Raw genomic sequence first — 70424 nt, forward strand, 5'->3', positions numbered from 1 at the left:
TTTATTTTTAGATTTTTTTTTTTTCTACAAATGAAGAGGAAACATTGCTCTGTCAGGTGCAGAGTAAGAGGAAGTGTCTGCTCCCAGATGGGAACCCCCTCCCACCGCAGCACAGTCGTGCAGAAAACACAATGGTGAACACAAGGGCTGGAAACCACCTTTGAGCATGCATTGCTGAACTTTTAAGACCATTTGTGATACAAGTAGAATTTAGTAAAATCTAGTTGTGGCTCTTTGCTGCTTGGAATTTAATTAGTTTTTCCTTCTGTGCCTTTTCCTCTGTAACCAAGAAATTTTCATAGGTGCTTTTCTGCCTCTATCAGTAGAACAGACAAGACAACCTGGAATGGGTTTATCACTGTTAAATCAAATACAGAACAGGAGAACACTAATAAATAAATCTATCCAGCAAATACAAGCAAACCATAGAGACATCAAAGCATCTATTTAACAAATGTTGTGGGTTTCAGAGTCAGGTTATCAAAGAGTATCAGATCACAAGCTTTCAACAAGCAATAGAGGAAGGGGAAAACTCAGAAAAAAGTATTTTTCCCCACTAAAAAATTACATTTTCCTAGTAAGGAACAAACCCCCAGCTTATCTGCAAAAATCTTTATCTACAACTGAATGTCTGCCTGTCAACATGAACAGGTAAGTACAGAAGCAGAGGACCTTGCAGCCACAATTAGAAACTCAAAGGACAGTCTGAACTGACACAGGGAACCTCTCTGAAGATTTTCCCATTTGGGAGGCTAGAAAAGCTCTTTCAAAACTGATTCCCCAAGACAAGCAGGATCTGCAGGCTAAAAAATCCTGTTCCAAATGACTCTCAGCTCCATGCTGAGCACACAGTTCATATGACTACTTTTGGGGAAAAAAGTAGCTGTTCCATCCTCTCTAAATACCAGCTTTTCTAGAAACAGGTGATTTTTAGTCCTGGATACCTTGTGAAAACTTCACTATGACTGGAAAGGAGCATTCTGTCTTTTGGGTTTTTTGGGGGTTTTTTTTGGTTTTTTTTTTTTGTTTTGTTTTTTTTTGTTTTTTTTTTTTTTTTTTTTTTTTTTTTTTGTTTTGTTTTTTTGAGTCCTGTCCTTTTGTCAAAAAAAGATCAGTAAATAATCTGCCACACCTATTAAAATTACTGTCCATGAAGTATCAGGGAATACCAATAACCTCTAGTATTGCAGGAGATCGTTTAAGCATTAGAAAGAACAGACACCAAATAATGCTCAGAAATTTCTCATCCACAAAGCTCAGTCCTCCTGATATTTCCAAAGAAGGAATGAAGCTGTAAATTCCTAGCAGTTTATGTTCCTATTCCTGTTTCAGAAAGACAGTGTGACCCCTTCAAAGCCTGCACGGAGGATCACACGGGAATCGGCGGGTCCGGGTGCCGGGGCAGACCCTGGGCAGGCAGCATCCCCCTTCCCAGGGAATCCAGCGGCAGGGCCATGGAAAGCTGTAAGCCACAGCCCCCCTGGGCTCTGGGGGCTGGCTGGGGACAGAACTGGGCACCTGACACTTACAGAATAATCCACAAATTTCACCTCCACAGATTTCCTCGCTGAGCACTTGGGCGGACACAAAAGAGGAGAGGGGCGTTCATGGATTGACTGCGGGAATAAAACGAGCGGACAACGAAACGCTTGGGAATACGAACTTCTGGGAGGGACAGGTTGAAGCAACGGGAGGTATGAATTATTCTGGCGATACACCGAGGTGTGTTAGCAGCATGGGAGCCACGCCGGGCACCGCTGGGAGCTGGGGGGCTCCGGCAGCTCCTGCCGACGGCCGGGGTCTCACCGTGGGGCCGGGCCGGGATGGGGCCGGGCCGGGATGGGGCGGGCCCCGCCCGGGGAGGTGCCGGGCCGCACTTCCTCAGCGCCGCGGAGCAGCGGCCGAGCATGGCCCAGCGCCGGGAGCCGCTGGAGCGGGAGCTGCTGGCGCTCGGGTAAGGGCACCGCGGGGCCCTGGGCACAGCCGGGGGGCTGGCGGGGCGGGAGCTGCGGCTCCGGCTGCTCGGTGTCTGGTGAGTGAGGGATGGGGAGGGGATGGCGGGTCTGTCTGAGCGAGGCCGCCCAGGCGCTCCGGTGCTGTGCCCAGCGCCTCGTCCCGGCGATGGATGAGGGTGATGGGCTGGCACAGGGGACCCGGAGGAATAAAGAATAGTTAGAAAACCGAGAGCACGGGCACACGGTTCGAATGCAGTGGGGAGCCGGTGGCAGGGGTGCACCTTCCCTCGGAAAACCTCTGTGGCCTCGAAGCCATCGCCATGGGACAGAGCCCAGGGTGTGCCGTGCCACTCCCCTGCGTCTCCAGGGAGCACCACATCCACACCTGCCCTCAGATCCCTGCCCTCCCTGTGCCGTCCCTTCCGCTGCCTCCTTGTAGCTGGGCCTGGGCTCTGCAGAGCTGCTGTCCTGCTGGGCCCCGGGAGGCTGCAGGATTCCCAAAGGTGCCCGGAGCATCAGGAGGGACAGCAGCGGACAAGTCACAGCCACGGTGACGAGGACACCATGCTCACCGAAAAGCAAAAGCCCGGGAGCAAAAAGGAAGGCTGAAGGTTGCAACAGACCTTGTTCCCTGTCTTATGTGGCTCGCCCATTTTTTCTGCCAGTTAGTTTTGGTTGTTGCAGGAGGAAGGCTTGGGTCCCTTTGTCACCGGCAGCAGTGCCGTGGGCGAGGAGAAACACGGGCAGGAGGAGCAGCACGGTGGGCACAGGCAGAGCGGGAGCAGTGGCAGCAATGCAGAGGGGAGGCAAGGCAGAAGAAAGGCCAGTGATCATTCTGACAAAGCAAAAGGGCTCTGGTGTCAGCTCTGCATTCAAAAAGAACTGATGAAAAAAGTATGGGTGTTTTGCTTCCCGAGTATTTGTGGATTTGGACCAATTCATTGCTTATTTTTGCAGTTTATTCACTTAGTAATTCCAACCTACTCTGTTGCACTCAGATTTGTTCACTATCTCCACACTGGTGCTACTTTCCCATATTTGAAAAAAACTTTTAATGAAATGCCTGGAAACTGAAGCACCTAACAGGTACGAAATTCAGTGGAGTCACTTTGCAGTGGTACCCAGAGTAGCCATTTTATACTTTTTCTTTACATCTGTAAGATTATGTTCATGCTAAAACAGAGTCTACAGGGAAGAAGGAAAGAAAAATTAATTGCAGCTGTTGTGGGAAGCATGACTCCCAATTACCAGACTTTTACTGATTTCTACAATGTGGTCTGAGTTAATATATGCCAGGAACATGTGCCTATTAGCAGCAAGGAGTTAATTCTCACAGACAGTCTTGTAGAAATAGAGCTTGATGTGGTACCTAATGTGGTATCCATAAGAAGGAAAGAGTACAAATTAGAAGGCTACAAATATGCATTTTTAAAGCTGTACCTTCTTTATTTTACTTCCACTTCAATGGAAAACCTAAACTTTTCACCCTTCCACAGAATACTCAGCATCTCCTTCAGGGAAGTGTGTTGAGTTAAATGCATTAAAGTTGAATAAGGAATGCCAGGTAAAGAATCCCTTCAAATTATTAAACAAGGCCCTTTCTTTTCACCTAGTAATGAAGCCACTTTTCTTCCCCTTTTTTGTTTGCCTAAAGATGCAAAAAGAAGCCCTCGTGCAGCAGACATTCTTGTAGCATATTCTGAAAGATCTCTTAATGTAAATACTTTTTCAGCTGTGACAAATAGGTGTATCACTCTCCAGACCATACAATGAAATTTTCAGTCATCACAAGGGTTTTCCATCCTAAACTTAGCCCCCTTCTCACAGTGCAGAGCTCCCCTGACAGCTGATGCAGAGTCCAGCACAACTGAGACCCAGTCCTGGTGAGGAGTGTGTGTCCAACAGAGACAATGGTCATTCAAATGAGAAGCAGCTTCAACATTCACATATCTTTGAGGGGGAATTTGAAGCAGTTTATTTTAAAGCTTCTGCTTTCTGGTACAAAAATCAAAGAAGTTGGATAAGGTTTAAAGAAGTGTGAAATGGGAAGGACTTTACTCTTAAGAGAAAAAGCTGAGTACCAGGATATGCTGGTAGTTTACCAGGTTAGCTGCTCAACAGAATGGAAACTTGTCAGGAAAATTCAGATTACAGTCAGCTTCGTTGTATTGACGTGTATATAAGGGGACCTAATGCTTAATGAAGAGGAAGATCAAAAGCAGAACACGTTGTTAAAAACTTGTTGCCTCACCCATTAGCTTTGTCCCTAAATCTACCAAAATGTTTAAAGGGAGCACTGAAGTTTGCCAAAAGAGATATAAGCACTTGGCTTAAAAGGAGAAGGAAGCTGACCGAGGGACTCTCTCTCCTCTGAAGGGCTCTTTGGTTATTGCTGGAGTCAGTCCCTTTTGCAGTGCCTTTGCTGCTGTGAGAGCTGAGGCGCAGCCAGAGGCAGCAGCGTGGAGCTCCGTGGCTGAGCACGGACTGTGGGGAATTCCGCTGTTGTTTGCGCAAGAGGGGAGAATGTGGAGGATCCCGTCATCCCGGTAATTACAGGCGGCTCTGGCAGCACAGCTCCCATCCCAATACAGCTTAGTCTGGGTGACGCTTTGTTTATCAGAAGTGAAAGGCACAGGGTGAGAGAAAACAAATCTTTGTAGCCTTTTTTCCTTCTACAGTCCAAACTCAATCTTTGTCACCCCTTGCAGCAGAACTATTACGCCCTTTCAGGTCTGACAGTTCCATGACAGGTGCTATATTTGTAAGGCTGGACAATACATTCCATGCTTAGCTTCAGCAACAGAAGAAAAATTAAGCCGCAGGCCTAGATCAGGTGATAATAAAATTGTGAAACTGAGGAACATGTTAGACTGGAACAGGGTAAGTGGTCATAAGAATTTTTAAATCTCTATTTTATAATTTAAGGAAGATAAAAATTAAAGTGACTAGAAAGTGGGCCAGATAATGGGTGAAAATCAGAATGAAGGCAGCTAAAAGAAGGGGGAGTGAAAATGGAAGTGAAAAGCAGAAGATGAACTAGTGAAAGTCTACAGTTAGAAGACAAACCTTAAGACTGGATACAATGATGTTATTTCCTCTTATTTCTATTTTAAAATTATTTTCCCCCATATAATGGCCTCCTTGTATTCCAGCAAAGTACTTTACACAGATTTGTGAATTTCAGTGTAACACATTGAAAGGATGTCTAAAAAATACCAATTTGGTTGACTGACATCTGTAACTTCTGTCTTAGCATTGTTGCCCTTTTGGAGATTCTCTAGAGGTGTCAACTCATGCACCATTAAAAACATGGCCAAAACTTCACTTTTAATGATGTGAGGTACAGAGAACCCTTTTGCAGTTTTCGGATGATGGGCAATGCTTCTAGGGTGTGATATTAGGGAAAAAAAATTAAAGATCCCAAAGTACTAAACTTGACAGATAAGAGCTGGAAGTTGCTGAAATACAGAGTGCCAAAAATAGACAACTAGTGAGTCAGTTTTACAGTCATTTTTGGAGCACAGGCGTGTGAAGAGCATTGCATCCAGCCAGAGGAGATAAGTCAGTGCTTTCCCATGTGCTCCATCGAGCAGTGCTGGGGACTACTGCTTTAACAAGAGTGGGAATACATCTTTGAGGCTAGAATATAGTTTCAAAGTGTAAGTAAATTCAACTCCTTGTGGTAGAAGATATATTTAATTAAATAAAAAAAAAAACCAAACCAACAAAACATAAAACTTGCCAACATCTACCACCACAAAAAATCCCGTCAAGCAACTGAGGGCAAATAACTGCTGTGAGCACTATGGGAGTGAAGTCCTACTGGGAGCTCATCTTCCCAGTAGCCTGGGTTGTTGTTACCTTTCAGAGGTGGACAAAGTTTAAATTAGACTTGCTGTGTTCCTGCTTGGCTCCTGCAGCTCAGAGAGCCCAAGTGCTTCCCCCCACCACATGGCACCAGCAGTATTGCCCCTGCTGCAGCAGGTGAGGGAGCTTCTGGGAAGATAGTAGCACCAAAAGAGAGCACAGCTCACCCAGCTGAACACCAAGAATCTCCTTCTTGCTTCACAGAAGGAACTTTGAATTGCCTGACTTTTCCACAAAAGCAAGCCAAACATGCACACAGTTTCTGATTCTATCCAGGCTACACCTGCCTGAGAACATCTGATAAGGACACAAAAACCAAGTGTGCCTCTGCCTACTGCATTCATCTGGTAGCTGGGCATACTGCAGAGTTTCACTCCAAACACTCGCACCAAATAGCAGCCAGAACTTCCAGCTGTGCTCTCTTTTGGTGCTACTATCTTTCATTTTTGTGAGGAAGAAAAGCAAGTGTTTCTACTGGATGTTACACAATTTGCACATTAAAATGGCTCAGAAGAGAATTATGCAAGTCAGCATTCACCCTTTCATGGATGAGTGTTTGTGTTCCTTGTGTATTCTGTTATTGTTAAAACGTTTATCCACCTGATGCCAGCTACAAGTTTGTTCAGCAGCCCCTATTTACACAGGCAGATTTTTTTTTTTTTTTGCAAAAGATCCAGGTGCTTGCTTTGAAAACAGCATTATCATAACTGATAGATGCCATACCTAAGGGCACTCATCAGCAGGGGACACAGAAATGAAGTTTCATTAACATTTTTCATTGGAACAGCTTGGGTTGTTAAAGAATGAATGAACATTTTGAGGATGATGTTCTAACCTGAACAAAGAGTTTCCCACCCCAGACTTTGCTGTAACATATTCCTGATCTTCACCATGGTGTAGGTAGCTCTAGTTGCTGCATTAACTACAGAGAGATCTTCCAAAGAAGAGATTTTAGCATGAGTGCATCCTGTCTGGAGGAACAGATCTTCAGGGCAAGGCTGAGTGCTCTGATGAGTTTGGGCATTCTGGGGCACTGGGTGTTTCACTTCCTTCTCCTTCCTGTAAAAGCCATCAGTGAAGTCCTTCCTCTATGCCATCACCAATGCAGTGTGGCATAAACAATAGGCTGATGTCTGGAAATGGTTTCTTTTTCAAAGGGTAGCAAAAGTGGTCTCACTGGCTGTGCTTGCCCACCCTAAGACATGCCTTCACTGGCCATTCCAAAGAGCAGGAAGGATGGCATGGCCATTCAGCCACACACAGTGACAACACAAGCATGCCTACATGGGTGGGATAAAGAGATTTAATGCCATTTAGGATGAAGTTAAAGTAACAAGAATGGATAAATGATGGCAGCTATAAACTCTGAGCCTGAGATTGCTAGTCAAATTGTGGAAATGGAACCCCAAAAAGTTGACCACACTTTTTTTTATTAATAGAAGAAATGAAATCATTAGAAAAGAGAAACCTCCCAGAAGTATGTATACATACCAGGAGGGTGTACAAGGCTAAGGGCAGCCAGAAGTGGGGTTGAAGCAAGGAAAGAATTTCATCTTTCTTCTTGTGTTTCTCAGAGAAATCTCAATCGAGAACCTCAGGCAATTTTTACACTACTGATGGCTTTCAGTCTGAAAGGTGTCAAAGTACAGAGCAGATTTCTGGACTTGTTTTGTAGTGAATACAAGACTTTGTAAAGGTGACTTTTGGAGGGACCTTCAGAAACATCCCAATTATCCAACTTTATCCAGCATGTTCAAAACCGAAGATTTAAGACAATTCACCTTATGAAGGACTTTCTAGGGGCTTCAAGGAGATGGGTGTTTGTAAAGCATTTTAATTTCCTTTATGTCTTAAGACAGCATGAAGGTTGATACAGTATTGTGTTTTGTATCAACTGTTTCCTGCCCCAGTGTAACTCAGAAGACAACCTGAACTTCACCTGAAGGTGGTCTGCCTTTTACAGTTTTGCCAAATGAGGCATAAATCCCATCTTGAATTGCTTACTAATTTCAAAGAACTGCTTAAAAGTCTTTTTTTCTGAGACATAAATAGAAGGATTCTCCCTGTGAAAAATACTTAAATTTACCTGAAGTATACCTAGTAGTGTCTAATCACAGGACGTTGGGGATTAGTTTTGCTAGAGGAAAAAAAATTGGATTGGATTTGACAACTGCTCTCAATTTTCCAAATTACTTGTACTGTCAGCTCAGGCTTGATTGTGAGAGCAGACTGTATAGGTGAGTATTTGTTTACCTTCCTAGTGGTATGTCATGCAAATTCTAAATTTTCTTCAGCATTTTAATATTTTACCTGTGTTTATGCAATTGGAACAAAGTTTGTGTGACCATTTTCACAGTGGAATATCAAAGTAACCTGATCAAACCATCTGTCACAGTCAGGAAGAGAAAAGTCCCAAAACTACATGTAGCAGTCCCTTTGACACCAAGATCTGCATTACTGTCTCCCATCCACTTCTATTTTTTGAGCTGAAGAAGAGGAACATAGTAACATTTGAGGGATTCTTGTCTGAGACAGCATATTTAGGCAAGAAACTGCTACAGCCTTGTCAGCAAAGTTCTAAAAGTGTGCTTTCAAACAACATTATTTCCCCAATTAAGGGGTTTATTGTTGGTTTCTGGTTTGTTTATGTTTTTTTTTTTTTTTGCATAGTAGTAACATTTCATTAGTCGCTGGTCTTTTATGTGTAAAGAGAGTGTGAATTTAAACACAGCATTTTTTAAACTTAAGTGACTTCTCTCTCAAAAGTTTAGTAAAGTTTTTTGGAAATAAGGTAACAGCACAGTTATGAGCAACATCAAACTAAATCTGCTTCCTTCCTGACAATGACCACTCAGATTTTCTCAACATCTGCTTCTTTTGCACAGAAGTTAGCCAAACAGTGTGAGGAAATCCCACCTAAAGCACAGTGCAGCATTCTCAGCTGCAGGTCTGGCCATGCTGGGACCATCCTGCCACACCAGGAATGATCTGACCTTTGCCTGTTCCTTACTTGGGCAGTTAATCCCAAAGCGGATTTTGGCTAACAGGTGTTCCAGAGGATGACACTTTGACTCTTTAAATATTCATTATTTTATTCTACTGTGTAGATGGACCACATTCTAGAGCCAAAGCAGCAATGCCCTGCCTGTATTGAGTTTCACATGGATCTTCTCTTCCTCTGGGTTAACAGCCTGGAGTCTCTCATGAAGCAATTCATCAGCCAGCTGGCCTTTCAAATAGGCAGCCGTCCAAATCCAGAGCTAAAGCTTTGTGTGAGGTGCCAAGTTTGGTGGAAATTTGGGATGAACAGCTAAGGAGAAGGAGGATACAGTTACACCTGGTTTCATTTCTAAGACTGCCAGGTTACAAGCTGTGGAAAGTGCTGCCATGGCACTTCTGCATTCAGGGGAACTGTGTTTCTTTGGCTGAAGCAGTGACAGGCTTTGCTGCCAATGCTGCAGGCATTTAAAAGGAAGGAAAAGGTGACATGGCATCACTCCACACACAGACCAGGGAAGCTTGCTCCCAGCAGAGCCTTGGGTATATTATCCCTCCCTCTTTCTGCTCCAGAGGCTTGTGTGTGTGCATGGCTATGGTTATTATCACGTGCCTTGCAGGATTTCAGCTCCAACCTTTTACAGCTCCAGCTTTTTGAGCTCAGGCTCATTTCTAGTGAGATCCTTGTCTCTTGTTGAAAATTGGGTGTTTCCATTGTGGAACATTCTGAATGGAAACCTATAAACTACACTTCCTGGACTTCTTTGCAGGGCTTTCTCCCTGTGAAGTCCTTTCAAAACTTTTTATATAAAAATGAAGTTAATTTTCACTGAAGATAAATTGAAACAGTGTTTAGATGTTTTCTTTTGTTGCTGAGCTCACAGGTGGCCAAGAGACAACAATGGCAAGGTATCTTAATTTTCACTGACATTTTGTCAGTTAATTTTCTTCCCTTTAATTCTAAGCTTAGGCAGGCATGTTTAATTGCAGTACTTGTCAGTGAAGACACGTTGAAGGAAATACAGAGTTTATGAGGAGTTTAGGCACTGCCTGTTTGCCCAGAAGGGGATGTGTACCAAAGAACATACATATGTCAGGAAGTGGAGCTTCTGAAAATAGACAAAGGATTCTCTATACCCCCCCCCCAAAGCTGCTTTCACCTTATCAGCACAGACCTGGGTAATCTGTTGCTCATGCAAGCAGAATTGGCAGGGTTTTTAGATCCAGCAAAACACTCAGCTGTTTGTACACAACTTTGTGTTAAGGAAAAATAGTTTTTTAACTCTGTCAAAAGATGGCCACTGCAAGAGGCACAGATCTGTGTAAACTGTGAGTGCCTGTGAAGAGGGTGGTAACTCAAAATTATAGAGGAAGGACTGCAACTAGCACTGCCTTTTCTAACCCTGCTCCAAAAAGCAGCACCAGAGTGAAGGATGCTGTAACCCCTTGTGTCTCCCCAGGTGGTACCATGACAGTCTTGTGTCTCCTTGTGTCTCCCCAGGTGGTACCATGACAATCTCACCCGGCACGCAGCAGAAGCGCTGCTGCTCTCCAACGGGCAGGATGGGAGCTATCTTCTGAGGAAGAGCAATGAAAGGGAAGATCTGTACTCCCTCTCTGTAAGGTAGGCTATGGACAGGGTGAACTAATCTAATGCTGCAGCTACTTCCATGTTTGAATGTCCCCTACATTACAGGTTTTTCTTTTTCCCTAGGGCTGAAACTATTTTGAAATATATTCCTATTGGTGTAATCCCCCTGAATGACATTTTGCTAGAGGAAAAAAAATTGATTGGATTTGACAGCTGCTCTCATTTTTCCAAATTATGAATTAATCTTATTGATAGAAAACAATTCTATAGAATGGCTGTAAATTTTCAGTCTGCATGATAAAAATCTGCATGTCATTTAAAAGAGCTTAAGAAACAGCTGGTGGGAATGGAAATGTTTTATGATGAGGACAGCAGCAAACACTTAACAGGTGCTAATCTTACTAGTCTCTGAATCCCTGTATAGGAACCATCACCTCTGAAGGATGATGCAGCGTTTGGCTGGTTTACTCCTCTGTTCTGTGCTAAGGTTCAGTCTTAGCCAAGTCTGGGTGACTAAACTGAATAGCACCTTGTGAGTGATCAATGCCAGGGCCTTGAAGTCAATTACAGCAGTTTAGGACACAACTGTTCAGGACACAGCCAATACAGGGTAGAGGAAGTCTGGCCTGGTTACTTCACTATGGAATCACATTTAAAGTCTCCCAGAAGGAGAGAAGCCACAACATTTTATTGAGGAAACCTAAGGACACATGCATTAGACACACAAGGTACTCCCTGCACATTGGCTGGTTAGAGGTAACCAGCTGTAAAAATATTTGTAATCTTTGGCAACTGTGTGATAAAAGCAGCCTCTGGACCCAAATTTTAAACTGGTGCATGCAAGCTGATTCCTGCTGCAAAGTGAGCCTCTGAACAATTCATGACCACAACTCAGCTGAATCACAGTAACTTTCTAAAGTCACTTTGATCAGTGTAATGCTGCTGGTTATTTCCACCCCTGACAGGGGCACAGCATATGCCCTTGAGATTGTGGCTTTCTGCATATTCAGTACCAGGAGCTGTTACAATGTGGAAGAGCAGTTGCTTGGGAGCTGAGGAAAGTCTGATTTGCACATTCCCTGTTCCCCAGGAAGGGCAACAATGAGGTCTTTGACCCACTTTTGACAGAAGATCTAGGAGCAAGTGTGCCTATACACACACTGTTGAAATTATTTCCACTATAGGCAGCCATTTATACAAAGGGTGACCTACAGATCTGCAGGTGATGTTACAGAATGAGTATTCAGACTAGCAATGACTGAATTCAGTGCAAGTGTTGCCAAAAAGAACAGTGGCATTTATAAGCAATAGCTTTCCAAAAAAAAAAAAAAAAAAAAAAAAAAAAAAAAAAAAAAAATGTAATTTTAAGTAAATAATTGTTTTTCTGGTTAATATATCTTTTTTACTTTAAAATGTTAAGCATTATTTGAGGAAACTACCTCAGCCAATTAAAAATATGTATATATGTATCTTGAAGGTAGTTTTAAAGGGCATTCAGGAAACAACTTATTGTAATAAACCAAAATTTAAATAGTTCTTTTAATAGGAAACACAAGTGCTAATTAATGAAAATAAACTTGCTGCTTGACTAGACTTTAGCCTTAGGAGACCTACAAAAGTCTGTTTCAGGCCCATTCCAATCTCTTGTTCAGCTCTTCATGTAGTGAGAATTTCTCACTGCATTACCATATGAACTGAATAGCCCTGTCTGAAGTTTGGTCTTTTATTCTGTTCTGCTAGTTTCTGTTGTTACATCTCCTTTGAATACTGATTTTGATTTTAAAATGTTTTTCAATTTTTCTACTGGTTAATGTTATGTTTTCTTTCAGTTTTTGGACTAATATTAAAAGTTAATAGTAGGATATTACCGCGACCTGTGTGGGTCGCAGTTGGTGAGAGAGAGACGGTGAATCTTGTATCTTGATCAGAAGGCTGAATTTATTAATATATGATATAATACATTATAATTATACTAAAAAGAATATAGAGAGAGGTTTGCAGAGCAGCTAGCTAAGCTGAGAAGAGATAGAAAAGAACCCACAACAAAGTTGTGGCCAAGGACTCAGTCCCCTGGCTTGAACTGGTGATTGGCTCTTAATTATAAACATAGAAAATGAGCCAATCAAGGTGAATCCTATTGCATTCCACAGCAGCTGATAATAATTGTTTACCTTCTCTTCGGGGGCCTCTGGCTCCCGAAGACACAGAAATGTGAAATAAAGGATTTCTGTGGAGAAATGTCTGCGACAGTAGAATAAGTAATTCAGTTTTGTTCTGATACATTTCTGTAGAAAAGATAACTTCAGCAATTCTAGCTGTCCTTTTCCTTCTGTCCTGAAATATCTTCTGTAGCTTTTACTTTATTTTCTGCCTCAGCCTCACAAGGAACTTTGGTCATGATTATAGTTTGGGGTTTTTCAAGGAAAAACTGCTTAGCCATCCCTTGAGGTTTTTATTGACAGCTGTAGGAAGAGAGATCAGTTATTCCCTGAAATCCCCTCCCCCAGTTTGAAAGGGAAGTAGGAAGCAGAGTAGAATTTGCTCTCATTGCAACATTGTCTTGAGAAATTAAACAAAAATATGGAAATGCCTGTAATTGCAGCAGAGTCACAGCAGCTCTTCCCTGGCATTGAGCATTTGCACTTGGCTTGTTGTGCCTCAGCTTACTGTAGCACAAAACATGTGGGAGGCCCACAGAGGCCTTCTTCTGTTTTCTACAGTACCATAAATACTGCTCAAAGATAAATCTTTTAATACCAGTTTGAAACCATAATCTTCTTTGGAAGTGGCAATAAACAATGAAAGAGATGCTATAATTAATTTTCTTCACCATGCTTTTCCAGTATATTTGCTGTGTAAGTTTTTGCTCAGACAGTTTGCATTGGGTGCTAGTAACATTAAAAAAAGTCTCTTTTCCACTGGAGAAATACTTGCAATAAGTGCTTCACTGTCCTTTGAAGTCAAAATAATTGCTACCCAGGAAGTGAGACCTTGCACACTTCTCTAAATGCCATCAGGTTTCATAAACAAAAGCTGTCACTTCCCTTAGAGAACAAGGACCCAGGTTCATGTTTGTCAGTGCCCATCCCAGTGGAACCAATCATCCAAATACAGAGACAAAGCAAACAACTGCTAAAATTAGGTTATTAAACCTGTTTGGGTGCAAAACAGAGACAGCCTATTTTTCAAAGGGAAACAGAAGACATTTTCAGTGAGATTGGGATGCTTCTTGAAGAGCAAGACACATACTGAGTACACCCTCAAGGCTGAAGCCCAGTAAGTGAAAGGATTTAATCCTATTTAGGTAGAAGGCTTGAAATCTCTTTTGTGAGTCTTTTTGTTGATGCAAGAGTTAAATTAACCAACTTGGCCTTTCTAGGCTTTCATCATCTCATATCTCTAATTTTCATACTCTGATTTTCAGCTGTGTTGAGTATTAGTGAGGGACAGTAATGGCAGTAGTATTACTACTAGGACAGTGATTGGCAGCCTGTGACCTGGGGCCCTGCTGTGAAAGATGCTATTTAAGGATTTTTATCTGCAAAATGCCTTTGGCATTTATGTCTTGACAAATCTTCCTCTTTTATTTTAGGGGTAAAGACTCTGTGAAACACTTCCATGTTGAGCACACAGGAACTTCATTCAAATTTGGATTTAATGAATTTTCTAGCTTGAAAGAATTGGTCATGCACTTTGCAAATCAGCCTTTAATTGGAAGTGAAACAGGTATGGAGAGCCATATTGTGTGTGTGAGCACATTTGTAGCCATGCTTCACGAAGATCTGACTAAAAGGATCTTTTCTGTTGTGCTAGCAAATAGATCTTCTGCTAAAGTGTTCATTAATTCACATTTGTATTTGTATCTAAATCAATTCCACTTCAAAAAGTCTTTCAAGTTCTTTGAAGATAAACCACACATAAGCTTATTGGGCTTTTGCTAACCAGGGCTGTGAGCTCCTTTCAGTTTCTCTGAGGAAGGAGGATTTCAAAATACCAGGAGGATTAGAACATTCTCAAAACCAGCAAAACCAAAGCACAGTGATAGTGAGGAAATAAATATTCATCTATGAACTTGAAATCCCCCAATAAAATAAATAGAAAAGTGACTTGAAATGGTTTCATCTCACAATTATTTGTCCAAGGAAGGAGCCTACAGTGTTATGCTCCTCCTTCCTGTAGGGAATGTGTTTTTAACCAGCTCTCCTGTCCTGCCTGCAATGCCATCACCATGCTGATGCCATCTGCCATCACAGTGATTTTTCTTGCTTTTAAGAGGAGAGAGAAAATCACAGGTTTCTTTAACAACCAGTGTGCTGCCTGAATTAAAGGATCAAAATATTAAACTTGATTCCTACAAGAATTGAACGCCATCAGGCTAGAATCCCTGGAGAAACAAAGTGGATATTATCATGGCAATGTCAGTTTTATGTTCAGCTTCAAGTGTAAGAGATGAAGACATGTCAGTACAAGTTAATCCCAAAACTTCAGTGTCCTCTGTGGCAAGTGTATGCAAATAACTCAGAGCAGTGCTAATTATGTATGCAAGAGCCCAGTTAAATCATAGCTGGCACATGCAATAACTGTAACTTGTCACACACTAAATTGCACCAGTACTCTGCTAACCCAAACATTAAATTCAAGGGCTCCTTTGCCAATTTCTCCCCCCAAGAAAAATGCTCTTCTACACTCAATATGGCACTTGTATCTTTCAAAACACTCTTTTTAAATTGTTTTCAAGAGTGGTTCAAACACAGAGCTCCCACATGTATTATCTGTGCCAGTGAGCTATTTTTCCTGGGAAATCAAGCATGCACCCACAGGCCTAGCCCTGTAAAGATTTCAGATGACATAAAACTTGTATTTCCCCATTCCTCACTCCTTCACTGTATGTGCTGCAGACACTAATAAGCAATATATTGGTTTTATCTGATCTTGATGGATGAGATCAACACTTGTCACCTTAAGGTTTCCTAATCAGATTCTACTGGCTCTGTGAAACCTCTAAGTCAGATGTGCTACAAAAAAAAGAAAAAAATTTGGATATCATATCAAGAAACCTTCCACCTTACAATACCATGGAAAACAGTACAGGGAAAGAGAGAATTAACACTCAGGCAATATTCCTTCAGATACAGGTGTCAAATTTCTCCTGGGTCATAACCATGTTTTGTCAAAAATGAGGTAGGAGCTCATCAGCAGTTGCAGACATGGCAGAATAATCTTCCTACAGTGCAGCTTTTGCTAAATCTTGTGTATAAGTACCAGATTATTCTGTAAAATTGTCTTTGTGGAGGCAAAAAAAAAAATGCACAGAGAAAACAAATATTGTAAAAAACGTTATATTAGTCCTTCCATTTCTGCAATGAAGCTTTTTATCCATGGTGTACAGATCATGATACCCTGGTTCTGTGCAACAGCTCAGGAGTAGTTTCTCTGGAATGGTGATGGAGCTGTTCTCAATTTTATTTTAAATGGTAAAGCGTAATTTTTCTGCAAGGCCAGATAGAAATAAACTAATGTTGACTTTCCACCTACAGCAAGTCGAAAAGGTCCCATTTGCATATACCCCCCATGCCTGCAAACAGATTTCAGCTGGTTACTTCAAATACAATTTTTCCACTTCTCTTTTTATCCCCTCCCATTGCAGAATACTTTTAAATTACTCATACATCTGTAGGTTTCAAGTTCAAGTTGCTTCCAGTTCTAGCATCCCTCCTCTTTAAGAGCTGCAATATCAGCATAAAATGCAAATGGAGCAGCATTTGGAATGCTGTGACATTATTTTTAAAGAACGGAGTTAGACGGTGGAGCAGTTACTATTTCAAGGATGTTCTTGAATAATACAATAGTACTATTGTACTAAAAGTACAAAAATACTATTTTGAAAAGTACAATGCATTCACTATTGAGAATGCAGGTTTTTTTCAGGGAACAGGCAATAAACATGACCTCACTTGAAGAAAAAGAATGTCTGCAATGAAAAGTTTAACCGGGAAGAGCTGTGGTAAGAACAGTTGACATGGGTTTACTGTTAGGAAGTCTGTAACCAAGCTCTGACAGATTAGGTGATTTAAGCACCAGCTAGTGGCATGTTGGCAAACCCCATGACTCCTGTGCCTCCTGTCTAGTTTAGCATCCTGCCCACCCTCCAAGCCAGCCTCTGGGGCAGGAAAGCAACTTAAAAAGTCAAGGGATTTCATGCAAGCATTTGCAAGGGTAAAGGTTTGAGAAGGTACCATCTATTTACAGTTTTCACAGCTGCCTTTTTAATTTTAGGGGAAGGTGAAATTAACCATTCCTCAGAGATGTAGCTACTGACAAATTATTTTCTAAGCTGGACTTGCCAGATGGATGACTCCTGCTCTTTTCTGTCCAGGAACTTTAATTGTGTTGAAGCATCCCTACCCCCGGCAAGTGGAGGAGCCCTCCATTTATGAGTCTGTCCGAGTTCACACTGCAATGCAGACAGGAAGGACAGAAAGTGACCTTGTCCCAAGTGCTCCCTCAGTAAGTTGTGTTCTGGTGGGAGGGGTGCTCCTGGCCTGAGCCTAGCATGGTTGTTGGAGTGAGCTATGGAGTAGGACTGGTTATTAATCCCTCTGTGGGTTTGTAAATACAGGAAGTCTCTGCCAAACAAGGCAAAGCAAATACAGACTTGCTCAGTACAGGCCCATGGCAAATAAAGGCTTTTATAATTGTTGTCACTTCATGCTGTCCCCGGAAAAACCTGGGTGAGTTTGACTATCCAAACAAAGAATCTGTGAAAGATTTTCATTCTCACGCTGTCTTTTAGAATATTTTATTTAGAATAATCATTATTAAAATTATCGTGAATTTTTTAAAAATGCATACAAAAAAAAAATCGTCATATACATTTGGGCCACCTATTTTGACATTTGAGACTCACTTGAACAGCAGTTGGAGTCTCTAAATCCCTTGTAACTCACGTCTAAGTGAGACAGGTGGCTTCTCCAGAACAGTTTGCTCTGAACAGAGAGGAAAGTATTTTAATTATATACTGTATTTTTGGGGGGGAAGAGGAAGAATTATGTTAATATGGGTTAATGAAGTTGCAAGAAGAACCACTTCTGATGTGTCTCACAACCAACCCTTCATCACCAAGTTACACTGTAACCTCCAAAAAAGCTTGAGTTCCACATACCACCAATAATAAGGTAACATTTTTTCAAGAACAAGCAGTAACTTGGCAAGATTTTGATTTTCAGAGATCTCACAGCCAGGTCCCTACAGAGAATTTCAGTACCTAAGAAGTGATAAGGTCCACATGTCACTCATGATGCCAGAGAAACAGTTGAAACCCCAATTTTTCCAAAAGCACACTGAACATAACAGGTTTTTCCTGTCTAGCATGGGCCTGGTTGAGAGAAGAGAGCAGCTCAGTAAAACAGCACTTTCCCCTGGCTGCATTTGAGGAGCCTTTCCTGGGGATAATTCCACTGTCAGTTACACTCCATGTGCTCCTGGTCACAACACCTACAGGGACAACCATCCAGCTTCACCAAATGAAGAGTAACTGAGCTGTTGTGGTGTGTTTGGCTGAGAAGGGCAGGGCAGGAGCTCCAGCCTGGGGGCTGCTCCAGAGCCAGCGCTGCTCTGTGTTCACCCTAGGACAGCTGGATCAGCCCAGGGGGAGCACTGAAGTGAGGGCAGGTGGCTCTGGGGAGTTTGCCAAAGAACTGATGCATCTTCCCAATGTAGGCAAAGAGGGGGATGTGGGACATGGAAGCAGAGCTCAGCCTCTAACCACAATCCCTTTCTTTCTTTCTTACTTCACAGCTCGGTACCAAAGAAGGATATTTGATAAAACAAGGCAAAATAGTCAAGGTAAGGAAAACTCTTACTTGTTGCTTCCACCCTGTGATCACCCACATAAGCTAAAGACAACATGGAGCTGAAATTGCTCCACCTGTATTTTCCTGCAGAGAGGAACAATTTGTGTTTTGAGCAACAACAAAGCACAGCTGTAAATCAGGGCAAGCCAGCAGCTTTGAAAGTTTTTCTTTCCCCAAGAAGTTTTAGACTAAACTCTCCCAAAGCAATTACCATTCGTTCTTGATCTTTCAGAACTGGAAAACAAGGTGGTTTACACTGCATAGGAATGAACTGAAGTACTTCAAAGACCAGACAGTAAGTAGCAAACAACAATTCCACCTTTTAAACATCTACACAGGCAGCTGCATGCAGCCTCCTTGTCTCTCTGGCTTCTCACATCTGTATCACAGCTTTCCAAGCTAAAGCTTCCCAAACTGTCAGAGGGGTCAAACCTGTCAAGTAAAGTCAGTTTTGCTGATGACTTCAACAAGAGAAAGTAAGTTTTATGTTTACTGTGCTCTGCCAGTCTTAGCTACTGGATAGAGTTTACAGGGATTTTTTGCAAAGAATCATGGAATAGTTTGGGTTGGAAGGGACCTCAAAGATTTTCTTCTTCCAAGCTCTCGGTGGAGACAGGCAGAGACACCTTCCACTAGACCAGGCTGCTCCAAGCCCTGCCCAACCTGGCCTAGAATACATTTTTGTTTTGCTTTGTAAAGTGGATTTTAAGCTACCAGCACAACACAACCTTTATTTGTAGCTCAGACACAACCTGACAGAGAGCATGCTAAAATAGTTCTGAAAATGCTGGCAGTATCCTTTGCATTCTTTGATTTCATCCTCTTATTTCAAGTGGTCTCACAGGATACATGAAAAACTATTCATTTAAAAATTCCTTCTGACAAAGATTAATCTGCAGCATCCCTACAGTTGCTGCTCCATTTCTATCTTGATCTGAGTAAAGATAAGAAACACAGCTGGAATTTCTTTGCCCTTACAATGCCTCTGTTTGAAGTTCCTTCATAAACACATCCACACTGTTCACCTCTGCCAAGCCCCATTTCAAGCATCTAACAGATTTTTACACAAGAGCAGACACAAGAGCCTTCTCTCACCAAACATTACCATTTCTAAACAGTTATGGCTTTGCAGGGCTTTCCACCGGTTTTCATTTCAGTTCAAGACAACTTGAGTTAAGTTTGCAAGATAGCATTTCAAAAAGCAGCACTCCATTAGTGACTTACCAGGCAAGAAGGGCTCCTGTGTTTGTCAGGACTACAATCTCCTTCCAGGCAGCAGCTCCAGTGTCTCCTGGCACTCCTGTTGTTGCTGTGGGGTTGCAGGGACCTACAGGTGGGCAGCCTGCAGCGAACCCTGGGATAGCATTTGGTATCACACCACAGCCCAAGGGGCTTTCTTCTGATGTAGGGTATTGCTAACAGCTACTGAGTCAGCAAAAATATTAAGGGAAGATGAGAGAGCAACAGACACCTCCATACACCTGATGAAGGACCATGGAAACAGCTAAGGGTGTTTGGGCAGAAAGCAATTCAGCTGTCTCTTCTGAGGCCTTAACAATGTGAGGCTGAAACAAATGGAGGAAGAGCTCTCACACTTAGGGAGAATGAAACTCCTGAGGGAGATGGGTTGCTGTTATACACAATCCCTGCACCTGAGCTCACCCAAAGAAACTTTTACACACACGTGTGTGTGTGTGTGTGTGTGTGTGTGTGTGTGTGTGTGTGTGTGTTTGTTTGTTTGTGCACACATGCTTCTCAGGCAGCCAAACCTATCACTTCTGCTGCAAGCACTACTTTGGCTTTACTTCTACATTTGTCCTGACCCAGCTTCATCCATTTAAGGCACTTAGGAATTAATTCAATCTACAACAGCTGGCTGGTCTGATAGGCCCCTATACCCATGTCTTTGTCTTTGTAAACTTTGGCTGAAAGTGGTGCCAGGTTTGCTGCTGTGTCAGTCACATTACAAGGCATCAGCCAAACCCTCAGCAGTTCCATGTAGCTCAAACATTCAAACACCTCCTCTGTTGCTTGTCCAGATGTGAACAGCCCTGCATTTTTTGTATTAAGCTCACTTTGTATCATATCACTGATGTTATGCTTGCTAGTTTGTGCTTATAGTGTTACAGCCATTGTAACTATGCCTGGAAAAACCTGTGGAGGTGCCTGTAAAAGTCTAGATGCACTGAAGATGAACTGAGATAACCTTATCTTCTGTTTTCATGTGCCCACATTTTAAAACATTTTCTCTTCAAGGCTACGGAACCAATTCGAGCACTTGACTTAACTGAATGCTCAGCTGTGCAATTTGACTATTCCCAGGAAAGAGTCAATTGTTTCTGGTAGGTTGCAGGATTTTCTCCATGTTGCTGGGAAGTTCAAAGGGAATTTTGAAATATAAACAATGTGTGTTTCTGAATGTCCTTTGGTGGTTGTGACCCTGCTCATCCTCTAACTCTCAAGTCTCTTTCTGTCAGACAATCTCTGTCAGTCCTACATAGCTTTGCCAAATTACTCCTGGCAAAAGCTGGGCCCATGTGTAGTGGGCATTTCTAATTCTGTGAGCATCTATAATCATCACCTAGACTCATGGATCTTGGGGTCAGACACTGATACAGGTGACATGGTGACCTCTTCTGTGCCCAAATGTGGGTCTTTTATCCTTAGAAGGGTCCTTGTCCTTAAGGACCCTGGGCTGTAAAAGGCTGTCACCCATTCTTGGTTAATCTCCCTCCTGGTGGTTGAAAGGGAGCTCAGCCTCCCTGTCCTGCTCTGTCTCAGCAACTGCTGGCACAGGCCAGTGGGGCTTAGTTTTGGGGAGAACTGCCAGTTGTTCTAGCAACTTAAGAAAGCGTTGTTTGCTTGCAGTTTAGTGTTCCCACTAAGGACATACTACCTGTGTGCAAAAACGGGGATAGAAGCTGACGAGTGGATTAAAATCCTGCGGTGGAAGCTGGTAAGGTGATGTGTGCTGCTACTGCCAGCACAGCCCCCCAGGATGGGGCACCCAAGGGCTACAGCTCTCAGCACCTCCAACAGGGAGAACTTGCTCTGGCTGCCAGACCAGCTAGAATGGAATATGCATTTTCACATAATCACAGAATCAATTAGGTTGGAAAGGACCTCTGAGGTCATCAAGTCCAATCTTTGATCAGTCAACTAGAACCTTGTCAACTAGACACTGTGGCATTGTCATAGCCACACCCTGTCTTTTCTTAAGCACCTTCAGGGATGGTGACTTCACCACCTCCCTGGGCAGCTCATTCCAATGTCCAACAACCCCTTCTGTGAAGAAATTCCTCCTGATGTCCAGTCTAAACCTCCCCTGGCACAGCTTGAGGCTGTGTCCTCTCATCCTGTCACTGGTTGCCAGGGAGAAGAGACCAACCCCCAGCTGGCTCCCCCCTCCTTTCAGGGAGTAAGGTCACCCCAGAACCTCCTCTTCCCCAAGCTAAACACCCCCAGCTCCATCAGCTGCTCCTCGTGGGACTTACAATCTAGCCCCTTCCCCTCCAATGCCCTTTTCTGGCATCAGGCACCTTCCTGAACTGAGGGGCCCAAAACTTGGACACAGCAGTCGAGGTGTGGCCTCATCAGTGCCATGCACAGGGGCATAATGTATATCTCTGCAAACCCACTTCAGCATTTTTGGGATGCACTTTTACAGGCACACTCATTTGTAAGAAAAAAGTTACTTCCATCTCTAAGGATGTCATTATATGCGCTTGGTAAACAATACTGATCATCAGCCCAGACCGAGTGTCCTGGGGTCATGATGGCAGGAATGAGGAGACAATGTAAAGGCTTGAAAGCACTACTTCCTATAAAACTTCCAGGAATTGGGTGGGCTGTACTCACCCACATGCACATGCACATGCACGCAGCCAAGCAGTAATTAATGGGCTGTCTCTCTGTTGCAGTCACAGATACGGAAGCAGCTGGAGGAGCGCAGCGCCACCCTCAGTTCCTAGCGCTGTGCCAGCGCTCCCGCTCCGCGGGCAGGAATTGCCTCTCTCCAAGGGAAGGCATTGCTTACCAGAGCGCAGCCTCAGGTCTGCAGTGCTGTCTGTGCCCCTCACAGAGGTCACCCAGCGCTGCACACACGGGATCCTGCAGCTCCGGGTGCTCTGGGGCTGCCGAGTCACGCGTGGGGCTGGTTGCAGAGCCAGAGTGTGGGTTTGTTGTATGCCTGTAATGCACTTAATTCAAACTCCTGCCACCTAATCACAGAAGTGGGCACTGTTCAAAACATTTGGGGTTATTCAGAGCACTCATTAATTTATTACAAGCTGCATCACAACTAAGCACTGGTATCATATTCTGTAACCTTGAACCTTTTATTTAAAATAGGTCCTTTCTGGAAACATTAAATATCTTTTTATTACCTGTTTAGGCTTTAAACCAAAAGAAAAATGACAGAAATAGTACCTATATTGCAATCCAGAAAGTAGTATTTCAAGGGCCTTTTCAAAGTGACAGATGTCAAACAAACTTTTATACGGTTTAGCTTTATTCCACAGTGATGGCTACAAGGGAATGTCTGTTTCAAACAGCACCTGTAGGTAATGGTGAGCAGCATCATGTAAGCACACCTGTATACAAACCAGGGTTCTGAGAAACCATAGGACACACATTTAACAGCACTGTGGCTCACTAGAGAGACAAGAAGTGAAACCCCATGATGTTGGTGCTGTACTCTAAATAGGTGTTACATTTTGGAAGCAAAGTTTGACACGCTGGAGAGGCTCAAGACCAGACTGACCCAGCTGCAAGATCCCCTGAGCAATTCTGTGCCTCCTCGAGGGCTTGCAAAGAGAGGGGACCCTCTCTCCCTGCACAGCAATCAAATTTGTGCTGAAACAGCATCTGCAAACCTCTCCTGCTGTGCAACACTGCAGTCTATGTTTGGTATTGATCATGCAGAAGGTGTTTGATAATTGCCTTTGCTGGGAGAAGAGTGCAGAAGAGGAAGGCAAAAGCACATTGGAAGAAGAAAGAAAATCTAAATTAGGACATATAAATAGCATTTTATTTCAACTTAGAAATTCAAAGTATTTGTAAATATTTTTATACAGACTGTTTTCTGAATAAAATGTCATTATAAATCTACCACAGGTATTTTATATTCCTGCACTGTATTGCTAAAGCTTTGTCCTCCTTTTTCCCTTAATGAAGCTTTAACAAACTTGCATCTCCCATTTAGTTAAAAACCTTGGCTGAGTTTCTGTGAGAGAGAGGCCACATAAAGGGAAGAGAGAGATTATATTCTCCAACAGCATCAGTGTTCTGTGAACATGGCTTGGAAATGGAGCTTGTGGGGAAACCACAAACATTGCCTTCCCTTTTTCACAGCAACAGGCTGCCTCACAAAACACTGGGCACAAGCTCAGCACAGTGTCACGAACTGAAGCCAGTGAAACAAACAGCACTTGGGTGGCCTTGGAAGCCATCACAGACAGATGGGTTGAACAGAAGCAAACAGCAAGGGGAGGCCTTTGCTGGAACACAAACACATTTTGCCAGAAATACACACACCTTCCAGCTGCTTCTGTAATGACCAGCAACCAAAGTCCCATTCCAGCTTAGTTTAAATGGAAAAGGGTTGACTGACAAGCTGTAATCTCTTTTTGAGACAAGAACTCCCAGCTGTCATTTCCAGCACCACTGTTTCCCCCCATCCTGCCTGAGGCACCACAGGTCAGTGAGGTGTGAGCAAGGGCCATGGCATCCCCTTTCCCAGCCTGGCACACAGACCTGCCCAGAGCTGTCCCCAGACCTGCAGTGCCTGGCAGCTGTCATAAGGGGAAGTGGGAGGGAACAAGGGATGGGGCTAAGAACACAGGCTTGACCCCCAGCAACAGGATCTCTGCTCTGCTCTGGGACTTGGTATCCTTACTGCCCAACTGAGAGACACACTGGTTAGTTTGCAGTGTATAATTCATGGAGTTTGGACATTTACAAACAATTAAGAGACCTGTTCTCTCTAGAGATAAGCAGATGTGCTGTGGGGTTACTACAGTGCAACAGAAGAGCGGACCAGGCTCTGTCATTTAAAAATATTGTATTTTATTTATATTTATTTACTTAAGAAAACCTAAGGGTAAATAAGCTGAGAGTGTCACCAGTGATGAACCCACACAAAGACTATGAGACATGAGATCTTCACAACCATATTACACAAAAAACCCCATGAAGAAGTGAGACATTGTTTGGGTGCTTTTAGCTAGGCATCATGGAAATCCCTACAGCAATAGCTTCCATAGAAACAGCTTTCTTCCTAGTGGAAGCAGGATGCAGCTAGCATCCAGATTAGTAGCACTCCCTCGCCAAAGTGCCCCCCGTGTAAGGAAGCTGGGACATTGATTGTACCAACACATCACTGCTACCACACTTGCTCTCACAATGCCTCCAAGCACGTCTCTGCTCACTCCCTCCAGCTGATGTGCCTTCCCACAGGCAGTGGTGGCCAGCCTGAGCACACCCCTGCCATGTGCCACGTGCCCTGTGAGGCAGGAGATCTGTGGGTCGCTCCTTGGAGCCGAGGGCATGGCGCCCGCCTGGCTCAGCTGGCTGAGCTAAACTCCATGGGAGCTATTTTGGTGGGCTCTCCAGTACTGCACAATACAAGAAGCATGGCCTAAAGTAACATCCACCTACAACACACTAGTAGATCATTTCAGATTCAGTACTATGTACAATTTACTCTTACTTAGTATACTAAGGAGCTGTGGTATTTCTTCCGAGACATGTTATTTGACTGATGATTATTGAATCTTTCTGTCCACTGGGCTGCAGAGGAATGCTGCACTCTGGCTGTACCATCGGGTTAAGAAACTTCAACAACCTGCCTCAGTTCTTCAAACAGGGGTGTGAGCTCCTTCTCCAAACTTACAATCAGCCCTGGCAAGAGAGAAGAGACAATGTTCCATCAAACAGCATCACTGAGAAGCCTCTCTCCAAAGCCCACAGCTTCCTCCCCCTACCAAATCACAGGCAGTGTTTTTCAAAGCCTGAAATGTTTCATGTGAGCTCCTCACTTTCCTGTGCATAGTGGGCAGCACCCCCAGGCAGGGTGTCTGCAGTCCCTGGCACTAAAAGAAGCACCCAGTGCAGCACAACTCTGCCCCACTACTGCCTTGCCACTTCCATAGCTACTGTGGCCCAAGAAGCTGTACCAGAACTAAATCCCTTCTGCTCACATTCAGTAGCCAATGTCCTCACCAGCAAGGCTAGGGCCTGGCTGAATGACTTCCCCACCCACAGAACTGAAGACAAATCTGCACACATTCCTGCAGAATGTTGACTTGACTGACAGAAAGAGACCCAACAGCTGGCTTGTACAGCACAGTACTGCCCACATAGCATGGGCAAGGGTAATCACAGGAGAAATATGCTTCTAGAAGAATAACAACTCCAGCAAGAACACCTAAAATCTGTCAATTTCTACTCACACCTTTCACAATACACTGACAAAATTCACAGCAGTAACAAAGTTAACACAGCTTGCAGTGAATTCAGGGAATTTATTTTCAATTATTAAAATACTGCAATCTTTACAACACATGTGCAGACATACCTGTATTGGCATTGCTGCTTGCAATGAAACTCACTACCAAAGGCAAGCGATTGAACTGCACCACCTGCAAAGAGAGAGAAGTGCTCAGCCAGCAGCTAACACATTGTGCACACCAGGGCTCTGATGAATTCTTTCCACAAAAATTCATTCTGCAACAAGCAGCCTCCTCAGTTTAAAGGACAAGCAGGAGCAAGAGCCACAGAGGTGACTTTTCAGTGTACCTGTTTCTCAAGATTCATGGCTAAAAACACCAACAGAACTTACACTACAGTACAGGGAGCTGCAGATGGAAAACCTGGCATTTCCCTCCACCTCCACTGTTCTACAGAGTGCTGTCCACCAGAAGCCTGCCTCAGCTGCAGACCCTGCAGACTACACTGTGGAGACCACACCCTCCAGGGGAAACAGGAGGGCAGGCAGGTTTATTGTTTTACACTGCTGTTCCCTGTACAGGAGTATCTGTTCCTCCATTACAGGGAAACGGCACCATGGGCACAACAGTAAGCTAGCAGCATCAAGAGAGTCAAAGCAATGCACTAACTCACACAATTAATTTCCAAACAAAGCTTGGCACACTGCACGCTAAACAGCTGGCCAGTTTACTGCAGCCATAATTAAAAGCTCTCAGGACCACCAGAACTTGTGAAGGAGCAGATATGTAGTAGATGGACACAAATTATCAATTTATTTGTGAAAAACGTGAGTGGTATTTAGAAGTGTTCTTACCTCAAAGTCATACTGGCAGCAGCATTAGCTATGAAGCAGGCTGCATGTGCTTTAATTCATGTTAGGTGTCACTAGTTATAAACATTGTTTATAAAAAAAACATAAACCCTTCATAAAAGATTCAGAAGAGCATATCAGCAACATCTCCTGCAAATTCAGAACTACTACACTTTCCCATTGTCAACAAGTAAATCTCAAGTTATGAGAAAGGTAACAGAAGTTTGAAAAATACTGTGAAATTTAGGCTTAGCTAAAGCTGTGTAAGAAATAAATCAAAATTACTTCAATAGCAGCCTAGTGAAAATCTACCAGAGCTTAAATAACCTTCTTTCTCTTGCTCAGTGTAATGCAAGAACAGTTCATGTTGCTGAGGACAGGGCACACTGAGGTTACTCACCTGGTAGGTATTGTAATAGCAGATGATACTTTTGTTTTTGGAGAGTCCTAACTTACTGCCCTGATCTGTGGCAAGGGCAAAGGTGGACAAAAAGCCAGGTCGCAGTGCATGTTCTGGAGCATTATCATTGGCAACTGGAACAAAACAAGAAAATTCTTATCTTTACATGAGGTCTCTGCACCCCAACCCTCATCCAGCTCAGTGCTCTGCCAGAAGCAGAGAAACATGCAAGACCTCTGAGGTGCTCCCACAGGAACACCAAACAGTTTTCACAAGCTGTACATCATCTAGTGCTCTCTCCATGATCCTTTTTAATCCTTTTCCTTTAGGACACCTGTGCTGATGTTCCTTTGGTTCCATGTCCCATTGCACCCATTCCAGCCTTTGAACAGATTACTGGCACACAGTCACTTGACAGCAGACAGGTGATGATGTGCAAGTTCTGCTGGGTGCTTGAATACTCTGGGGCACTGAACAAAATAAATCTGCAATACCTGAAACTCTGTATCTTTAAACTATTGTACTCACAAGCCAAAAACATCTGAAATAAGGACTGCAGAACATAAAAACTACAGTACCAAAAAAGCCAACAAAACACTGCCAAGCTGTCTATCACTTAGTATCAATCAGCCTGTGAGGGACTTAAAGATACAAGGACCTTACAGCACTCCAATCCCTGTCACAGAGGAAAAAAACACTTCCTTGGACTACAGTTACTGAGGGCACAAACAAAAGGATATATTTAAAGAGGTACATAATCAACTACTGAACTTCTACTTAAAGTCCAATTTAACTCTACCACTTGGGATATTCAGGTATTTGACATAACCAGAAGACTCTTCTGTACTTTTCCAACCCCTGCTGTTCCATCAGGATTTCAGCTGCAGAGTACAGCAGGAAGCTGAAGTTACCTTTGATAACAGGCACACCATCTCTATCTGAGACTACAATAGCATGAAGACCTTCAACGCTGAAAAGAACAAAAAGGGAAGAAGAGACACCATTTTAAAAACACAGTAATTAGTAGGAAAGAGTTTTTTTTTTGTGTGAACAAATGTGCAAGAAAGGGGAAAACTGTGAAAAAAACTGATGCCCTCGTTAATTTAGCATTTGTTCTATTTAGTACAGGTCTGGTGGTGCCAATAATAAGAAGGACATGGAGCTGCTGGAGCAAGTCCAGAGGAAGCCACGAAGCTGATAAGAGGGCTGGGGCACTTCCCCTACAAAGGCAGGCTGAGGAAGTTGTGGCTGCGGAGCCGGGAGAAGGGAAGGTTGGGTGGAGACCTCACAGCAACCTTCTGGTATCTGAAGGGGGTTTGCAGGGAAGCTGGAGAGGGACCCTCCATCGGGAACTGCAGTGACAGGACAAGGAGTAATGGGTACAAATTGAAGACCGGGAAATTCAGTTTAGATATCAGGAAGAAATTTTTTACTGTGCGGGTGGTGAGATACTGGAATAGTGCCCTACTGCCCAGGGCAGCTGTGAATACCGCACCCTGGAAGCATTCATGGCCAGGCTGGATGGGGCACCGAGCAAGCCGGTCTGGTGGGAAGTGTCTCTGTCGTGGCAGAGGGCTGGTACCGGATGGCCCTGCCCGCCCGCCCCGCACGGCCCCGCACGGCCCCGCGTTACCTCGGCAGCTTCTTGTACAGGAACCGCTTCAGGTCCTGCGGGCAGAGACGGGCGGCGCGTTACTCACGGCCGCCCCCAGCACCCCCGGAGCTCCCTCCCCTCCCCGGCCCGGCATCCCCCGGCCCCACCCCCGCCACAGACAGCCACCGCCCGCGTCCCGCCCGCCCCGCGGAGCCGCACTCACGTCGGCCATGGCTGGGCCCGCCCGCTGCTGCCGCCGCCGCCACCTCCGCGGGCCTGCGAGACAAGACGAGAGGCGGCCCCGTCACCGCGGCGCGGCCACCGCCTCCCAGGAGGGGAGCGGCCGGAGGGAGGGGAGGGCACTCTCCGTCCCCGAGGCCCGGCCGGCCGCCACCCCCCGCCCCGCCGCCGTGGTACAGCCGCGCCGGGAAGGGCGCTCGGCTGGGCCGAAACCACCGCACACCGGGAGGGGGGCGCCCCCTGCCCGCCCCGCCGTACCTGTCGGCGCCCCCGGCGCGCCCCGCACAGCTCCGCCGCCGCCGCTTCCCCTCGGAGCCGCTGTCACATGAGCCGCAGCACCGCCCTCCCGGCCCCGGAACCGCTTCCCCGCCGCCTCCGCCCCGCTGCGCCCCGGCAGCAAAACAAACCAAAACCAAAACAAGCCACAGCGCTTTGGTTAAAGGAGATCAGCAACCGGGAGCAAAGGTGTTTTTATGCCGAGCAGTTACTGCCGCTCTTCCACTATTTCCCCTGTGTTACCTATTTCCCCTGCTTTTGGATCTAGTCCATCAAACCATGCAGCTGCAGGCTAATTAAACAGCAAATGTGAAAAAATACATAGATTAATTTAGTAGATGCCTACAGGGTAACAATAGTAACTACATATCTGTTTTTAAAGTCTTCTACCAGAATGCAGGACCCTCATGGTAGATCTCAAAAAACCTCCAAGCTTGCTTAGCACGTATCAATGCTTTTTCTCTAAAAAAAAAGCTACTAAAGGCCAAGCACAGAATCACAGGATAAATTTGGTTGGAAAAGACATCACAGATCATCGAGTCTGAACTATGACTGAACACCACCACGTTAACCAGACCATGGCCCTGAGTGCCACATCCAGTCTTTCCTCAAACCCCTCCAGCAACAGTGATTCCATCACCCTACTGGGCAGCCCATTTCAGTAGTAGTCACCTCTTCTGTGAAGAATTTCTTGCCAAAATCCAACCTGAATCTCTCCTGGCACAGCTTGAGATAATTTCCTCTCATCCTGTCACTGGCAGCATGCCAGAAGAGTCCGGCCCCCCCCGGCTACCCCCTCCTGTCAGGGCACTGCAGAGCAGTCAGGTGCCCCCTGAGCTGCCTCTCCTCCAGGCTAAACACCCCCAGCTTCCTCAGACACTCCTCACAGGACCTGTGCTCCAGACCCTTCCCCAGCTCCACTGCCCTTCTCTGGACACGCTCCAGCACCTCAATGTCCTTGCGGTGAGGGGCCCAGAACTGGACACAGCTCTTGGGCTGTGGCCTCACCTGTGCCCAGTACAGGGGGACAGTCACTGCTCCTGCTGGCCACACCACTGCTGACACAGGCCAGGATGCCCTTGGCCCTCTTGGTCCCCTGGGCACACCCTGGCCCATGTTCAGCTGCTGCCACCAGCACCCCCGGGTCCTTTCCCACTGGGCAGCTCCCCAGGCACTCTGTCCCTGCCTGTGGCACTGCCTGGGGCTGCTGTCACCCAAGGGCAGGACTCAGCACTTGGCCTTGTTGAACCTCATTCTGCTGGTCTCAGCTCATTGATCCAGCCAGTCCAGATCCCCTGCAGAGACTTCCTGCCCTCCAGCAGATCAACGATGCCACCCAACTTGATGTCACCTGTGGATTTACTGGGGGTAGCCTCAATTTCCTCATCCAGATGGTCAGTAAAGATACTGAACATGACTGGGCCCAATACTGAGCCCAGGGGACACCACCAGTGACTAGAGCATTGTGGATACCTGAAGATTTTGCTTAAAATTTTAAAAAGTGTAAATTAAAAAAAAAAAAAAATCACTTGCTAGTGTTTCTGAACTTCCAGCGAAGTTTCCAAAAAGCCTGAAACAGAGATAAGCCACTTTTTGCAAGTAACAGAGGAAAAGGTCATTCAAAAGAACAAATTTATTTGAATATTGAGAATCCATACCTCCTTCTTAATCCAAGCCATGCACACACAGCAATTTGATAAGGACTTGGTCATATTAGAGAGATACTTAAAAGAGAACCCCATAAAATCATCATGTGAGCTTCTGGTAGTATTTTGAAAATGCTACCTGCAACAACCTTTGTCTTCTCATTTATTAAAATATTCCCTACTATACACTAAAAATGTTTAAAAATGCAACTTTTTTTTTATTTGCAGCCAAGATGCTCAGTGATCAATTTTACTTTTTTCCCTGTCACATTTTGAATAAGACCTATGCAAAAGCATCTATGAGATGGCCCCTGTATTGCTGTTAATGGCAATTTATTCTCCCACCCCAATGACAGTCATTCTGTACATGGAATAAACCAGTACTGAAGGGAGAAGTGTATTCTGCATGAAGGATAACATTATAACTAAACAGTGCATGTTAATGTTACTTCTGAAAATGTGGAGAAGCCCAATACTCAAACCTAATTCCTGCCAGACTGAGCAGTATGGGAAGTATAGTTTATAATGGAGTCCTGCTTTCAGCTGGGATGGGGGAGCTACTTTTCTTCCTAGCAGCTGGTACAGTGCTGTGCTTTGGGTTCAGGATGGGAATAATGTTGGTTACACACTGATACTTGGGCTGTTGCTGAGCAGTGCTGACCCTAAATCCAGAATTTTCAGTCTCCCATGCTCTGGCAGTGAGCAGGTGCACAAGAGGCTGGGAGGGAGCACGGCCAGGACAGCAAACCTGAATGTGCCAAAGGGATATTCCATCCATGGAGCATCTCATGGTCAGTGTATAAACTGGGGAGGTTGGTCAGGAGCTGTTGAGTGCTCGTCAGGGACAGGCTGGGCACTGGTCAGAGTGTGGTGAGCAATTGTGTTGGGCATCACTTCTGTTTCTTGGGGTTTATTCCTCTCTCCCTTGCTGTCTCCCTTTTCATTGCTATTGATCACTGATCTCTGATTTTGTTTTGCTGATTAAACCTCTGCCATCTCAGCCCAGAGGTTTCACCTGAGTTTGGTTCTCCTCCTGTTGCTGTGGGGTGGGAGCAGCTGGCTGCACGCTGCTGGGGTCATGGCCAAACCACAACAAATGGCCTTGTTCTTTCCTGTATTTATTACATCATATCTAAGTTAGAGCTTCAGATTACCTGCTTTAAAAAAAACCAAAATGCTTTTACTATTGCACTCTCCTTCTATTTGACAAAAAGAGCTACAAGAAGTCAGCATAACAACTGCTTAAGGGTGAATGAAATTTATGAACACACAACCTTAAAAAATATTCTTGCCCTCCCATTTTAATCCTTTTACAGCATTTGTTACAAAATTATATTAAAAATATTTATTATTTAAAGTTGTCTCTGCTGTCTATTTAAATGCATCTGTTACATTTTTAGTGCTGTAATATTCTACCATTTCTTGGAAACTTGTAAGAGACAAAAAGACTGTTTAAAAAAAGGTTAAAAAATTCAATTTAGACTTGTTTTATACCCAAACAGAGAACTTGTAGGGAAATGTTCATCAGATGTGAACACTGAACTGCTTGTGACTCAGGATGCTCCATAAATAGAACACATATTGATGTTATATTTCAGCAGATGCAAATCACATCCTTTTTTCATTAGGCTATGTCAGAGCCATGCCAAGATTTTTCTCTTTTTGCAAGGCTTTTCTGCCTGCCCTTTTAAAGGATAAAACCAAGAACCTGTGTTCATGCTATCTTTAACTCTAGATTAAATGAAAGGTAATGACTAAATAAAAACAGTAAGGAGCAGGTAGATAAAATGTTGAGGGATTTTTAGTCAGGCTGTTCAAAACCAGTTTTGATTTTCCCTTTTCTTTCCAGTATCTGATTTTGATGTGAACTTTGCCTTCTGAAGAAAGGTCATCTGAAAAGATTTAAGTACTCCACCCTCTTCAATTTGCATTTTGCTCATGAGAAAATGAATTCTGAACTTTCCAGCAGATTCCCTTAACAAATTCAGGGAAGATACTGACATTTATGAAGAAAAAAACCCTTCAGACTTGAGGAAAAAAAGCAACAATCATGAGGAGAAAAACACCCACTTGAAATATTAAAAGAATGTTTGCAGGCCATATTTAGAGCAGCTTAATCTTTATGCCACAGGAAATCACAGCATCCTTTTGCACATTACTAGATATTTCAAAGTGTGCAACTATTTAATCTGTTAAATGCTAAGCAGCATACTTCCACCAGTATAAACATATTATTTCCTTTTCAGAAAGTGCTAATTGCAATAGGTAGTCAAATGAAATGTTGCAGTCTAGGTCTCACCTTTAACCTTCTGGGATGTCTGTGCTGCCATAGGGCACAGCCAGCACATCATTCCAGTTTGCAGAGGAACTGACAGCAATGGAACCCAGCTCAGCATCCATCCCTTTCCCCACTTCTCACCTGCACCAGAAGTGGCTGCAGGGCAGACACAGCCCATAGGATTATTACAGGCAGCTTTGCTAAGACCATCTGTTCACTCTGACTTCACAGTTCCAATATTTGATAAATGTGTTAGATATCCTTTTTCCTGTTAACTAAAAGATCACTTGCAAACTCAGACTCATTTGTAAACAGGAAGGCCCAAGTACTTGTTAAAGCCTTTGGAACAACTTTCTTCTTTTAAGAAGACACAGGAGTACCAGGATGTACTTTGATAGTTTGTTTTCATATAATTACAATACATTCTGGACAGTTACAAAATCTGGGGAATCTGGTTTTCTCCATAGATTTGGATTGCATATTTCAAACAACTGGATGCCTTTCCATTGTATCTGAACCCTTTTACTGCAGTCTTAGCAAGGACATTCAGTACAGCAACCCCTTTTTTTTGTTGTTGTTGTTTCAGCAACTTTTAGTTCTGTTTTGTGCACCAGGCTTTTATGTTCACCTTGAATGCTGGTTTACCTGCTTAGTTAAAAGCCTGCAGCCAGTCTCATGATACACCAATTCAAGAGAAGACATTTCCACTGGGACAATTTGGAAAAGGAATCTATTCAAAATGTTTTCTGGATCACTTGGAGTAATTTAGTGTATTTGTAAAGTCATACCCTGCTGTAGATCAGAATGAATTGCAATGAAGTCAGACAAAGTATTTAAATTTTCAGTTTAGGAGAAATATTTGGCTCCACATGAACTGATAGCATTGTTCAAAGACAGCAGTTTTGTCAAACAAAATATATTGCCCATAATACAAGCTGTCTGGCATTCTCAAATTCAAGAAACATTCCCCTGCATAACACTGTTAAAATGTAAAAAACATCAGCTACTGAACCTAAAAACATTTTCAACATACTTTGATAAACTTCAAGTACATTGTACTTAGCTGCTTCAGAACACCTCTTTGCATCAGCAGGTGTGGCTACATATAGTTTCCATTTCCAGGCCACTGAGTTACATGATCTTCTATGCAGGAGCCAAACAGTAGGCTTGCTCATTTCTACAAAGTCAGTCCAGCTACACTCTGATCCCAAAAAAAACATACCCTACCTCTTCTGACAAGTGATAGGGCTCTGACCATAGGAGCACACTGCAAAGCAGGAAAGCATTTAAATAGTTGGCAAAAGGGTTGAAAGGCACATAGCTTGTCCTTAGCAAAATTTCCCTGTTCCACTTAGGGCGCCCATTGAGGAATCAGTATTGGGACCTAGCTTGAAATAAAAAAGTAGTAAGAAAATGGAAGCCTGCCAGGAAAAAAAAAATTAGGTTGCCTTTTTATTTTAGTTTTAAAATTTTAGTGCTGCATGTTTTCCTCTACCTTTCCAGTGAAAATTAAGGAAGCTATGGAGGCATGTTAACCGTATGTATGGACTTACTACTACTGGAATACCAAATGGTAGAGCTGCTGTAAACTGTTGCAAGTACTAAAAGCAATGTTTATAATGGTCTGTACAGCATTTGCAAATATTTACTTTGAAAAGAGATTAGTGTAGTTCTTATTTTTCTCAGCATTGCTTAGAAATGCTAAAAAACGACAACAGCTAAACTGCTACTCTACACCAGATCAATTTACCCCAACAGATATTTAGGAATATATGCCATTATATTTAAAAATACCAAGTTCCTCTAAGTGGTAAACCTAGAAGATTTTACATTGAGTTAGAGATAAAATATTAAAAATTATTGTTTCAACTCCACACACTTGACATCTGAATAGGAGTGATGTAATCATACCATTTATTCCATCAGTGAGACAAAATGTAATATGGAACTAAATTTCTGAGATTTTTAAATAGAAAGTCATTTAACTCATATATACACAAAGAGTTCTTTCCACAGATATTTACATGGCAAATATGTTAGAGGAGAACCACTATGACTAAGTCTCTATAAGTATAGCATCCTTTCTGAGCTATTCTCTCTGCTGAAAGAATTCACAGAAGCTTTGAAGTAAAATCTAAACAATTAAAGTTACCTATATTTCACAGTAGGTAAAGAAGCCATTAAATGATATTTCAGCATAAGGTTTCTGGAAACAGCTACACAGTAGAGTTTTACATCCACCCTCTTTTCCAGCATCCATGGTGAAACTAAATCTCTTCTCAGTTTCAGGAGAGATAACAGCATAGGTAAGATGTGTGTGTAACTGTAGCTCATCCTCCTCGGTAGAGGCTGGTCAGCCGTTCTAGTTCTTTGCAGTTCTCCATGGACATGGACTCTGCTTTCTTTCGGAGCCGGTCGTCTCGATAGACTTTTGCTGCATAAAGTAAGTCTGTTTCTTTAAGGAGAAAAGAGAAAAGAGTTTTTTTGTTACAAACTGAATACTTGGCACATGACAGAGCTGTACAAAACACCTCAGGTTGTAACCCTTGCCCTTTTTTCCTTCTCGCTATTCTAACTTCCCTCAGGTGCCACTGAAACAGCACTGCTACAGTTTTCCTTTGCTGGATCTTTGTAACATTTCCATCTTTCTGAGCAGGTAAAGCTGTATCAGCCTTCCAGCTCCCTCAGAGTTCATACAGCAGTATCTGATTAACACGAAAAAAACACACCCTACAAAAATCCCCTACTACTTCTGTCAGACCTCATTAAACATTACAAATATAGGCCACTCTCAGTGATCCTGCATTGTTATTGATACCTCTAGCAACTTGTCTGTGCCCCAAAAAATCCAATCTTAATGTTAAGCCCTTTACTTCAGCTGATGCTGATTCAGACTGTCAGTGTTCAGAGCTATTAATAATTAAGAGCTCTCTGTATTATACTGGTGCTCAACAGCCTGACATTGCTGAGCATTGTAATTCTGTAAAATCTTTTTTGTCACTTCAACTCAAAATGCAAGACATTCTTAAATGTCAATTAACCCCAGATAGATTTTAACTGTCAAAGAGAGTTAACACACAACAGGTATTTTAAATCCATAAAACCACAAAATCAGCTGTTTCTATAATCAGGATAAAAAGAAAAACCATTAGGAGCCTCTTACTCAAAATCAGTTTGGGTAGTTTTCACAACCTGATAAATGACAAGTACCAAACAACTGGACTGCAGAGACTAAAGCTGGACAGAAACATCGGACTCAGTGATCGGACTCAGAGAACTACATTCTATTTGCTTCTAGTCTGTGTACTGACAGATCATGAATGAATTATTTTTCCAGTTTTCTATGACTGAAGCTCACCACATGAAAAGTTAAAACCATCTGGTTTCAAGACTGATGTAATTTTAGCAGCGCAGTTCCCACAGAGCTCACAGAATGGTCACAGATAACAGAATAACTGGTTAAAATTGTTGCTGATTGAGAAAAGGCTGCTGGTGCTCTTCAGTATTCTTATGCTTTAACACTGAATTCTAGGTTTCTGAAAAGAAGTAACTCATTGTATAATATCAGACTGGAGAAACAGATGGCAAACTAAACTCCCTTGTATTACAGGATGTGCTGCCTGTCCTTGGTTGCCTGGAAAAGCAGTGTTTGTATGTACTGTGGTCCAAGGCAGATTATTTTTTCGTCTCTCTGGAAACACCTATGTAAGCTTCTGGTTTATTTATTTACTTGTATAAAAGCACCTAGGGAAATGAGCTATTGCCATGATAAAGTAACGTGGCAGACATGAGAATTCTTAGAAATTGCAGTGAGTTAAGGACAAAAGCTTTGTCATAATCAATTGAGTGTAGTCTTTAATTTTCTGAGAAATGGTCACAGCTAATAAATCAGGTTAAAATTGCTGATAATTTGCAAAGGGTTTTTAGATAACTGACTAAAATTCAAAAACTAAGTAACACTGGGGACAGTTTTAAAGTGAGAAACAGCAGGGGACCTTACACTTACTTTTGCATTGAGATGTTGTAATAATACAAGCACTTCCATCTAGCCTCAGGCTATTTTTATACTAATGCATGATTTAATGAAATTACACACATTGCCAAACTTACTTTGTTGCCTCTCCTTCCAACAGTTATTACGAATGTTGGATACATAATCTTCTTCCACGCTCTTTTCCACTTTCTGTAATGACACTCCTTTGTATTCATTTCTAAAGTCCTTATTGACATAATAAATGACACCCAAATTTTCTGTCTGCATTTTTATGGTCTGCCCTGTACTTCTGCAAAAAAGGAGGCAGGGGGGAGAGAAAGACTAAATATTAATTTGATTATTGTTTTAACACCACAAGTAGACTTAAAAAAATATTGACATTACAGAATAATAGCAGCACATTCCCAAAATTGCCATTCTGAGACAAATAATTAAAAGAATGGCTCTATAATCTGCTAGAGAAAAAAATTATTGCACTTACCTAAACATTAAACTTCTGCTGCCAAAACACTTGATCTCAAAAAAAAATCCACTTTACTAAGACACTTATTTCATACCTCTTTAGCCAAATACAAGTTTTAATAATAGAAAATTACATTCAAACTCAAAAGAAACAGGTCACTATTCTGTAGCAACCCAGTACAGCATCTCCATTCTGAAGTGTCTGCTGCCAGCCCTGATAAATTCATTTTCCTGCTGGCATTCTGTAGATTAAAAATCAAAGACCGGGTGCAAACATTTAGGCAGAAAAGCTTTTCCAAGCATTACAACAGCTTAGCTGCAGAAGGGAAAAACATCCTACTCCAGAAATAGAGAACTTTGAAAAACAGGAGAAAAGAAACCTCTCTGTTGAGGGGTTCTGTAAGGAACTAAGGCCCTTTAAAACCAGTGTGGTGAGTGGGCTATTTCTACCAGCTAGCTGCATGCTTGATTCAAGTTACTTATTTCTCAGAAGATAAAAAGGTTTAAATATCCTACTGTATGAAACAGGTAAGTTTAACAAGTAGAATTCTTCACAAGAAAAAGAAGATTTTACCATCACCTAGAATGAAGCAAAGAACAGACAATCTTCCCAGCCGTCATCATGTTTACCACTTAAATGAAGATGAGAAAGTTGCTTTCAAGTTCTTCACCTTCTACAAACACAGATTACCCCCAAAAGAGTAATGAGCCTTAGAAGATTTCAGGTTTTGATAACTATGTTGGAGATGCAAACACCTTTGCAACACGCCATGTTGCATGGACCCACTGCCTTGTACTAGACCTCCTGAACTCCAGGTACTGCTGACCTCTCTTCTCCATTACATTCTCACAGCATGTTCTTTGCATCTAATTTTTTTAAAAAACAGAACATGTTTTTCTGCTTCATCTACACCTTCCCTCCCTTCCTTCACTGTGGGAAATCAATGATCAACTACGGGAAGACTCTCCACAATGCTTCTAAGTGGGAGAGGGTGATCACAATACCTTCCCCTCTGCTTTAAGGTGATGTAATTAAGCATTACTTACGATCTTGGGTATAAGGCGTAAGGAGGGTTAGATACCATCAACTGGCTCAACAAGGAGACAAAGATCAACACAATAATAGGCATCAGCTGAATGACCATAGAGAAACCTCCCTAAGGAACAAAACAGATTCAGGTATTTCATAAATCATCGGGCAAAAAGGTAAATCTGACAATACTTAATGCTAAGTGTGACTTTTTGCTTTAAGCCTCAAAAGCTGCTAGGAAAACAGTAACTGCAAACGCTTTGGTATTATCTGAACTTTCAGATGCATACACAATATTCACACAGCGCTCAGGCTGCAGGAGTTCATGGGTTAGTACATACACATAAGCAACTACCACATAAAAGCTGGATTCAGCTACATTGTATGCCATGATTTGGTCTTATCTATACAGTGATATGTGATTATACAGGACTAGAGATAATTCATGGAGGTGAATACTGAGCCATAAGTTCAATTCTTACTTCAGCCCGAATAAATTTTTCTATGCATACAAGGATTAGTGGCCACAATTAGTGGCACATATAGGTTAATAATACCAGTCACCAGTAAGAGAATGACATACAACATCAGGTTTACAAAACCAGGCTATTACCTTCTCAAATTTGCACACCTATTTATCAGTCAGTAAGCAAACCACCCACTGAAGATTAAAATACCCAACTGGCAGGTACAAATCCTCCTCTACAGTACAGAGCTCCTGTACAATCACAATACTGAAAGCAAATTTTGTAGTTTAAAGCCATTGGTGCTTAAACTTACATCACCCCTCTCTTCCTCCCTCTCGTGCCCACTCTGACGGTGCTGGTTTGGATGGCTGTAGCCAGCACGACCATTAGAAAATGAGTGTACACTACCTGGGGAAGGAACATCCACATTAAAATCATGTACAAAAACACTGTTTAGAGGTCAGTACAGAAGCAACATAAAGCACTTTACATTACTGCTCAACAGCATATAAAACGACATTAAGGTATCTTGAAATTCCAAAGTTGTTTAAAATAAGTATTTTAAGCTGTATGATAGTAACCCCAAAGAAATGACATTTTTGGGATTTAGGAACACTTGAGGGAAAAATAAACTGATGCAGATTGTAGAGTTGGGGTTCAAGGCTGGCTGGAATAATTCTACTATTTTATAATGTCATAAACTCTAATGACACTTTGGCAGTAAATCTCGATTATTATGCTGATGTATACAAATACCTGTTGGAAAGGCCCCTCCAAAAAACATGTTGAACAGATCCTCTGGAGTAATATCTGCCTCACAACCTCTATGGAAGTTGAATCTGCCATTGCTAGGGTGATTGCAGGTTTGCTCTTCACTGCCTGTAAGGTCATACTGCTTTCGTTTCTCTGGATTACTCAGCACAGCATAGGCATTTCCGATTTCTGAAGCGAGGAATAAAACACAACTCCCATAAATGCATGATAAAAGCTATTCCAGCATGAAAATTGCAATTTCAAAGTCAAAAATAGGCAGCAAACGATGCAATTTACTGTATGTTACAAAACAGCTACAGTAGAACAAGGTCCAGAAACATCTCCACTTTTCTTAGAATAGCTTCCACAAAGTTTCCCACCAACGCTATCCAAAAGCCTTTTATCCTGTTAAACAAGGCAGAAGGCAGGAGAGCTTTGTTTCCTTTTCTAGGGGAACACCTACCCTTGTGGAAATGTTCTCTCTCACTGCAGTTACAAAAAAAGCATCAAGCATTACAATGAGACTCTGAAGCTGAGTAACTGCAGTTTGCTCTAGCAGCTAGCTTAAAAAACCTTCAAGGACTCAGCAGGTTTTCTTTGGTTTCATTTGGTAAAGTGGGCATTTCTTGGAATGCACCAACCTCATTGTCTACAAGAGTGTGAATGTATTTTTCTTCATGCTTCTGAAGGTATTTGTGGGTTACATGAATAACACAAAGTTCTGTATGATGTAACCTGAGGAGTCGAACACGCATGCATGACAGGAATGTGCTCCTCAGGCGGTCAGTATGACCTCAGTGTTTGGAGGGCCTGGCCTGGATGCTTGTCCCTGTTTATGCTATGGTATCATAAATGAACAGCTTCCATTTTGCCAGTAGAAGGAAAAAACCCCACTTAGGTAAACACAGAAAACATCAGCAAGAAAACCCACACACACTGCTGACTTTAGAAGCTTTTTTCTTGCCGTGCACAGACATAATGATCTTACAGACTGATGGAAAGTTTGTGTTGCCACTTGATGAACAATCTTCACTCAGTCATATCTTCATTAAACCCCTTCTGCCTTCCTCTCTACTCTCTCCTCCAGGCCTCTCCAACAAAAGAGTTCCTTTGCAGCCAACCAACCCAAGGCACAGGGATTATGATTTTCAGTGTTGAAAAGCCATCAGTCATCAAAAGTTCGTGAAAGGTGCACCACTATAACCTCAACACAGGCAAATAAGACTGTGGCTTTATAATTAATATTTTAAACACTATCCAATCTAAGCAAAAGTTAATGAGTTTTAACTACAAGTCTTCTAAGATGCCCTTAGGAAAAAACCTAAACAATTCCTTTAAGTGGAGGAGAAAACCCAAATAAATGAAGCCTGGTATTTTGAACTGCAGCATGACACAAACTGACATCAAATATTGCTGTGTTGCTCAGTATGAGGATAAAATAGGTAGTAAAAATTTAGATTATCCCAAGAATTAAAAACTAAGAGAGATAATTCAGGTGACTGCACATAAAGTGAAGTTACCCTACTGTCACAATATGCCTGTTTGTTACTTGCTTTTGATTATCTGGTGCTAATTCACAACAGATTTGATTCCAATATAACTTTCTTTTCAAAAAGGACATAAAAATGAAAAAAAAGTCACTGCTCAAAACTTTCACAGGAAAGATTTTTGATTAAATTGATAAAAGATAGCAGAAGTTATTACATTTGCACATACTTTTTGATTTAAAATTCACTTCAGTAAGACTGCTCAGTACAATAGAAGTACTAGGTAGGTCAAGATCTAAGTACCTTACCTATCATGAAATGCCATTCTATTTTATAATGTGACCTTTCCTTAAAATAAAGCATTATTATGAAATAAAAACTATTGTTAAAAACTCTTTTTCTCAGATTGATGTCAAAAACTGATCAGATATCTTTAAAGGAAAACTAAACCATAAATTTACTCAGCCATACAAAAGGTTACGATAATTTCAATGCAAGAAAATGCCAGTTGTCATGAAATAATTTTTGGGCAATGAGATTCCCCTACAAAATTTTCTGTTCATTTACTCATCTAGTTAAAAACCAGAAAGTGAAATTCAGCTGAAGAAATTAGACTTGTACAAAGTGCTCACATTAAATAAAATATTAAGAAGCTGATTTTTAACATTTTAAAGATGATTTATTTGAAATGCTATTGACAAGGAAGAACTATTTTATTCCCAGGGCCTGAGACAATTTTATAGGAATAGTATCTTTTAGATAAAGACATCACAAGGCTGTATTAAATGAATCAATAGCAATCAACTTTCCTGCTCTCTGTATCTACTTTTTATCTGGAATTGTTAATATATCATTATAATTACCTCTTAAAGTCTGTATCAGAAGTCTTGCTCAGGACTTTTTTTTTCTTTTTTTCCCTCCCCAATTTTAAGTGTTTTATCCGAATGATTTTTTCAAATGTCTGCATGTAAACCTCACACAGGAAAGAAATAAAAAGATGTACCACGATCAGATTGTTTATGCATTATCATTTCTTACAGATTCACATTTTTCTTCATCTGAGATGAAGCTGTAGTTTTCTTTAAAAAGTTTTTCTTCAATAACTCCCCTTGTGTAGGACTAAGCTAGGCAGCCTTAAATAAGGTCAAGTCAGACTGTAAGTTCTACCTAAAAAATGGTCAAAGGCAACTACTATTAAGGCCATGATTGAACTCAGGTGTTTTTATGCAGGAAAAGTAGTAAAACTACAGACATCCAAGAAATTCTAAGGAAGAGGCAACTTAGTGTGGCACGTGATTCAGAAAAAAACTGCATTTTGCTATCAAGGATTGCTTTCTTTTTTATCTAGCTTAAGTACAGTAAAGATCCAAGACAATAAAATTTGATAACTACATTAAGTCAACAACAGTAAAAAAGAACAATTGGGTTTCACAGATAAAGTATTTCTTCCCTGTACTGAACATTACAGTTAATTTTCTGAAACCAAGCCCTACTGCCAAAGTCCATGTTCTTTATCTTTACTTCTAATATAACAAAGGTCAAATATTTTCTTGAATAAAAATGTCAGTCCAACCACAGCTAAAAAACACATTTACATTTGTAAAAATACAAGCAATCAATGCAGATAAATATGGATTTGGATGAAGTTTAATGATAAAAGAAATTTAAAATAAAAATGGTGTTTTACTTTTAAAAGCCTCTGTTGCTCCAGGTGCATGGTTTTTGTCAGGGTGGAATTTCAAAGCAAGTTTCCTATAAGCCTTCTTTAGGTCTTCTTCACCTGCATCCTTTGACACTCCAAGGACTTCGTAATAATTTTTACATTTCTTTATACTGCAAAAGAAAATTATGTAAAATGTTGCAAGCAAAAAGATGTAAAAGTAATGGGTTAACACACAGCTGTGAATGAGGTCATACACTATACTGGTGCATTATATTACATCTTTTGCTTTCAATATAAATTATTTTTAAAATATCCACTCTAGAAACAAAGAATGTCATTTTTTGATAATAAACTCACTATTGAGCTTATTATGTACATTTCTTTTACTTCTACTGTAGAACTACCATGGTTATAAGAAAGGGTTTTAGTTTACAACTACTGTAGCGTTTTCTCATCCACAATTACATTAATATTGCTGTTAATAATGCATAAAAAGAAGGTTCCAAATTTATTTTGCACAACTAGCAGGTAGGAAAATGTGTTTTGACTGTAAACAGCAAATGCACTTCAGTATGAAGGATATAAACAAAGCAAACAATACCTCCCTTTCTCCAAACTAAAGCCAAATCCTACCATCACTCAAGCATTCAGTTTTCAGGGAATAAAACATGGGAGAATACTTCTGCTGCTGGGAATGCACCTGGATCTTAACAATCTTTCTGTAAGTGTTTATGTAAATTCAAAGTCACACTATCAGCTCCAGCAATTGCATATTTAGCTTATCTCATATAATCAAGTATAGCATTTTTTAAAACTCAAACCTCAGGAATATTCTTTTTGTAGGCTGTCTAACCCAGACAGGAAAAGCAAAATCTGGAAATGATATAATGATTTAGTACACTTCTCAATACCCCAGAAGAAAGAAAGAGCACTTAGAGGAAAAGTGAGAACATTATTTCTTTGTGGGCAGCAAGAACTGATCAAACCAGTAAATACAGCTTAACAATCAAAACAAATTACATAAGTAAAAATTCAGAAAGAAAAGGCTGAATCCCAAACTTGCACTGCAGAAATAAGGCACACTGACACGGGGTGCATGCCAAAATAAATGGGCTGGTCTGAGCAAGAAATAGAAATTACATCCAAAAATACTTTAAAAGCTTCATGTGAGTCTTTCACATGGCTGTAATTGTATCTGCATTCTCTTACATGCACAAATGTCTACATAAATTTGGGTTTAATGTTTCCAAGACTATACACAGGGCAGCCCTGTGTATTGCAAGGGGGCAAGCAAGCCTTTGGCATTCTCATGGAATCCTGTAATTAAGGGAATGTGAGCATCACAAGTACAACCACACCATCATGTGTGGTCCATCCTACTTCACAGATTGATCAAATCAAATTTCATTTGAGGGATCCTGTTTCCTGTGTTCAAATACAGAAGCTTTGATGGAAGCCTCGGTGCAATGCTCACAAGAGCACTGAATTGAATGTATGCAGGCAGCTGCCAACACAAACATCCTGTGAAATAAATATGGCTCATTATATTGAAGTAACATTTAATAAGCTCCAATTAGGAAGCTGATAGAGCTAACTAAAAAGAACACAGTGAATCCATCAAGAAAGGTTGGAAAGAAAATACATTAAATTATACTCGTGAGTACTGGAAGCTCTTTTTGGTAATCTGTACAAGCAGAAAGAAGTGTGGTAGTGTACAGATCCCTTAATCCATAGCCTCAATGCTGGGATGATTTATGAACTGTACCAAGAACAGGTAGCTTTATGTAAATGTCTAACAGTATCAAATTAAGCTTTTATTTCATGAAATTGCTATCTCAGCATCCAATCTAAGTTCTCTTCAACAATTGCTTCTGAGATATCTGTTTGTGGGCCAGACTCTTCAGAACTTTAGTTGATATAAAATTACATAGCAAGCCGTCAATGTTCAGCAAAGTTGTTATTGTTTTAGCATTAAAACTCTGGTGTGAAACATTCATTCCTGTGTTTTTAAGCATTGTGCATCCTCAACAACTCTCTCCTTCAACAGCATATTGTCATTTTTCATGGGGAAAAAAAAAAAACACAGAAATGTATTTATTTACAATATACATTCATTTCACAACTCTAGGATGCCAAGAGGAGAAATATGGGAAAAAAAAAAAAAGAACAATGCAACAGATGCCAACCTGTACTTCTAACTCCCCAAAACCCACTTGAGATTTCCTCCTGTTCACAACCAGTGGATGCTCCACAGTGGATGACCCTCAAAGGAGAAGCAGCAATGGTGGGTATCTACCAGAAGATCTAAAGGATTAATGCAATCACTTTCATGCAACAGCTATCCTGAACCTGGCCCACAAATGAGGTATTGTTATTACTGAGAAACATGTTCAGCCAAAGTATAACACATTTCTGTTTTTTCTTTGCAAGTCTTTCCTAAAGACTTGCAAAGAAAAAATGAAAAATTTTACAAACACAAATGTGGAACATGCATATACATATAGAAATTTTGCAGTTTAGCAGGACTTTGGATTAGGCAGATCAAGTTTTAAAGCTAAAAACCATTAAATGATCTTACAAATGCACAGGGGCCAAAAACCATACCTAAGCCGGAATTTTCAGCAGTGACCTTATGCTATGAAGCCCTTACCACACTGTGCCATTAGCCAACAGTTTTACACCATTGCTTGGCCACCTCAAGGCAAAAACCACCTGGACTGTAAGCTGCCAGCATCTGGTTAATGCAGTTTCCTCCTGGGAGGGAGTCAGTGACTTTTGCCAGGAGGTTCCTGACAGAGCACAATTCAGGGCAATCATAACAGGGTAACACCTCCATTTCTCCCCCCTTCAACTGAGTTCATGTGAGTTCTGCACCAAAACTTGCACTGGGGATGATAGGACAAGCAAAGATGATTAGAAGGTGCTTTCCAGTTAAACAAAGTTATCAGTGTTTGTGATGTGCTCCTGAGAAGCAAAACTTCTCAGGAGCACATCACAAACACTGATGTGTTTGTGATGCACCACAAACAGAACCTGGAAAGTCAGTCAGGTCACACATGGCTGTGCAGCCACAAGGCTTCTCTAAGACTGCTGGAGCACACAGCCCACCCTTGGATGCCCCAGCACACAGCCTCAGATGCCCCATCCTTCCTCATCATTTAAGAGATGCTCCAAGTCTTCCTCCCCAAAAACTCCATTCTCCTGATGAGAAATTTCTCTCCAGCTGCTGGAAGCTGTTGGAAGCCATGGCCAACTTGATCCTTGCCCCTCAAAAGATGCAGACATTACCGGACATATTCCTCACCTCTACTTTAGCAGACTGACCTCTGACAATCCTCACTCAGCCAGAAACCCTCACCTGCACCACTGAATTATCCTGTGGAGATTTGTCATGGGAAGGCAGGTGGCACTTTTCTCTTACTACAGGGCACAAAAATCAGCTAGTAAAGGCAGGGAAAAATTAAGGGTAAAATCAGTGGAGGTTCTGGAAAAGCTCCATCACTGATGTTACTGCTCACTTTCAACTGCACCTGAAACCCCTCCAACACTCTCAGCATGAACAACTTTCTGAACGCTGCATTTCAAATTGTTGTTTGTTTGATCTTGCTGCCCTTAAGGCACTGCAGTTCCTACTGCTAGTTTTCTTGCATACGTAAACTCCACGCAGACATTGCTTTTTAAAATTCTAATGTACACATCACTTGCCTACTAACTGCCCATTTTGTACTGAACAGGTTATATTTGTTTTTCTTTATTTTTGATTTACTTGAAGTTTGGTGTTTTCACTGATACTTTGCTTGGGATTTAGGCTTTTTTGTGAATTGCTTTTCCTGTACTTTTCATTTCTGGTTGGATCACTTCTGTATCTGAATTACTATCATATTATTTCTGTTATTTCTCTCCTTGTTGAATTGTTAGTCCCCGGCCAACACCTTGGCACTGTCCTTCTGATTAACAGATTTGCTGGCTGTTCCTGAAAAACAGAATAGACTTTTACAGAATAGACTTCTCAAACTGCAGAAGAGCAAGTGATGGCGTACATTCATGCCCAATCTGTTGACAGAAGCATCTCATCACCACTTGCAAAGCTCCACTATCCCAGCTTGCAGCTGACAAGGCACCTGCAGTAGAACTGGTCAGCCAGCTGCAAACTGCAGCACCAACAACTCTGCTGGATGCTGGGCTCCTCTCCATGCTCTCATGGCTGACAGCAGAGGAAGCCCTTCAGGTTCTGAAACAACTCTTCTCACCTGCAAAAAACCCAAGGGCTGCCACCACTGGTTCTCCTCACAAAATGATGTGATCCTAATGCTGTGCTTGTCAGATCACTTTTCAAATCTACAATTCAGATTAGGTCAGCACTGCCAGCTTTTATCAGATTAACAAAACCTATCAGAGATGCTTGCCTTACTGTATCAAATACCTCCAGCAATGCACAATCATGAAATTTGGAGTATGAGGAAGTATTTCAAAGGGTCTTCCAAAGCCTCACAGGAACAGCCCAGAAGACAAATACTTCAACCAGAAGCATGTCAAGGGAGCCACAATTATTTCTCCCAATGGTAATCTGAACTGAGCAGCACAGTGAACAGCAATGTGAATGTTAGTGACAAAGAACCCAGCAAGAGGAAGCTATACTGACTTCTGATCCTAGAGTTGAGCCAAAAAACACAGTAAAATGCAGACCAAAATCTATACAGGTCAAATTTCCAGCTATGCCAGAGAGCCTGATGCAAATGGTATCTTGCAGCTGAACTGGTAATGTGCCAGTCACAGTCTGGTGACAAACATGGGCTGAAAGAAGTGCTCTAGATTGGGAAGAGAAGGTCACAGCATTGTCAAAGAACTCAAGCTGGTATGAGCATACCCCTAGTTTTTGAAACAAATGCAGCAGAACTCTCAGACTTCTGGTGCACTGATAGATTCAACAACACATTAGGGTGCTTGTCTTACTACCTTGCTCTTGGATGTACCTGATCAGTTTGTTTCTATTGTGTGTATCATATGAAATAGTCAAGGCTGTGTTTACATCAGCATACTTTTCTCCAGAATTAATTTAGTATTTTATTTTAGTTATGAGCTTTCTGACAAAGTCCATCATGTCTTCTCTGCCACTTTTCTGTGACAGGCTCTATGACTATGATTTCCACCTTAATTTCTCAACCATTCAACTGAATATTTCAAAAACTCACGGCAGCTCTACAGCCTAATTAAAGGCATGCCCTGATTTCTCTGCTTTGGTGGTTTGGTTTTTTTTAACACATACTGATTGCTCTTATTAATCCACTTCCAATTAATTACCTTCTTGACACTATGGTAGAAAAGAACCAATATCTTTCTTTTTGCTGGATTTGTGAAAGTGTCAGCAGAATGCTTGGAAAAAGTCAGTCACACAACTTATACTCCTACTTTGATCCATGAAATGTGTACAGGCAATTTTTTGGTTCACTACATGAATTCAAATCAAGCTACTGATTATTCCTGACCACTACTCGATGGCACTTAATCCTGCCTTGCAAGATTTCTACAGAACTCATGCCTCTATTTGTTTGGTTTGGTTTTATCTCAAAAATCCAAATACAAAACTTGATTATTGTGCTTTCTTCCAAGAAGCTGGTGCTGGCAAGGCAGGAAAAGCAGTATTCCACCACAGTTTTCACAAGACAACAATGCAAATTTAGCATACTAGTAGTCATGGCAGTTTTCTTTCAGATGTCAAAAAGGCAATATGGAATACATGCTATGGCTTATTCACTAAAAAAAAAGAGACCAAAGAGGTCAAACACCATGTGCATTTTAAGATAATTTAAAAAGACCCTGTATAAAACATACAACATGAAAATGCCTCATTTTGTTGTGCATGTGATTCTTACACATTTGTCATAAGCTGACATTGCTTGTGTAGCTTTCAGTTGCCTAGAGACCTCTAGAGCACTTGCTCTAAGAAGGCATTAAGGCCACTGTGGGTCCTAGCGTATTTCTGCTGGTCTCCTGTCAATACCTCCCACATGCAGGTCACCTAAGGGTGTTAAGGCAACTTGATCCAGTTGTCAGTGACAAGGTAAGGATCATTAAGAAAAAGATGCACGTACTACAGATGGGATTTTCAAAGCATTTCCACTAAAAAGCAACAAAGTGCTGCGGTATCTCTCAACCTTCAAACTGTCACACTGAAATAGCAAGCACAGCTCCCACAAAGAGCAGCATTACCCAGCACTTATGCAATCAAAGGAAATATGTTACATCTTACGCTTCTCCCTGTTGAGCAGCTTGCAAGCTCACGTAATACTCTACAGAACTGTTATGGTAACTTGCTAGTGATCAGTGTCCCCTGTGTATGTGGAAAAAATGAAGCCAGCACAGAGGTGCTTGTTTGTACTCATAGCTACTCACATTACTAGAGTAACCCTGATGAAAATTAATGCAGCTAAATTAGTTACATTGCTCCAAGCATATCCTCACTATGCTTCTTAAATCTGCTGTCACAAACAAATTCAAGATAGCTGTACAATTCCAGGAACTTTATTCAGTGATCCAAGCCAGGGAGCTCAGAGTCAGTCTCTCTGTCTGACAGCTCGGTAAAGCTTACAACAAAAGCATTGCAAATGGCATGGAAGTGTAGCTGAAAGCTTTCCCTATGTCTATATTCAGTTACTGAACCAAGAACTCCTAAAGGGAAGAATATTTGAGGATAATGACCTTTTGAATCATGCACATGCAAACCACTCTGTTTGTCCGATGTCCATGGTGAGTGTCAGAATTGATTGAAGTCTAGAGGTTTTGCTACCTTGCTGGCTATAAACTTCTTCCCTTACAGAAAAAAAGACAACAACTGGGCATGAAACACTGTTTAAAACCACCTCTTTTCACACACAATTTCTTTAATCAATTCAAACATCTGAAAACCGTTCCACTGCGGTACAGCAGAAGCATATGGTGGTGACAAACTCTATTCTCTAAAGAATACCCTCCCCAGAGGGGCATGTTTCATTTAATTGGAAAAATATGGGGCCTGGCTGAAGCAATATCATATGCTGTCTGTCATGTTTCCAACTAGAAAGGTCACTCTCACTGTGGTTTAAACATGAACTTTCTCTCAGTTATCATCGCTGAATGTGTTATATTTTTCCATTTAGTTTTAGGCCATTTTTTGTATTTAATTCTGCTCTCATTGGCAAGGCACACGTTTCTTAATTCTTAACCACAAATTTTTTAAGTGGTTTATGTCACTAAATAATAACATGACGAACATTTCAAAACTTTCAACATGATCACTCCACAAATCTAAACAAAAAATTCATCTCTCTCTAAAGGTTCATGAAGTGCTGTATTAAAGGATGGCAGCATTCCCCGAGCAAAGGTGAAGACATTGTTTTAACACATGATTTTAAGTGGTATGTTAAACAAACAAACATGGGTTGTTCTGTATTACAATCGCTTATTTTGCAAATATCTTGGTAGGTTTTAAAACTCTGTATTCAACATTCAATGTTCTTGAAGCAATGTTGCATCAATATTATTCTCAATGTGTGATTCTTGAATACCCCCAACTCTGGTCCTGATCTCAACAAACTGGATTAAGTGTACGTAGCATTTAACAAATCCCTTCGAGAAAGCAATACCCAATACCACAAAAGCCAATCAGAGAAAAAAGCTAGCTCTACAACACCATTTCAGCCAAGACAAAGTAGGTAACATACCTTCTGCTAAAACAAACAGACTGATCTTGCAGGGAGCCTGATGTCCAAGCAGACTGCAGCGCAGAATGGCATGTCACAGGTGAGTGACTATTGGCACCAGACAGCACTCCCTGCAGCAGCTTTTTGGGAGTATGTGAAATGTCTTATTTTGACCTAAGCCACATTTACAGACGACTTCTTTCTGGATATTTTGTCTCACACATGTGTGTACGAGCATACATTCTACAATCATTTTAACAAAAACATACAGGCTTATCCAGGCTTTACTTTAGATATATCACAAAAGGTAATAACATTAATTAAGCAGAGATGATGGTCAATGAAAAGCACTAGTAAATAACACCAAGAGGATAATCATGTGAGACCTGCTGCTGTCTACCTGCCTGAATGCAGAGCTTCTGCATCAACAAAGAAAAACTACTTCTTTCCTCACTGTTAGCACAGCTGAACAGATTTCTGAAATGCAGGAAGATCTAAGATCATATCAACAGAAACATACATTTCACAGATGCACACAAACCCCAACCACCCCAAATTTCTGTTATGCACAACATCCAATACACACAAACTAGGAGACAGGGACCTCTTGATTTCCCTTCAAGCTCCCTTGAAAATATGTGGGCTAGGCTTATGTGAAAATACCAGGGTTTGAGCTGTGAAATTTCCTTGCTATATCCATATTTCTTTAGCAGAAACCTGGGCACATATGAAACAATATTTTTCTTGCTCCTACAGCCAGCAAGTACGCAGTAATAACATGACTTAAGACTTACTTGCCTCAAAAGGGCGTTTTTGTTGACCTTTGTTTCTTTTCCCACATCCTTTCCTGATGTCACCTCATCTTAATACTATCACAGCTGCACTAAGCAGAGTTTACACTGCAACTCAGATGATGTATTCCAGTGCTTCTCAGACACCTTTACATTCAAACCAAAATAATTTAACATTTGTCTAAGACCAGCCTGGACAGCAAGATTAGCTTGAAAATAAACTTTAGGAGTGACCGTGTATCTTTAGTATAAAAATACTGAATAGAAACACTGCCCTGCAAGTTGTACAACAGAATTTTCATAACTTTTTCCATTTACCATGAGATCTACTCAGTAACTATTTTGAGTATTATTTTTCCATAAAGTAGCCTTAATATTTTGAAGGAGTAGCATCTTTCTTGCAGAAAGTGACAGCATCTCACTCAGTGTTTAAAGCCAGCAAAACTCCTCCTTCCAGGCAAAGTTCACTACAAGTAATCCCTCTGAGATAACCTCACACTTCCTGTGGCTCCTTTAGATGACAGAATCGAAAGGGTAAGTAGATAATACACAGAATGAAAAGCAGTGACATATTTAAGCCATACCTTAGTACTCCTTCCATTTGGTCTTTGTTGTAGCCTTTTCCACTTTCACCTGCAGCAGATGCATTGTTCTCCTTCATGCTGTTGGGCTTACTTTGATCACTGTTACTGGCTGGTTTCCGGCAGTAAGCGCCTCCCCCAGCAGTGCTTCCATTCTTCATAATAGCTTCCAACAAAACTGTAAAAACAACAGTATATCATAGTATCATTACAGGTATTAGTGAAAAAGTCAGGCCTCTCAAGTATCTCAGATGAGAGCACCACATGACAAGACTAGCTGCTACATCCTCCTTCCTTACTGATCACCACTTAGTGTCACAAATTTTGTGCCAAAACTATGGAACAGTGTTTCAAAATTAGTAACCAGGCTCCTCCCATCTGTCTCTGCCAAGGTAATGTAACACTGCAGAGAATATGCCCAGGTGCTTCATTTCTAGATGTTTTTTAGAGCCACTGAACCTGTGCCTTGGGGTGAAAACATCTGAACACCTGAATAAGCAACTGCAAATTGAAGAAGAGGAACTAACCTTGCAGAGGATCAGCAGAGGTTAGACTATATAAAATGCAAATCATTCCACACAGACATCAAGCCCATCTCCAGACATTTCAGTTCCTACAGTACATACCTATCTGTAACCTGAGTCATTACTGCCACAAACTGATGCTCTATTCCTTCCAGGCAATATCAGCTGAAATTCAAACCACTGTTAAAATGCCACAACCAGCAAGGACCAGCCAAGTACACCCAACTCAAGACCTGAAACTTGAAAACCAGTTGGCTTCTGCTAGTTCTTGAAATCCTCTTTCATTCCATGTTCCAGCAGATCTCAAATGTAGCAGTCTGAATGAACATTATACACAAAGTCCATTTCTGTATATAAGCCTGTATTTTAGGGGTATCTGTCTTAGCAATGAATCAGAAACAATACCATTCTAACACAAGGGACTGCACAGAAAGTACAATATAGATTAAAGATTATTAAATAGTCCACCTTTCCTGAAAACAGATTCCTTCAGAGCAACATGGCAAACTACATAAGCTAAATTTGCTTCATAAAGAAAATTAGTTACTATCTGCATTAAAATCCACTAATAAAAACTGCTAAGGAAAAATGTCCCATGAACTGTGAAAGCACAGCACTTTCTTCTAGAAAGCCCATGGGAAGAATCCTTAAGAATTTTCTCCTAAATTAAAAAAAAAATTCTCCTCTGCTTAACATAGTCTTTCTTAGAGCAGCAGAAAACTGGGATCCTATACATCATAGCTTGTGTATCACAGGAAGAAAAGAAAGTGAAGCTTTGTTGAAAAGGAGAGCCACCACTTCTTAAAAGCTCCCCAGCATTTAGTTTTACATACACTTATTAGTGAATAGCTACTCTCAGCCTGAACAAGAAAGTCAGCTGACTTCAGAGCCAGTCCTGCCCTCCGCCTGCCTCAGCCAGACTCGTGGACTGATCAGATCAGGCTCTTTACAGCAGATACAAGGAAACAACTAAGCTTTAGATGTCTAGTTGTAACTGAGGGGATGCTCTCACTACAAATGAAATCTGGAGCTTGAAAACAGGAGAGCTACAGTTGCATTATGGATTATAACTGAAGGACATATTGAATATTTGCAATACTTTATTCTAATATCCTCCATTGCGGCATATGAAGTTCTGAGGTAAATGAAGTTGTAACAACTCCAACGAGGTGTCCAGGTCTGCAGATTAAGAACTGATCAAGAACAGAGCTTTGAATGAACAGACAATGCCCTGCGAATGAAGCATTTCAATCCCAATGCACTCCAAAGAACTGCTACCAGAAAACATAACAAAAAAATAATTATCTTTCTATCCAGTGAGTATGACATTTAACAATGGCATTGCACAGAATCCTAATGCACATGTGGCCTTCTTGAAACAATGCTTGCTCCAAGTTTTGCAGTTCCTCCTTTCATATTGGTATTGCCCTAGAAATTTCTCATCCCTGCCCCAACATTTATGCAGAAGCTGTGGGAGCAGAAATGGCAGAAACGCAGGCATGGGCCATGGTTTGCATTTTTAACGTGCAGCGTTTCTCCACAGAAAGCGTGGCTCTAAGTCTCTTAATGAACAGGTTTGGTTGCAGTATACTTTAATAAACATCACTATTTTCTAACCCCCTTCTCAGACCTCATAATGGAGCTGCATTGCTGAGAATACAATGCAGGATGCTTAAAAAAATAAAATTCAAATATATCAGTGTGAACTTCTTAAAATAGCAGGACACAGCATACACAAACATGCTATTGTCCTACACTGAAAAAGAAAACCACACAAAGGGTATGGTGCCATTGTTTCCTTCAAACAGAAGATACAGTTTAGGTATTCAGAAAATACTCTGGCTCTTCCATGAACTGCTGGTGGTAAAACCAGCTGTTAGAATGTAATACTAACACTGCATTTAAGAAAACTTTAACTGTGCATCTAGTATTTCAAAATAGGGCATACAGGGAACCAAAGACTTATTTTGTTAGCAGGTAAGGCAATGAATCTTATCTCTGAGTGTGTCTGAAGCCTCTGTTGTGTGTACTATTACCTGCTGTTGAATGAAAGATCCTTGGACTACATTTGATTCCATTATGCATTGAACATGACCCCCCTCCTCCCCCCACTTTCACTAATGGAAGAATTCCGTTTAATTCAGAATTCGCAACAGCCTAAAAACTAAATTGACATGCTCCCAAAAAAATTGTTTGTAAAGGCAGCATCAGAAATGGAGCAAGAAAATCTTAAGAAGCACTAAAAAAATAAAGTTTTCCTTAACATTATTTTCTGCCTCCAAACTGAATGGGACCTAAGTTTGAAAGGGACATTTTGTCCTTTGTTATCTTTAAATTCACTCTAAAAAAATCTTTCCCAGACAAGCAATTAGGTTCTGTTCAGTTGCAAGATGAATCCTTGGCAAAAACCAAAATCAAACAATTTTCTAGCAAAGAATGACGTCAACATGGACACTGCTACTATGAAGTCATTAGCTCAGTATCATTAAATAAGCACTGACCTTACATTTCACACTAGTAAAGCCCTAAAATAGCACTGCTGCAGTCAGCGTATTTCAGGCAGAAGCTTTGTTTAGCAAAACTAAACTTCACTGATGACTGAACTAGTGCTGAATGCCCTCTAAATGTAAATGTTGCCAAAAGCAGATCACACATAGTATTGTTTTAGAGACAATAGTTAAAACGTATTCTCTGCCCTTTTGTAATCCACTACAACATCAGGAGGAGGAAGCTCCCACCAGTAAAAGATTCAGCATTACCATTCTCATTGCTTTTATGACTGACAACTTTGTGAAATAGTGGGCAATTGTTCTCAAAACGATACTAAAGGTACAGCTTATGAAGAATCTGCAACTTCAGTGAGAAATTAGTTCAGCTACCTTCCAACCCACTCCAGAGAAACATAAGGGTGCAACTGGGGCTGCACCACGTTGTCCTAGCACCATAAAAACCCAACACATTATGACTGTAAAATAAGAATTTGTGTTAGAACTAAAGGGGCTCACAAAACCTTAACTACTCCTTTCTCTCTGGTATGTGCTATGACACATTTTTGGTTACCTGAATTATGAATTACAGGTTGGATTTTTTCCTTCATGTGGGCCCCCAACTAAAAGATGCCAATGAGAAAAATTTAATTTGTTCTTAGTGTAAAATGCCAGCTGTAATTTATTGCAGCCCGTCCAGAACCTGTTCTGCAAAAAATACAGTCTGTGTCCCTGCACTTTACTGCACTTTTAAGAGGGCCATTTAAGTGCCTCAAACTTTAAAACCAAAATAAATTCAATGAGTTGGTGTTGTTTTGGGAGGAAATGAGATGACTTTAGAAGATTCAACAACCTCCACAAATAGAAAACTGAAGCATAGAGATATTAGATGTTTACAGAGTCCCCTAATTTCTAAGTACCTAGTTCAAATCAGGCCTAAGGCCTGAACTTTTTCAGTGGTATTAGGGCATCTGCAATTCTCTTTAGCTTCAGATGGAGCTTTAACTGCCCCACAGTTCCACAAATCAGGCCCTTGTTTCAAGCTGAATACCTGAAAAACCAAGCACAAACAATTAGCTGGTCACTAATGGAAATGGTGTGAACTGACTTATTTAACATCACACAGAAATTCTGGGAAGCTTTTCGTTGAAGAAGACACAATTCCCCAGATTACAGCCCACTACCATAAGGCCAAATTCTTTTCCCCAGGTCTGTATCTCGTTTGTGATTGACTTGGCTAATTTCCACAGTGACTAAAACAAGTGTCCTACAGACAATAGCCTAATTAGCCATCTATTTCTTGCACTGAATACTTTATCATGGTGGTTATGTAGTGGCAGTCCTACTTAAAAAAAACCAAAAACCAAATGCTCAAAACAAGTCAGATTTTCTTCCTGAAATCTGCTTTAACTCCTTGAGATATAAGATAACAAGCTGTGTGAAGCAGATGAAGCTATTTGCTCTCCTTGGTGAAAGAAGCTGAATTGAAATCCTCTGCCTGCCTGCCTCCTGACCAAAACAGATTGCAAAAAGCTCCAAGTATTTTCACACGTCATGTTCTCAAGCCACAGAAATTTAGGGGAATATGACAACATCCATGCTGTCTTGCAAAAAACAAAACACTTGAAAAAATTAAATACTAATTTAAAAAGTGTCAGCAAAGTCTTCATTTATTGTTTGCATAGAAGAAGTCAGGGGATAGGAGGCCCAAAAATGTTCACTGCATCTCCTCACAGCAACTTCCAGTTAAGATCTGGCCTCACACTTCCGCTGCAGAAATGGCAACTGCTGAGGCCTTTAACTGGTACAGGGCACTGAAGTTGTTCCTACTCCTTGCACAGCACAGACCACGTAAGTGAGAACCACAGGAACGCAACAAGTCCCTGCTGTGTCCAAAGGTGTTTTGAGCTGACTTCTGGCACTGTGTGACAGAAAGGCTCCAGGACAGGAAACAGTTCTACATACACTGAAACCTTACTGCTGTTCCTTTGAAACAATTATTTCTAAACACTTTTTGCTAAAGGTAATATTTTTTGGTTTTAGTACGGAATATTCAGGAGAGCTAATTAGGTCTTGGGGATGCCAAATATTCTATTTTCTCTAGCAAAGGTAAACCCATGTGCAATTCCTATGTGGCTGCTGTACACCCAAAAGAGAACCAAACCCGAGAAAACCCAAACCACAAGTATATTAGAGAATGGAGACACAGACCACAAATATATTAGAGAATGAGGACACGGTCCACTCTGGAGCTGCAGCTCTCATTGCAAGCTGCTAGAGAGGGGTGATTCACAGTGACAGAAAAGAAGCCAACCCAGCCTGTCTCGGCCTGGGGCCTGAGATGCCCTGATGTTAATCGGGGCTAAGCCTCGTCTGTACGGCTGCGCTTTTACTGATGGCTGTAGGGAGGAGAGGAATGCAGGCGAGGAGCTGGGTCGGCCCTGGGAGATCCCCGCTGGCACCGGGGGAGGCAAACCCACTCCTCCGCAGCGCCTGACGCCAGAGTCATGCACCGGCGGCGGAAGGCACCTGCCCTGAGCGCTGCTCCCGGGCACACACTCCGGCCTCCTCCGCCAGCCGAGCCGCGCACCCCGCCAGAGCCCCCGGGCCGCCTCTGGGGCCGGCTCCCGCTCGCCTCGGCCCGCACGGCCCCCCCGGCGCAGGCCCCCCTGCGCCCGCCCTCCTGCGGGCCCGCGGTCCGTCCGGGCTCGTCCCGACGGAGCCGGGCAGCGGCAGCGGGAAGGGGGCCGGGCTTCACCTCGGGCCGTCTCGGTCGGGTAGAGCTTCTGCGCCTTGTTCAGGAAGCGGAGGGCGCGGTCGCGGTTCCCGGCCTCCAGCGCCTCCCGCGCGATCCCGATGCACTTCTCGGCCTCGTCCCGGTTCCCCTCCATGGGCTTCTCCTTCCGCCGCCTCCGCCCGCCGCAGCGCAGAGAGAAGGGGCCCGAAGCCAGAGCGGAGGCGGGCGGGGCGGAGGCGCCGAGAGCGGCGCGGGACGTCAGGCGGGGCCGCGCTCACTCCGCAGGGCTCATCCCGCCGCTGCCCCGGCGCTGCCGCAGCCCCAGCGCGGCGCTCGCACCGGCGCCAGCCCGGCCGCCCCTTCCGGGCCCCGCCGCGCATGCGCCGCCCCGCCCGCCCGGGGCTCCGCCGCTGCCCGGCCTGGAGCGGCTGGAAGGGCTGGGAGCGCTGGGATCTGCCCGGCCGGGAGCGCAGCCGCCCTCACGGCCGGCCCCGCGGGGGAGCCGGCTGCGATGGAAAAGTACCGTGCGCGCTGCCGCAGCACTGCGGGCCCGCACGGTGCCACCGCTCCCCGTGCCCGACTCTGCCTGACGGTGCTCATTAGCGGCTGACTGTAATTAGTGACAACAGTCCCAGCCCGCAAGGAGTGCTGTGCCGCCAAGGAGGGTGCTGGTCCGGGGAAGCAGCGCAGCGCCAGAGGAGCGCAGCTAGCACAGGTCTCACCGGCGTCTCCGATCTAGGTCACCGCCTCCCAGCCACAGTGCTGCAGCAGAGATTACTGCCTCCAAGAGCTTAGGGAAACACGAGAGCCTGCTCTCAGCAGAACCAAGTCTATTTGCAGTATTTCATTGCGACTGCAACTCTGTAAGGCACGGAGCTTGCTACCCCCAACTGCACGCAGTAACCATTCCCTCTGCCTTAACAAAAGGAAGTTTTCCCTTACCACAACAGGCAGGGCTGTGCTATATGAAATGAACTAGCAGAGTGGGGGACAGCTGAAGGTGTGCCCAGACCCCCCTGTAATCCACTGCTACTGAGGATTCTACTGCATGGCACAATTTAAAGGGTGCTGCAGTACAGTTCCTGTTTTCATGAATGCCTGTCCAAAGCTTTTGCAAGCTGAAACAGTTAAGAGAGGCCCTGACACGAAATTATGTGAAGCATGGAATTTCAACATCCCTTCAGCTTATCTTACGCTCCTGCATGACAGACCCTCTCCCCCTGTGAAGGCTGACACTGAGTAAAACTGGCCTTAAATTACATCAGCCTTTTACATGCCCTGCTAAAGACAATTTCAGCACAGGACACAGCAGGTTCAGTAGGAAGAGTGTAACTTTACAGGACAAAGCCCTGTGCCCTTTCCCTACATGGTATTTAACCATTACCGTATTCTTAGGCTGCATTTTAAGATGCCCCAAGCCCAGCAGCAAGGGATTTCAGTTACATGCTCTTGGAACAACTTCAAGAGCTGACAGTGGAGACCAGACTTTCCAGTTAATGACAAAGAGACAAATCAGTCCTGACATAACATTTATTGAGTATTTCCACTCTAGTAGATGAAACGTCTGTACAAAAACCAAACATTTCCTTTACTTAAACCAATCTAGAAACAGTCGGCTCAATTACAATCCACTACAAACACAATAGCTTCTTTGAAGCCATGGTAACACTTAAATATGGTTAAGACTTCAACGCAGAAATTTGGTTTGTTAGAAAGCTCAAGGGAGCTTTAGCTTTTAAAGTTAAAAAAAGGCAAAATCGTGTTTCACAGATACAGTCCACTGGAATCACCAACACTGGACAAATTAAGTACTTCGAGTCCTGAGATAACAAGGAATCCTGGTATCCTTTAGACAGTCTTCTGCTGTCCTTTCTTGCCAATGAGGGACTTGTGGATGTGTGGTATTACACCTAAAAAAGAACAACAGTTAAGACCATGCTATTTTTCTTCAACAATTTTCCTAAACTTCATGCTTCAAATAAAATGACAACACTAACTAACTTCAAGTCTGTGACAGTTCATGCCACCCAAGCACCCATAAACAGGAAGCACAGACATACCACCACCAGCAATTGTTGCCTTGATCAGAGAATCCAGCTCTTCATCTCCTCTAATGGCAAGCTGCAGGTGACGGGGAGTGATACGTTTCACCTTCAAGTCTTTGGATGCATTTCCCGCCAGCTCAAGGACCTGAAACAAGGCCATTTTTTCAATAGTTACACAATCAAGTGACACCAACAGCACACTGTTAGTGATACCAACAGCACACTGTTAGCCGCTCAATTCTCTGCTCCAAATAGTGTCACTGCTAGTGACAACAAGACAGCAAACAATGTCTCTTTTCAAGGGGTTTCTCCTTTGGAGCTCTGCATTTAGTTTTCCCAATGACAGATTAAGTGTTCTACAGCAGATATGACATGCTGTAATGGCCCATTCTCAAAGTTATTTCAATACTGCATTTTTCCTACAAGGCACACTGCAGGATCTGCTTGAAATGCAGAGGAGTGATATTTCATGGTTTTTTGCTCTTTGAGACACTTTAAAAGTGTCTCGAAGCACATGAAGAGTTCACAACCCAGTCCAAACTGTCAAATACAGTGGGCATTGGTCATTACACCTTTTGGGGACTGACCAACTTGCTGGCAGCCTTGCAGGCAATTTTACCTCAGCTGTCAGGTACTCCAGGATTGCAGCACTATACACAGCAGCTGTGGCTCCTACACGCCCGTGGCTGGTTGTCCTGGACTTCAGGTGCCGATGGATGCGGCCAACAGGGAACTGCAGAATAACGGAAGCGTGAACAGGCTGTTACGACAGAAAGGCTCTGCACAAAACCACATTGTGGGCAGCAAAATCCCAGCGGCAGAAGCACGGGCTGCATTTCAGAACTTGAGAATCCAGTTAAGAGACTGCATGCCAAACTCACATCAGCAACTTTCACAATGCCCAGCAATGGCCACAAGGGAACTGCTTTCCTCCCTGTATAGATATGCAAAGGTCTAAAACCGGCCGGGTGTGCTAATGTCTGGTTCATGATCCTTACATCGTTCCAGACAACAGCCAGACAGCAGAGTGTGAAGGTTTCACACTGCACAAACAAACCAACAGACTGAAGGTCCACCTGACTTTCACTCACGCACACCTCAGCCCCTGCTCACCTGCAATCCAGCCCGTTGGGAACGGGACACTGCTTTGGTCTTGGTCTTCCCGGAGTCCTTCCCAGCTTTCCCACCAGCCTGGCAATGCCAAGAGAAGAGCAGACGCTGACGTCTCCCACCGCGCATGCGCCCCGCGCCTCCACCACCCCACCCCCCCGTCCCCGCGCAGAGCCACCCGCGCGGCTGCCAGGCGCGTGCGCGCCACCCGCCGCACCGCGCGGCACAGGCCGCTCCCTGCGCGCATGCGCGGCCCCCGCTCCCCGTTCCCGGGGCGCCACAGCGCGTGCGACCACCCCCCCAGCCGCCCCCGCCCTCCCCCCACCGAGCCCGCGCGCGTTTCCCCCCCCCCCGCTCAGCAGCACGGAACCCGCCCGGCCCCGGCCGCCGCCGCCCGCCCCCCGAGCGCCCGAGCGCTTCCTCACCATAGCGAACCGGAGCGCAGTGCCGCGCAGGGGAAGGCTGAAGCAGAGAGCGTCCCGCACGCACACAGCCCAGGCGACAGCACCGACCTATCCCGACCCGCCGCGATTCAAACTGCGCCCACTCCCGCCTTCCCCCGGCCCTTTATATCCGCACCGCGCGGCCGCATCCGGGAACCCCGGCCTCGCTGCCAGCCAATGGCCGCGGGCGGGGCGGCCGCTCTGCCCCAGCGACAACCAATGGCGAGCTGGGGCGGGGCCGGGCGCGCGACGCGGGGGGCGGGAGAGGCCCCGCCTCCCCGGCCAGAGGCAGCGCAGGGGGGGGGATGGTGGTGGCGGTGTCTCGGTCATGTCGCCCGCGGTGTGGGGCTCCCTTCGGCTCGGCGCCGGCGGCCTGCTCTGGGCTGGCGCTCCGTGGGGTCACCAGCGAGAGAGACCCTGCCCACAGTCACTCCACTCATTTTCGCGGTGCTCTGTATCGGCGGGTCCCGCTCCGAGCCTCGCCTCTGTGCTCAGATGGCTCTAGAGCTGCCGCGCTGCCCGCGAAGCTTTCTTTCCACAATGGAGTTAATTGGCTTTGTGTGCAAAGCGCCTCAGGAGCAGCCTGGAGGAGATCATGCGCGGGTTTGGGATGGGCAGCTATTACACTGCCTTAGCGAGGACACGAGGCTGCTCAGGGGCGTCAAATAAAGCTCCCCCATCAACTTCTCAAAATTGCGGCCCTGGAGAAGTGCCAATGACTACACACGTGTTCTGATTTTTATTTTTTATCTCTAATACCTAGGGCCACCCAGCCTTAGACCCCTTTGTGTCACCGGCTATTTCACAAACTGCAGTTAAAAGCAGTTTATCATCCTTTCTGTTCCAAGTGTAACAATTAACATAGTGCAAATTTCCTTACCTTGGGCACTTTGAATCCCTGGCTGTATTTCCCTAAAATGAAGCCATAACCCACTTAGTTTTTCGAGGTGCTGTTTTCAGTATGTTACCATTGAACCTCAGAGCTCGGCTGAGGGTGTTCTTGGTTAATCCTGTATTTTCAGCTTCAAAAAAGTAACAATTTGCTGTGCTCTTCCAGAACACTGTAAGTCTGTGTAATCTGAGAGATTTGCTGTTCATCGGTGAGCATGCAGTGAACTCAGGGAGAAACCTTGGCCTTTAGATGGCTGAATAGCTAGCTCTTTAGAGGGAAGACAGGCTACATCTGTCATGCACTTTAACCTGATCACAAACCCACCACTTGGGTGGGTGTAGTTTCTGTTTCTTCTCCCTTGATATTGAAGAGTCCTGAGCATAATGTTAAGTGGCAAGTAGAGCTGACACCCTAAAGTCCTCATGAGGATGCTCTCCACACCATAACTTTTCCCCTTTATTCAGGTCTACAACAACCGAAGTACTCAGAGCTCTAAGACAGGAGGATATGTCCCTAGAGCTTCACTTAAAGGTCTTTTGAGCTGTTCACACACATAGTTAAGATTTAAAACTTTGTGGCTCTTCTTCTCCAATGTCTGACTGCAAGTACTTGGTCCCCTGGCTATGAAGGACAGCCCAAGGCCACATCATCAATGCCTGCACCCCCCTGTTTCAGTTGGGGCTTCTAGTCCCAGCTGCTGTCGCCTCCGGGTGGGGAGACCTACTTCCAGGCACAGGCACAGAGAGGCAGGACTGAATTGAGAGCAGCACTCCTACATGCAGGGATCTGGCAGTTTGTTTTTATGTAACTGTCTGGTGCTTCTGTCTATTTGAAGCATCAGTTGTTTATACTCTCCTTCAGCAAGAAAAAAAAAGGGTTTGAAGGATTTGGGGGGGGGGGGGGAGGTTAAAGTTTAAAAACAAACCTCAAGGTTTTACAAAAGCCTCCAGAAACTTAAGATGTCGTTCAACATGCTGTTTAAAAACTGTTTGTTTTCAAAATCAAGGATCCATGTGCCCTTTACCTTGCAGAAAAAGAGAAGCAAGTTGCAGGCCTTAATACCCCTATGGAACACCATTCACGATGTAGGAAGAAACAAAACAAAACAAAAAATTCTCTAGTTTCTGTCCACAGAAGTGCTAGGAAGAGGAACAAAAAGGCCTCCTATCACATGGAGATATCCCTGCCACAGATATTCCCTGTTTCACACACACAAACTTTCCACATGGCTCACTTTGGCTGCCTGGAGCTCCTTACAGCTGGGATTACCTGGCAAGGCAGCCTAACACCAAAGGTTGAGCCAAAGCAAGGATACTTCTTACCATCCAGGTAAGGTTAGGGACGTGTCAGGTAGAGTGCATGAAACCAGCCTCAGGTCACCTCATGCAGGCTAACAAGACACTCTCATGAGCACAACCTGGACTCCCCTCTCTGCTATTTAAAGAGATAAATTGAAACAAACTTAGGTACTCAGGAACAATCCCATAGCAACTTCAGACCCAGTTGTGAGCACAAATAACTCAACCTCAATCCCACATGCATGCATAAAAGGAGCCAAGGGAGCATTTACCACGTCCAAGTTCCTAATGATATTTATAATGATATTTGTACTGAAAGCCTATCCCCAGGTGTCTTACCTTTGAAGGCCACAGTGGTGAAGGGCTTTGCATCATTTACCCAGCCCTTGTGCCCCTGCTTTTTTTACTGTGGAGTTTTTCTAGTGCTTCTCATTGTTGATGTTGTGTGGGCTGTCTGTGCTGGGCAGGCTGTGCCTGAGCTGCTTCTGCTGCAGCCCATCACACACAGAGCCCAGCATCCAGGCTGCTGCAGCCCATCACACACACAGAGCCCAGCATCCAGGCTGCTGCAGCCCATCACACACACACAGCCCAGCATCCAGGCTGCTGCAGCCCATCACACACACACAGCCCAGCATCCAGGCTGCTGCAGCCCATCACACACACAGAGCCCAGCATCCAGGCTGCTGCAGCCCATCACACACACAGAGCCCAGCATCCAGGCTGCTGCAGCCCATCACACAGAGCCCAACATCCAGGCTGCTGCAGCCCATCACACAGAGCCCAGCATCCAGGCTGCTGCAGCCCATCACACACACACAGCCCAGCATCCAGGCTGCTGCAGCCCATCACACACACACAGCCCAGCATCCAGGCTGCTGCAGCCCATCACACACACAGAGCCCAGCATCCAGGCTGCTGCAGCCCATCACACACACACAGCCCAGCATCCAGGCTGCTGCAGCCCATCACACACACAGCCCAGCATCCAGGCTGCTGCAGCCCATCACACACACAGCCCAGCATCCAGGCTGCTGCTGCCTTGTCTTGACCATTTTCCCCCTGCCCTGGGAAGCTGGATGGCTTTGCTGGTGCCCTGCCTTTAGGGCAGCTCCTTGCTGAGAGGCTCTCAGCCTTGCAGTGGGAGCTGCTGGGTAAAGGTTACCTCTGCCTTGGAGACAGAGTGGTACCTGAAGGACCTTCTGTGTTCTCAGAGCTTTAGGAGAATTGGGGTGTGGCGTTGCCTTCTTTTCTACTCTGCCTACTACTTGGTATTATTTCCTTATTATTTCCAATTGCCCCAAAAATATCAACAAATTCTCTAAAGTGGGTACTGCTGCTCCCCCCTCATTAAGTACTGGGCTGCTAACATAGTAATATTTGGACTTCCTTTAATTAATTTTTTGCAGGATTTTAGTTTCTGCAGAAGTGGTGGAGATCACCTTCAGTGGGCTGATGAAGCATTCCCAGAAAGCTCTTTGTACCACAGCCTTCAGAACTTCACAGTTTCTGGATCCTGCTTAAGTTTTAGTGGGAGATACATGTCGAGGTGCTCAGCTCTGCCGTGGTATTTCCAGGATACAAATCTGGGTATCTGTAGAACTTCAAGAGCCAGGCAGCAGAGAGCATTTGAGAATTTTTTTTTTTTTTTTTAGGTGAGAGTTAAGGAGTTCAGTTTTTAGTACACAGTTTTTAGTCAGAGGTTTTAGTATGCTGAACTTTGAGCCAACTCCTCCTAGGTGAGTAATATAGTTCATATGGGGTTTTTTTAGACACCACTTAAATTATTTAGGCTCTAGTTTTTGTGGTGAGAGGAATTCCTGTATGACTTGCATTTGCCCCCAGGGTTCTTTCCTCTTGCAGAGGGTTCCCTTGTGCCCTTTTCCAGGATCTCTATCAAATAACAGGGTTCTGCTCTGCTGGTCTCCTTGCTGGCTGCTGCTTTTGGGTTCAGGAAAATCCCACCCTCTGTGGCTGCACTGCTGTATTGTTTGTAGTGATTAATGAATTCAATTGTTCAGCTTAACAGATATATCTGTTAATCTGTTGTCTCTAAACAGCTTCACACATTGTAGGGGTGAGATGTGGTGTGAAATATGTGCTGATGGGATGGGCATGATGGCCTGCCCTTGGGGTGATAGGTTATCTTATCTCTAGGTTGAAGGTGATTCTCATCGCTGCAATCCAGCTGGAATAGGGAGTAACACTCAGGTGTCACAGTCCTGTTCTGCCCTTGCCAAGACATACAGCCTTTTTAATCTCTCTTTTTGTAACTCTCAACATTCCTCATGTAGGTATAAAGTGTCTACCCTTCCCCTTTGTGATAACAGAATATTTGACTACATTCTCACTTCCACTTCTCCAAAAATGTGATTTGGCATTTGAAATCCTCTGTGGCAGTGTTTGACAATATGACCACTTTGCAGACAAGTCAAAGACTTTTACTCCTCTCTTCTTCCCCAAAGTTGGGATGACTTTTTGGTAAGATTTGCACCTCTAAAATATATCTGGAAACACTTGTACATAGTACTATATATATTTATATTCTGCACATCCCATGAATCCATCACTGCCAATCTGTAAGAATCTACAATCTGTTGTTCCAATAAACTGCACTTTTGGTGAGTCTGTGTTTGTGCAAGTTCTTCTGAACCCAACCAGACTTACAGTGTCTCATTGGTAAGCTGCACTATTTCTGAATTTCTGATTGTGAATGAGACCCACTGTATTGGTACCTCTGGGATCTTACTGAATGCAACCGAACTTACAGTGCTGAATTGGTTATAATAAAAAAATTAAACCTAGCTGCACCCAGACCCTCTGAGGGCCAACTGGAAAGCAGGAGGGTTTATTTTTTGTTGAATTTTATACTTGTAACAAAATACAAGTCTCTATAATAGTTTTGCAGATAACACTTGCATGCTGATTTCAGAAAGACTTGAACTACCGCTATATCCACACTGTTGTTCATGGTACACCCTTGTATTTGCTATTAATAGTGTCACAACGACTGGTCTGTATCGATTTTTATCTTGTTCTTGTTTAGCCAGCTCTGAAAGGAAGCTACAGCTAGTTAGGCAAGGTGGAATGAGAATCTGTCAGAGATGGTGACAGCCAGAACTCCTCAACCCCATCCTTCCCACGGTCTTACACAGAAACTTATCCCTCAACACTCTTTGGGGTTTGCTTTGGTCCTCCACCTTCCTCCTATCTGAGCTCTGTTCAATATGGTAATTGAAGCTATATTTACATGATATTTTGTGTTGGCTACAAAGTCATTTGCAAGTACTTACTCCAGTTGTGTTCAAGCTGGGGAAGTCTGGGTGAACCTAATTTGCCTTGTGATACCCATGTCCCGAGGGTATTGTAATCAAGTGGGCTTTGCCAGCTATAGAAAATTCGTTATACCAGTTTGTTTGCCTAAGAAAGCAACTTGGAAAACATGAAAAAAAAAAGGAAGAAAATTACATTTTCCCGAAGGTGGCTTTTCCTAGGTTTTCAAACAAAATGCTCCCTTGCAGGAGCTGGAAATGGTTCTACACAACTTGTTCTGTGAACATGAAAAAAGAAATGCCACCTGCCCTTTGGAAGTCTGGAGAGAAAATTCACTGGGGGTCTTAACCCTTTCCCTTGCCGAAGTCATTGCAAGTAGAAGGAATCCAACTCTTCTTAGGTGGTAGGAGGCAGCTACTACAGCTGTCATTTCTTCCTCGTGGTGCAAGTTGGGTTTGGTAGAGAAGTAACTGAAGATCACAACTGGAATGAGATCCTGTACCACACCTGTGACACAGACAGCCTAGCCCTCACTGAATAGTACATAATTAATAATAACACGTTCTCATTTTTAGTCATCTGCAACAAAGAACTGTGAGATCTAGGGCCTATTTTCTACTGAGAACTTACCAGTTTCTGAGTGAGTCAAGGTGTCAGCACAAATCCCACTGGATTCTGTCCTTTTCAGCATGGCCCTGGCTGTGGGGGACCCTCACCACCAAGAAGACCAGATGGACGGGAGAAATGAGATGTTGTCGGGATCCCTGGAAGGATGACACCTTTCTACCTAACCCTTGTCACTCCCTCCCTTCCCTCCTCCCTCTTTTACTATTAAATAAAACATATCAATGTTTTGGTGCCAACATCTAACCTTATTTGGTTTTAATCAGGTTTTTTGGGTATATTTTAAACCTTTCTGCATTTGATCTGCTTTTTTTGTCAAGACCTGGGCTCCTCTGCTCTTCTGCATTTAAACCAGACTGTAATTTTTCTCTCTAGTTTAAAATAAAAAAAAAACCAGCAGTAGAAAGTCACACTGCCCTAAGGATGCCATTTTCACCCTCATGGCACCAGGCCAGCAGCAGAACCCTGACAGGAGGACAAGAGCCCCCAGAAAGGCAGGGATGGCACCTGCAGGCTGCAGTGACACGCAGGGCTGGGGGCTGAGGGTCACACACCAGGGCTGAGGACACAGGACACAGCAGCAGGTCTGTGTACAGGCAGGGCAGATGGTTAGGGACCAGGGTCAGGGTCCAGGCTCCAGAGACAGGGGTCAAAAGCCAGGGGCCAAGGATAAGGGATAAAGGGTAAGGGTCAAGGATCAAAGATGAGGAGTCATAGGTCAGAGGTCAAGGGGAGTATAACCCTTACTGACATACCTTTACAAAAAACAGCAAGATTAACTCAGGAGTTCACTTCTGCCAAAATTTGGGATTATAGCTAAGAGCATCTCATTCCCAAGAACCCAACCCAGAGAGGTTGACTTTGTTTTTTTTTAATGTATGTTTATTTTTTTTCATTTATCTTTAAATTGCACCTAAAGAAGAAAAAAAAAAGTCAAGTAGGTAAGTAGATTCCTCACCTTGTTTCATCTCTTGTATACTGTTTGCTAAAGTGAAAGATTTTGTGCTGGACTTGTTTTGGAAATTTCCAAGTCTCCTTAATGCAGAGGTTTGCATTTGAAGCAAACCTCTGCATTAAGGAGACTTGGAAACTTGGAAGCATTTGATCTTGCAGTATGACTATTAGTGCCCAATTAAATTTGATATACTGTGAAAATGAGTCACACTTTGACCAGGGTATAAAGATGAATCTCTTTAACTGTAAAGGGGCTGTGACTGACCAAATGAAATTGTCCCAATGGTGGCAGCATAACATAAGAAATAAATGCGAAAATATGAAGGGCTTCCTCTTCTGTAAGGCTTTTTAGGCTGAGTCATCATCACCAAAGTGGTATCCTTGTTCTCTGGGGGTGGGGTTGCCATTAAAACCAAAGCACAACACTTATCTTGCTGAAAAATTGGAAAGAAAAACATTTTATTTTTTGTGTCAGGAGACCAGGCAAGGTCAGCATTTCATGCGAGATGGACCTTACTTGGCTGCCATCTGGTTAAGATCCTCTGCTAGGACTTCAGAGCAGGAAAGATAACATGCTTTAGAGATCTTGTGTTAAAAAGGGATTTTTCTTCTTAGATGTGAAAGCAAAACAAAATTTAGCACGTGAAATTCACTAGGTGAAGTTGCTGCAGATGAACAGAGGCATAATTGCACAGCTATAAAATGATTGACTTTACAAGTGAGCTCTTTTCTAGCTTAAAAAAAACCTCCCATCCTGTCAAATTTGTGGGGGGGCAGGGTGGGTTGTATGTCCCGACAACTCTCGATTATACATCATTGAATCTTTTCAAATTTTCTCTCCTGGGCCTGGGCGGCCTGCATGGTCTTGCATTTGTCCCAAATCCATGCATGTAAAAAGTAGGAAAAAAATGTAAACAAGTTTGTCAAATACAATGATTTACTGGTAAGGCCTTGCAACACCTGGGAGCAGTCTGGAAGAAGAGAAATATTCAGCACAGGGAGAGTTAAACATTGGTGGTTTGAAAGGCTTTTGTCAGGACCATCTTTTCTGTGACTCTCCAAGGGGATGTGTATCCATCCCTCTTATCTCAGTGAAGCAGCTGGGCTGCTGCTGCTGTAAATCAGGAGCCAAACCAAGGGATGGTGATGGGTAAGAGTGATGGCAGGGCAGTGGTGGTGCCTGGTGAGAGGGGGAGAGCAGCTTCAGCTTCCAACGAGGTGCTCGGACTTCCTGCGGGAGGGAGAGATGGGGAACACGAAGCCTGTGGCGCGGTGGCGACGGCAGGGAAGGGGCAGAGCTGATCCCTGTGGGGAAAATCCTTCTCTGGGAGGTGGGAACCCCCACCCCCCGAGCTGGGCATGGAGCAGCTGGGAGGTGAGTGTGGGGATGGGCTCAGGGTGGGAGTGCTGGCAGCGGGTGCTGTGTCACACTCTGCCTCTGAAAGCCACTGGTGCCAGAGTGGGTGAAGCCACAGGAGCTGCTTGCTCACAGCAGCCTCTCCAAATGGCAAGGCTTGCAATGCCTTTCTCAGCCTGGGGAGCAGAGACTTTTGCTAGCACACAGCAATGTGGCATCTTCAAATGCAGTGATTATGGGTGGGATTTTTAGGCATTCCTCTTGGTCATGATTTTGGTCCTGTTCACCTGACTTTGGCACATGGGTGATGTATAGGAACCAGGTTGCATAAATACATATACACAGCTTGATTTGTGTCCCCCAGTGCCTGGCTCCCCAGGAGAGCCCCAACAACAGCACTGGGCTTCCCCATGCTTTAAAGCTGCCCCAAGGATGCAGGGTTCCAAGCATGCAAAGTATTTCCTGATGAGTCACCACAGAAAAGGCTGTGAAGAGCAACTGAGAGGTGCCAGCCAAGACTACAAAGGTTGTTTCATGGCAGTGATCTGCTTCACATCTCTGCATGCAACGCAACAGGCTCCCCATTTGAAGTAGACTAATATTTGTGGCCCAGCTGGGGTCCCTGAGGAGCTCTTGGTGCCTGTAGTCCCTGCTGCTGGCTGTGAGGGCAAAGGCCTGTAGAGGGAAGGAGCCCAGGGGACTTGCATCTCCTTCCTTCATCCCTTCTCCAGGCAGGCCTTACTTCAAAGTGACTCCCCATCCACAGCAGCTGCGTTTC

The 70424-nt window shown here is 43.3% G+C and overlaps 4 protein-coding genes across 5 annotated transcripts; 1 reads left to right on the plus strand and 3 right to left on the minus strand.

Annotated features, from left to right (window-relative positions):
• Nucleotides 1–1900: 1900 nt before the first annotated feature.
• On the plus strand, nucleotides 1901–23454 carry DAPP1 (dual adaptor of phosphotyrosine and 3-phosphoinositides 1). Its single transcript, XM_058803511.1, has 9 exons — nucleotides 1901–1954; nucleotides 10321–10443; nucleotides 14003–14136; nucleotides 16787–16917; nucleotides 18208–18255; nucleotides 18496–18558; nucleotides 20520–20605; nucleotides 21132–21219; nucleotides 22184–23454. Exons 1-9 carry the CDS (start codon nucleotides 1908–1910, stop codon nucleotides 22232–22234), a joined length of 771 nt encoding a protein of 256 aa, XP_058659494.1. The 5' UTR covers nucleotides 1901–1907; the 3' UTR covers nucleotides 22235–23454.
• Nucleotides 23455–24307: 853 nt separating this feature from the next.
• Nucleotides 24308–29136, minus strand: LAMTOR3 (late endosomal/lysosomal adaptor, MAPK and MTOR activator 3). The gene is made up of 7 exons (XM_058803512.1): nucleotides 29055–29136; nucleotides 28780–28832; nucleotides 28596–28630; nucleotides 27874–27932; nucleotides 26963–27096; nucleotides 25840–25903; nucleotides 24308–25163 (listed from the first exon to the last, which is right to left on the minus strand). The coding sequence occupies exons 2-7, from the start codon at nucleotides 28786–28788 to the stop codon at nucleotides 25090–25092; spliced, it is 375 nt and encodes a 124-aa protein (XP_058659495.1). The 5' UTR covers nucleotides 28789–28832; nucleotides 29055–29136; the 3' UTR covers nucleotides 24308–25089.
• Nucleotides 29137–30735: 1599 nt separating this feature from the next.
• On the minus strand, nucleotides 30736–57945 carry DNAJB14 (DnaJ heat shock protein family (Hsp40) member B14). Its single transcript, XM_058803468.1, has 8 exons — nucleotides 57672–57945; nucleotides 51907–52081; nucleotides 42877–43022; nucleotides 39706–39891; nucleotides 39263–39357; nucleotides 38500–38609; nucleotides 37107–37279; nucleotides 30736–35451 (listed from the first exon to the last, which is right to left on the minus strand). The coding sequence occupies exons 1-8, from the start codon at nucleotides 57802–57804 to the stop codon at nucleotides 35327–35329; spliced, it is 1143 nt and encodes a 380-aa protein (XP_058659451.1). The 5' UTR covers nucleotides 57805–57945; the 3' UTR covers nucleotides 30736–35326.
• A 1217-nt stretch (nucleotides 57946–59162) lies between these two features.
• On the minus strand, nucleotides 59163–61412 carry LOC131556578 (histone H2A.Z). Of its 2 annotated transcripts, XM_058803274.1 has the most exons (5): nucleotides 61231–61412; nucleotides 60809–60886; nucleotides 60315–60428; nucleotides 59711–59840; nucleotides 59163–59560 (listed from the first exon to the last, which is right to left on the minus strand). In XM_058803274.1, exons 1-5 carry the CDS (start codon nucleotides 61231–61233, stop codon nucleotides 59499–59501), a joined length of 387 nt encoding a protein of 128 aa, XP_058659257.1. In that variant the 5' UTR covers nucleotides 61234–61412; the 3' UTR covers nucleotides 59163–59498. The 2 variants fall into 2 exon arrangements, with proteins under 2 accessions (XP_058659257.1, XP_058659256.1); XM_058803273.1 differs by lacking the exon at nucleotides 61231–61412 and having other exon boundaries at nucleotides 60809–60934.
• Between the last annotated feature and the right edge of the window lie 9012 nt (nucleotides 61413–70424).

Source organism: Ammospiza caudacuta, chromosome 4, assembly GCF_027887145.1.
Source record: "Ammospiza caudacuta isolate bAmmCau1 chromosome 4, bAmmCau1.pri, whole genome shotgun sequence".
Classification (NCBI taxonomy): domain Eukaryota; kingdom Metazoa; phylum Chordata; class Aves; order Passeriformes; family Passerellidae; genus Ammospiza; species Ammospiza caudacuta.

What these genes read in the sequence shown, in the direction of transcription:
- DAPP1 (XM_058803511.1), top strand. Translation starts at nt 1,908, where the DNA reads ATGGCCCAGCGCCGGGAGCCGCTGGAGCGGGAGCTGCTGGCGCTCGG. An exon ending in TTGTCCCAAGTGCTCCCTCA is followed by an intron (nt 16,918 to 18,207) that starts GTAAGTTGTGTT and finishes CTTACTTCACAG; the next exon opens with CTCGGTACCAAAGAAGGATA. An exon ending in AACAAGGCAAAATAGTCAAG is followed by an intron (nt 18,256 to 18,495) that starts GTAAGGAAAACT and finishes TTGATCTTTCAG; the next exon opens with AACTGGAAAACAAGGTGGTT.
- LAMTOR3 (XM_058803512.1), bottom strand. An exon ending in GCTATTACAATACCTACCAG is followed by an intron (nt 25,904 to 26,962) that starts GTGAGTAACCTC and finishes CTCTCTTTGCAG; the next exon opens with GTGGTGCAGTTCAATCGCTT. An exon ending in AAGCAGCAATGCCAATACAG is followed by an intron (nt 25,164 to 25,839) that starts GTATGTCTGCAC and finishes CTCTCTTGCCAG; the next exon opens with GGCTGATTGTAAGTTTGGAG.
- DNAJB14 (XM_058803468.1), bottom strand. Translation starts at nt 57,804, where the DNA reads ATGGAGGGGAACCGGGACGAGGCCGAGAAGTGCATCGGGATCGCGCGG. An exon ending in CCCGACCGAGACGGCCCGAG is followed by an intron (nt 52,082 to 57,671) that starts GTGAAGCCCGGC and finishes TTGTTTTTACAG; the next exon opens with TTTTGTTGGAAGCTATTATG. An exon ending in AGCAACAGAGGCTTTTAAAA is followed by an intron (nt 39,892 to 42,876) that starts GTAAAACACCAT and finishes TCCTCGCTTCAG; the next exon opens with AAATCGGAAATGCCTATGCT.
- LOC131556578 (XM_058803273.1), bottom strand. Translation starts at nt 60,934, where the DNA reads ATGCGCGGTGGGAGACGTCAGCGTCTGCTCTTCTCTTGGCATTGCCAG. An exon ending in CCCAACGGGCTGGATTGCAG is followed by an intron (nt 60,429 to 60,808) that starts GTGAGCAGGGGC and finishes GTTATTCTGCAG; the next exon opens with TTCCCTGTTGGCCGCATCCA. An exon ending in GGCAACAATTGCTGGTGGTG is followed by an intron (nt 59,561 to 59,710) that starts GTATGTCTGTGC and finishes GTTCTTTTTTAG; the next exon opens with GTGTAATACCACACATCCAC.